The sequence below is a fragment of the Rhinichthys klamathensis genome, unplaced genomic scaffold, assembly GCF_029890125.1.
Source record: "Rhinichthys klamathensis goyatoka isolate OS25496 unplaced genomic scaffold, OSU_Roscu_1.1 h1tg000040l_1, whole genome shotgun sequence".
Classification (NCBI taxonomy): Eukaryota; Metazoa; Chordata; class Actinopteri; order Cypriniformes; family Leuciscidae; genus Rhinichthys; species Rhinichthys klamathensis.
Window position 1 is genome coordinate 4,733,576 of NW_026606587.1, and position 72,089 is coordinate 4,805,664.

The following is a 72,089-nucleotide window of genomic DNA, read 5'->3' on the forward strand; positions in this document are numbered from 1 at the left end:
CCGGAGGCATTCCTGGACCTTTTTGAGAGGTCGGCCGAGGCCCGGGGATGGCCCCGAGCGGACTGGCCCATGCGACTCATCCCACTGCTATCGGGAGAGTCGCAGATAGCCGCCCACCAACTGCCAGTCCAGAATCTCCTGGTCTATGAAGACCTGAGGCGCGCCATTCTTCAGCGGGTCGGCCGGACCCCTGAACAACATCGCCAGCGGTTCAGATCCCTGAGCCTGGAAGAGTCCGGCCGACCCTTCGTCATGGCGCAACAGCTCCGGGACTCCTGCCGCAGATGGCTGATGGCCGACGGAGGCGACGTCGAGGACGTGATCAACAAGGTGGTACTGGAACAATTTATTTCCAAACTGCCCAAGAAGACCGCACAGTGGGTCCAGTGCCACCGCCCCCGACGTCGCTGGACCAGGCCATCCACCTGGCGGAGGATCACATGGTGGCGTGCCCAGGGGTCGGCGAGCCCCTTCCATCTGCCTCTCTCTCCCCCTCTCTCTCTCTCTCGTCTCCTTCTCTCCCCAAACCTGTCCCCCTTCCCAGGTCTCGTGGGGGGCTGATGCCCCGGCCGGCGCCGAGGTGGAGAACGGGGGCTCCGGCGGAGCCTGTCCCCGCATTCAGGGCCCCACCCAGGGGGGCTGCGTCCGGCGACCACTCCGCCCCGATTCCGGCGGCCCTGCGCTCTCCACGCCAATTTCTTGACCCGCTTCCCACCATTGGGGCGGCGGGGAGGCCTGGGCCGGCCTGTTGGCGCTGCGGGGACCCGGGACACTTTATCGACCGGTGTCCGGTGATGGAGGTGGGGACACTGATCCGGGTTCCCGACGCGCCACAGGCTGCCCCCGATCAAGCTGGCCTGTACCAGATACCAGTGAGTATCAAGGGGGGTACTTATCAGGCTTTGGTGGATTCAGGCTGCAACCAAACCTCCATTCATCAAAGCCTGATTCAACCTGGGGCATTGGATGACAGCCGCATGGTTAAGGTGCGGTGTGTGCACGGGGTGGTGGTAAGTTATCCTATAATGCCTGTGGTAATTCAATTTAGGGGACAAAAGCATAGCGTAGAGGTAGCAGTTAACCCGCACCTCCGGCATCCGCTAATTCTGGGAACAAATTGGCCTGCTTTTAGTAAATTATTGGGGTCTTTATGTGCGGATGCCTCTTGGGAAAAGAAAAGCAAGGGAAAGACAGCGGTTGTTCAGGTGGGAGATGCTGAGCCGGGACCTCTGGCGCCTGCTGCAGGGGAACGGAGTACTCTGGAGAGAACTATCCTCACAGAGCGCGATGATTTTCCCCTGGAGCAGTCCCAGGACGAGATGTTGAAACATGCGTTTAATCAGGTCCGTTCTATCGACGGCCAGACACTCCACCCAGACCAACCGCTCTCTTATCCCTATTTTGCTATTTTAAAAGATAAGTTGTATCGGGTGACCCAGGACACCCAGTCAAAGGAGGATACAACGCAGTTGTTAGTTCCTAAAAGCCGCCGGGAAATGCTTTTTCAGGCGGCTCACTGTAATCCAATGGCCGGGCATTTAGGTCAAACGGCAACACTAAACCGTCTCATGGCCCGGTTCTTCTGGCCGGGCATTCACGAGAATGTGCGCAAGTGGTGCGCGTCTTGTCGTGAATGTCAGTTGGTGAATCCACCGGCCAATCCAAAAGCACCATTGTGCCCCCTTCCGCTAATGCAGGTCCCCTTCGAACGAATTGGTATGGACCTCATCGGGCCATTGGAATGGTCAGCACGTGGGCACCGCTTTGCGTTAGTCCTGGTGGATTACGCAACGCGGTATCCTGAAGCAGTCCCGCTCCGTAACATTTCTGCCAAAAGTGTTGCGAGCGCGCTCTTTTCATTAATCTCCCGGGTGGGAATCCCCAAGGAGATTCTCACCGATCAGGGCACGGCGTTTATGTCACGAACTATTCGCGAACTCTATGAATTATTGGGCATTAAATCGATTCGCACTAGCGTCTACCACCCACAGACAGACGGATTAGTGGAACGGTTTAAACGCACTTTAAAGTCCATGATTCGAAAGTTCGTTCACGAAGACGCCAAAAATTGGGATAAGTGGCTAGAACCCCTCTTGTTCGCTGTACGCGAGGTTCCCCAAGCCTCCACGGGGTTTTCCCCCTTCGAGCTTCTCTATGGGCGTCAGCCCCGCGGGGTGTTGGACGTTCTTAGAGAGGTTTGGGAGGACGGACCGTCCGCTAGTAAGAACGAAATTCAGTATGTCTTGGACCTGAGAACAAAACTCCACACTTTGGGGCGGCTATCAATGGAGAATTTGTTACAGGCCCAGGACAGACAGAGTCAGCTGTACAACAGGGGGGCTAGACTTCGTCAATTTGCACCGGGAGATAAAGTGCTTGTATTACTCCCTACTTCTAGCTCTAAATTACTCACAAAGTGGCAAGGACCTTTTGAGGTCACACGGCGGGTTAACGATCTCAACTATGAGGTAGTTCGAACAGATAGGGGCGGGGCACATCAAATTTATCACCTCAACCTCCTCAAAAAGTGGGTTGAGGCAGAGTCAGTGATGCTGGCGACGGTAGTGAGCGGAGAGGAGGATCTCGGGCCAGAAGCGAACACAAAACCACAATCTCTCGCGCTGGCTCTTGGTGGAGATCACCTCTCACCCTCCCAGCTCACTGACATTAAAAATTTACAAGCTGAATTTGCTGATGTGTTCTCTCCCCTGCCTGGTCGAACGGACCTCATTCAGCACCACATTGAGACGGATCCGGGGGTGGTGGTGCCGCCCGTATCGTTTACCTGAACACAAAAAAAAGGTAGTTCAGAACGAATTAGAGGCTATGCTGGATATGGGGGTAATAGAAGAGTCCAGCAGTGACTGGGCGAGCCCGATAGTTTTAGTTCCTAAAACCGACGGCTCGAAGTGGCAAAGAAGAAGTGTGCGATTGGGCGTGTGGAAGTAAGGTATCTGGGCTTCCACTTGGGTCACGGACAGGTGCGTCCCCAAATTGATAAGACGGCAGCGGTTGCGACCTGTCCGAGGCCTAAGACCAAAAAGGAGGTTAGACAGTTCCTGGGGCTAGCGGGATATTAGAGGAGGTTTGTACCTAATTATTCGGACCTCGCTAGCCCGCTGACTGATCTAACTAAAAAGGAAGCACCAGATACGGTCCAGTGGACGGAACAGTGTCAGCAGGCTTTCACCCAGATAAAGGCTGCTCTGTGTGGCGGGCCGCTTTTACATGCTCCTGACTTCTCTCTCCCTTTCATCCTACAGACGGACGCGTCGGACAGGGGGCTGGGCGCGGTCCTGTCCCAGGAGGTGAAGGGTGAAGAACGGCCGGTGCTGTACATCAGTTGGAAGCTCTCTAAGAGAGAGACGATGTACAGCACCATCGAAAAAGAATGTTTAGCCATCAGGTGGGCTGTTCTCACCCTCCGCTACTACCTCCTGGGGCGGGAGTTCACCCTCTGTTCGGACCATGCTCCCCTGCAGTGGCTCCACCGCATGAAGGATACCAACGCGCGGATCACCCGTTGGTATCTAGCTTTACAGCCTTTTAAATTCCAGGTGGTCCACAGGCCGGGTGCACAGATGGCTGTGGCTGACTTCCTCTCCAGGAGGGGGGGGGGGGGGGAGGCTCCAGGCCGGACGGCTCCCCGGCCTGAGTCGGGCGGTGGGGGTATGTGGCGAGGGGGGCGTGGTTTTGCGAAGTCTGTAGCGAGAGACGAGTCAGCGAGCTGTGCGGTGAGTAAGTAGGTCAAGTGCAGATGATGAACACCTGTGTCTGATTGCAGTGATTGGCGTGGAGACCGCATATAAGCTGCCGGGAATGAGAGAGCGAGAGAGAGAGCTGGGACTCGCACGCGACCCGCAGCACACACGGGCGAAACGGACTGAGTGATCGTGGAGAAGTGTTTTTGTATTTTATGCTGTAGTGTTTCACTACGGTGAAAGCGCACGAGCGCACCTTTTGTTTTCTTTTGTTTTCTTTATGAATAAAGTGCGAGTCCCTATTCCCCGCCGACCCTGTCTTCTTTCTCCTACACCCACGCTGAGTTTTACTACAGCTCCCCATTCATGGCAATCGGGATGTCATATATGAGCCACCGTATCCAAGCACTGAGGGCGCGTGTGTCGCGCCCACACCTCCGGTTCAGTTTCTCGAGCTCACGCAGCGTGGCGATCAGAACCCGGAGGCCATTCGGCCCCTAGTTGTACATATATAAAGCATGGGAAGCTATCCCAGGGGTTTCAGAATGGGTGCTAAGCACAATAAGGCAGGGCTATTTGCTACAGTTCGTTCGCTGTCCCCCGCGCTTTCGAGCACGGACCGCGACTACAGTGAATACGGAAGTAGCACATCTACTCCGCGCAGAAATAGCGAAGCTGCTGTGCAAAAGGGCTATAGAACTGGTACCGCCTTCTCTGAGCGAGTCAGGCTTTACAGCCATTATTTTTCTCGTACCCAAGAAGGACGGAGCCCTCAGACCCATCTTAGATCTGAGACATTTGAACAAAGTGCTTATGAAAAGGCTGTTCAAAATGCTTACAACCAGAAAAATCCTCGCGCACATTCGCCCGAGGGACTGGTTTATTTCTCTCAATCTTAAAGATGCCTATTTTCAGATTCAGATAATACCCCGTCACAGGCCATTCTTGAGATTCGCCTCCGACGGTCAGGTATATCAATACACCGTCCTGCCGTTCGGCCTGTCTCTAGCATCCTGTACGTTACAAAGTGCATGGACGCGGCTCTCGCCCCCTTGAGAAATCAGGGCTTGCGAATCACGAACTATCTGGACGACTGGCTGATCTTGGCACAGTCAGAGATATAACTACTATCTCACAGAACTGTGCTCCTCAGTCATCTGGTAAGCTTGGGTCTCAGGTCAACTGGACCAAGAGCTCATTACTGCCCAGTCAGTCAATTTCCTCTCTAGGAATAGAACTGGACTCTGTGGCCATGACGGCTCGTTTTTCGACACAGCGAGCACGCCGTGTTCGACATCTAGCCGCGTCTTTCCAGAAGGGCAGCATCATCCCTTCATAAACATTGTAGAGGATGCTGGGCTGTATGGCCTCAGCTGCAGCAGTGCTTCAGCTGGGCTTAATGCGCATGCGCATGCGCCCACTTCAACGCTGGCTGAACGCTCGAGCGTCTCGCCGAGCTTGGGCCTCTGGCTGCGAATGAATCAGAGTGACTCAGACCTGCATCACAGCTCTGCAGCCCTGGTTAGCGGCCGACTGGTATCAGCGGGGAGTGATGATGGGAGCTGTCTCATATCGAAAGGTCATCTCGACAGATGCGTCCAACTCAGGTTGGGGCGCTCTCTTCGAGGGCAGACCGGCCTTGGGCCTGTGGTCAGACCAGGAGAAGCTCCTTCACATAAACTGTCTGGAAATGATGGCAGTCGAGAACGCGCTGAAGCGCTTCCTCCTGTTCATACAGGACCACCATGTTCTAGTTCGGTCAGCCAAAATGTCAGTGGTGTCCTACGTGAACCGTCAGGGCGGTGTCAGATCCAGGAACCTCTGCGATCTGACAGAGCGCCTCCTCATGTGGTCTCAGCGTCACCTGCGCTCGCTGAGAGCTGCGCATGTGCCTGGCCACCAGAACGACGGCCCAGACAAATTATCCAGGGACAACGTTCCCCCAGGGGAATGGTCCCTGCACCCCCAAACAGTCCAGAAATTATGGCACCTATTCGGCAAAGCGGAAGTCGAAATATTTGTGTCAAAAGACAACGCTCACTGCCCGATGTTTTTTCAAAGAGCGAGGACGCGCTGGCCCAAATCTGACCCAGCCGCCCGCTGTATGCCTTCCCTCCGATCTCTCTGTTACCACAAGTAATCAAGAGGATCAGGGAAATGCGCCACTCGGTGCTCCTTATAGCCCCGCGTTGGGAGAATCAGACTTGGTTCCCGGAGCTGACGCGGCTGTCACACACAGCCCCGTGACCGATCCCGGTGAGAACAGATCTCGTCTCTCAAGCTCGCGGCTCGATCTGGCATCCCCATCCAGAGTGCTTGTCTCTGAACGCATGGTTGATCAACGGGTACCCGTTGCCCTGCCAGAAGGAGTGATGAACACGATCACGCAGTCTAGAGCTCCCTCTACCAGAAAGCTTTACGCGTCTAAATGGTCTGTGTTCTCCAAATGGTGCACCGACAAAAATCTGGACCCACGGACATGTGGGGTCTCGCGGCTGCTCAGTTTCCAACAAGAGCTGTTGGATAAGGGAAAGTCCCCATCCACGCTTAAAGTTTACGTGGCGGCCGTTGCGGCGTTCGCTGAGTCGACGCACGGCCGGTCGCTAGGAAGAAATGAGCTGCTCATCCGCTTCCTTAGAGGAGCCAGAAGGATGAACCCTCCGCGCCTCTCGTCGGTTCCTATGTGGGATCTTTCATTGGTCCTTGAGGCCCTGAAAGCTTTTCCCTTTGAACCACTAGATTCCGTGGAGTTAAGGTACCTGTCACTCAAAACCGTTTTTCTGACTGCCCTTTCATCAGTTAAACGTGTGGGGGACTTACACGCACTGTCCGTCAACGCTGCGTGTCTTGAGTTCGGGCCAAATGACTCGAAAGTCATCCTCAAACCTAGACACGGCTATGTTCCTAAAGTGATTGGCACTCCTCTCAGAGCGCAGGTCATTTCTCTATCGGCTCTACCTTCATCCGATAGCAAGAGCAATGTTAATCTCCTCTGCCCAGTCAGGGCGCTGAGGGTTTACACTGCGCGCTCAGCCCCTTTCAGGCGCTCGGAGCAGCTTTCGTTTCGTTTGGTGGGCGCACCAAGGGTCTCGCCGCCTTGAAACAAAGCCTGTCCAGATGGATTGTGGACGCTATAGCAGCCGCTTACGCGTCAAAAGGTCTGCAATGCCCCCTGGGCATCAGGGCTCATTCCACTAGAGGCATGGCCTCATCGTGGGCATGGTCCAGGGGAATTTCTATTCACGACATATGTGTGGCCGCGGGCTGGGGTCCCCGTCCACCTTTGTCAGGTTTTATAACCTAGAAGTTCCCGCTCTCCAGGCAAAACTTCTGTCTGTATAAGTGAGATGTACGTTCTGTCCTGATATGATCGTGCGCAGGCTACTCTCACGTATCTTAGCTCTTCTGGTTGAGCTGCACTTATGGGTATGTGCTGTATGCTTATACAGACCGGCGGCGCCGCTCTGTATTCCCTATTAGTACTTATGTACAAGTGCTGGCCCGCGTTGCTGGCCGCCTTATTTTCCCACTTATCTGGGTTCCCCGGAAAACCCTGGGACTCATGTGTGGATGCTTGGTGCGCACGGCGTTGACAAAAGGTTCCCGTAGCGTAAGCTAACTTACGCAATACGAGAGAACCTCTCGTAAGAGAACGTATCGGTTACCTAGCGTAACCTCGGTTCTCTCTAGAAGAGGGAACGAGTATTGCATAACCTGCCGTGCTCGCGCCACGAGCGACTTCGCTTCAGTCGATGAAAACCAGAGAATCAGCCTCCGAGCCCTGCTTATATACTCTAAGCCACGCCCATACTGGCGGGCTATGACGCTGTGAAGGCGCGAGCGCCCTTCATTGGACATGATGTCACGTTGGGCTCAGTGGTAGGCTGCTGCAGTTCCCACAGGGCAGCCTATGAGCACGCTAGACAGCCTGCTCTAGGTCTGCTAGCTGCTGCACTGCGTTGACAATGAATACAAAATTAAGGATAATTTTTTGGCTTCAATATCTCGAAAAGATGAATCTTTCCCGTAGCGTAAGCTAACTTATGCAATACTCGTTCCCTCTTCTAGAGAGAACCGAGGTTACATTAGGTAACATACATACGCATACATTTTCTTAAATCAGCCATGAATAAAGAATGGATAAATCATTTATATAAACACTGCAATATTCCCTAAAAATAATGATGAGTATTTTATGGTGTCTTTAAGTTAAATAAAAATTCCAGACCTTTGTTTACCTTTTACATTTTTTTACTTTAGGTATACAAACTTGTCACTTATATTCCCTATGACCTTTGCAGTGTCCTTTAAGCTGAGGCTGCATATAAGTTATTTTTTATGCCCTTCCCTAGGTAATTTCTCTCCGTCTCGTTCACTCGGATATTCATCATTGCTTTTGTTGCACGAGGACCCAATACTGGCGGAACCCTTGCAAAGTGTTTAAATGGAATGCCTTGAGCCTTTGATCACTGGACTCCTCATTTGAGCTGATTTATTATTTACAGTTGTTTCCTTATAAATGTGTTTTACGCACCATTCTATAGGCCTGAATGCATGCTTGGGATTCTGGAGAAAATATTAAAACATACACAAATGAAAATGATAACAATACAATAAACTATAACTGTGTAAAAAACAGTAATCTTAAGGTAGCTAGAAGTTAAGTCAAGGTTAAATGTCAAAATAACCTCAATATCATACACTAGAGTTGCGTGGGGTGGGGGGTAAATTAAGCAGACTCGCTCCCTCTGTCAAGGGGTTGAGGGTCTGTCTAAATAAACTTCCCTCGCCCACTTGACGAAGTTGAATGCAGTTCAAAACAATGGCGAAGTTCACGAGTGTATGTCTACAAGTGGAGTTATGCTCACAGCCCGAGTATAACCACTCCATTAAATTTGAAATCTCATTTAAAACCCAGAGAGAAAAAGTAGAGCGAGAGAGAGAGAGAGAGAGACACAAGTGGGGGGTGCACTTGTGCATTGTAATCAATCAAAATAAGAGAGTGTAAATGAGCTTGTATTGCTTAATCCAATTAAGCCCTTAACAAGTTCAGATGAGCCTCTCGCTAATGAGTCACTCCACTTCCACAGCACATTTATCACCCCTTTTGCTACTGCACTCAGAGACAGCAATTGACACTCACAACCACATACCCGTTGCCACTTAGTGAATATTGTGAGAACAGAGATACATAACGAATTCTACAAACTTTGACTCCGTTTTTTTTCTGCATAATTCTGAAAAAGCAGCTGAAAAGCCATAGAATGACCACGCCAAATACTCAAGTTGGCAGATAAAAATTATTTTGGTGCGTAAACAAAGTTCAAATAGGAGCAGAGCATGCACACATAATAGTAGATGATTTCTTACCAAAAATACTTTATTTAGAGGCCAAAATTGTTGAATTGAGTTGAATTGAATTGAGTTGAATTTTGTGCATAACTCATGTCCAAATGATTTTGAATGCCAAACATTATATCCATTCTAGTCATTTTTACAAGGAGATTTTTGTCAGTGCACATATCACCAAAAAATGCACTGGGGTAAAATCTTTTTTGAGGAAAAGCATGTTAGTGCAATCACTTAATTTCATAATAAACCATAATGCAAAAAAGGTTGTTTCTTTCATTTACTAAAACTAAAATAAATAAATAAAACTAACAACAAAAATACTTTCATTTCTTGAAATAAAATAAACATTAACTGGTATTAAATAAAAGCCAGCTAGTTGACATGGTGATACAGTAGTTGTCATTTTTGTGTCGTTTAAGTTGAAGAACTAAATAATAATAATAAATAAATAAACAAACAAAAAATTAAACGTACACTATGAAACAAAACAGCATGCATTTTGCAGAAGAACATTGTTTTGGTTGTGCTTTGGCTCTGCGTGAGTGTGCAGGTGAATGTTTTTTTTCTTCTCATAACTGAAAAAAGAGAGAGATTATCCTACTGCTCATAAAACATTCCCTATATGCTTAACCCTTTCACGCGTACAATCACACCGGTGTGATCAGTCTTGGCTGGTCCCTGGAGCGTACGATCACACCGGTGTGATTAGAACGGTCAGTGCATCACGTGATCAACTGCTAAATTCAAACGTGCTTTCGCGCATTGGCTGGCGCTGAGCCAGAGACGGACACACTCAGTGCTGTCATATATCACAACTATTGAGTATTTTAAACCACATAATGTTTATTTTAGGTTTCAGACATTTAAATACACATAAGTACTAGCAAAACAATGATTTTGAGTTTGTAATATACACACTGATGTCTATTGAAGCGGCAATAATAATCCTTTCCATTATAATAAGACGAAACATTTTATTCATATCAGATACACATTGTGTAAGTAGCTTTACATTTTACCCTATTCTTCTCCCAGTTCACTGGCCACTTACTTTCATGTATTTCGTGAGAAGCAACAGTTTCGATTCTCTGAACTGTGAAACAAACTAACATGGCGCCGCCCATCGCGCATGCAGCTCAACTAACACGATCGTTATAAAGGTGTTTAAACAACAAAACACATCCACTTGCACATATTTGACAATCGGAATATCAGTGTTTCATGTTATAGCTAATACATTTGTGAATAATTTGAATAGAAAAGGAAAAAAGACATAAAAGCAGATCATCATTCATTCAGCTCTGTGTTGTGATTGTGCTGTGTCACGTGACAAGAAATGACGCGTCACAATGGAAACATTAAAGTGACAGGTTCTAAATAACGGTCGCCTTGAAAAACTCACGCTGGGGGGTCAGTAAGAATATTTTAAACTTACTTGTGAAAGGGTTAAGACATACACTCACCTAAAGGATTATTAGGAACACCATACTAATACTGTGTTTGACCCCCTTTCGCCTTCAGAACTGCCTTAATTCTACTTGGCATTGATTCAACAAGGTGCTGAAAGCATTCTTTAGAAATGTTGGCCCATATTGATAGGATAGCATCTTGCAGTTGATGGAGGTTTGTGGGATGCACATCCAGGGCACAAAGCTCCCGTTCCACCACATCCCAAAGATGCTCTATTGGGTTGAGATCTGGTGACTGTGGGGGCCATTTTAGTACAGTGAACTCATTGTCATGTTCAAGAAACCAATTTGAAATGATTCGAGCTTTGTGACATGGTGCATTATCCTGCTGGAAGTAGCCATCAGAGGATGGGTGCATGGTGGCCATAAAGGGATGGACATGGTCAGAAACAATGCTCAGGTAGGCTGTGGCATTTAAACGATGCCCAATTGGCACTAAGGGCCCTAAAGTGTGCCAAGAAATCATCGCCCACACCATTGCACCACCACCACCAGCCTGCACAGTGGTAACAAGGCATGATGGATCCATGTTCTCATTCTGTTTACGCCAAATTCTGACTTTACCATCTGAATGTCTCAACAGAAATCGAGACTCATCAGACCAGGCAACATTTTTCCAGTCTTCAACTGTCCAATTTTGGTGAGCTCTTGGAAATTGTAGCCTCTTTTTCCTATTTGTAGTGGAGATGAGTGGTACCCGGTGGGGTCTTCTGCTGTTGTAGCCCATCCGCCTCAAGGTTGTGCGTGTTGTGGCTTCACAAATGCTTTGCTGCATACCTCGGTTGCAACGAGTGGTTATTTCAGTCAAAGTTGCTCTTCTATCAGCTTGAATCAGTCGGCCCATTCTCCTCTGACCTCTAGCATCAACAAGGCATTTTCGCCCACAGGACTGCCGCATACTGGATGTTTTTCCCTTTTCACACCATTCTTTGTAAACCCTAGAAATGGTTGTGCGTGAGCATATTGTGAAATACTCAGACCGGCCCGTCTGGCACCAACAACCATGCCACGCTCAAATTTGCTTAAATCACCTTTCTTTTGCATTCTGACATTCAGTTTGGAGTTCAGGAGATTGTCTTGACCAGGACCACACCCCTAAATGCATTGAAGTAACTGCCATGTGATTGGTTGATTAGATAATTGCATTAATGAGAAATTGAACAGGTGTTCCTAATAATCCTTTAGGTGAGTGTATAACCTGTTTAGATGGAAAGGATCTCAAGGTGACTAGTTGAAGACGTTACTGTAGCTATACCCATTAATAGACATGGTACTTCCTTTAAAATAAATTCCAGCACAGCTCTATAACAAGCCGTAATGAAAATACCATTCATAATAAATAATACTTTAAAATGAACCCTTTTAATAAACTACATATGGCAATTTTTGAGTTTAATAAAATGTTGAGTAACAAAAACCCCATCTCTGCGTCTCTTTTACATTTCAAATCTCTCAATTCTCACCCTCTCTGAAAAGCCAAGCTTGTTTTATTATGAGCTCTGTCGCATTCTCTTTTTGCCAGCTAACTCTCCTCTGTTCGCGTTTTTTAAAACGGGAGATTCCCTCAAGAGTTTTAGCTGCTCCATGTCGAACTTTCCACTTCTCACAGTGACAACAATGCCACTCTTACACCATACACGTCAAAGTAGCCGGCGAAACCTTTCTCTTTTTACGTAAATGACGAGACATGCACGGGTGAGTGATGTATGTACACAATTTCCTGTGAAAACCATCCTGCCTGTCTAAATTTTGCTAATTTCGATTAAAAGAACTTACTAAAAGTACCTTCAGTTAAACATTATATAGACATTATAATAATAATAACCATGAAATGACAAAAACACGACAAAATGACTAAAACTTGACTAAAATTAAAATGAAAACAGAAAATATAAAAACATCTCATTCAAAATATATTAAAAAAAAACTATAATAGTATGTCATGGATACTAAAATAACACTGACACAAACAGACAGAATTTATTTAAGAAAAATGTTTAATCTTATGACTGCAGGTCTGAACAATATATCTCTGAGCAATAAGCAAAAAGGCTCCACTAGAAGTCTAAAATAACTATAAAGCGCTAGATCTTTTGAGGATAGCTGAGTGTTTACCTGTTTATATATATATAGCCTCAGCCCAAATTCATTTAGAATGGCATGAAGCTTGTGGCTAAGTGATCATTTTGAAATCTAATAAAGCAATAAAGTCACATCAGGGTTTACAGAAGAATTTCTCTGAAGGTAATGAGCACCGACATACTTTCAGATGCTCAGATGGATATATAATACACTTCAGGTCATCTCAGTTTAGTCTAGTCTAGTGTAGACCTTTAGCTGCATTAGATCACTTTTATATTTTTAAAATTTCTTCATGTCAATAAAAACTCTTACTAAATGTCTTAGATTGTCAATTTTGCCAAGAACTGCATTTCTTAAAGGTCCCAAGAGAACAGCAAAAGCAATAAAGCCTCACTTAACTGAAGAAAGAATAATGCTGCCAACTCTGTGGGGAAGCAGAGGAAATACAGTACAGTTTGTTTTTATCTATATTCATCTATCAAGCACCATGTGACCGGAACAATATCATTAAGTTAAGACAGTCTGAGAGGATATATTCTTGTCCGATGCACACATTTATCTGTTGTGTTCTTAAATATTACATTTAAAGCTAATATTGTTATATGTGTACTAAATTGCAACATCAATTTTAAACAAATACATGACTTGCATTCAGCAGTGCACTTTAACCATAATTCAAAGGCAATAGAAGTAATTATGGAATTACATACAAATATGTACTTGGGTCAATGACAAATAAGATTTTCAAGATGAAAAAAAAAATATTTTAAGCAAAACAGTATTAAAATGCATTTTTATGTCCAAAAAAATGTATGTGTTGATTCATACTGGTTTTAAAGCATTTTAGGCAGCATTAATTCATTATTAAACAAGATTTCTGATTTTACCACCCAGAAAATGTCAGGTGGTGCGACCATATATTAATTTAAAATAATATACATTTAATGTACTTAGCACTACTGGGACTTGTAAATATGAATCGTTGTAGTGTCTAAAATGCATGTCACATGGTAAATTTCCTTTCCATTTCTTTATTTATTGCCCTTTTATTCCAAATCATATAAACGGCTGCTTTTCTGTGTTCAAACACCCATTTTTCCATAAGAAATTTTTATGTTTTGTTTTTAACTGTAACAATTTTTTGTATACATTATATAAAGGTTTAGAGTTATATTGCTTACTTCATTTTGCAATTGCAGTGGGAATTGAAACATTTAAATGTAAATTTGCTGGTTGCACCACCTGACCATGACCGGTCGCACCACCTGACGTTGTGATCAATAATGATTGAAATTCACAAAATAAAAAGAAAGATATGTCAATTAATTTAATTCGGGTTTCAATTGGCTTTTTTATTTTAATCCTCTGACCAATTTATAGTGTATCTCCATCATATAATTAAATTTCATTAACAAGAAAGTGCAAAACAATACAGCATGTTATGAAAACATTTGATCATCTCATCAAGTGAGATATTTCAAGCCTTTATTTGTTATAATTTTGATGATTATGGCTCACAGCTTATGAAAACCCCAACAAAGGCTTGAAATATCTCACTTTGCATGTAATGAGTCTATATTAGTTTCACCTTTTAAGTTGAATTAGTGAAATAAATGAACTTTTGCACGATATATTTTTTTTTTTGAGTTTCACCTGTACTATATCATTTGTAAAATAAATTATTTTAGTTCAAATATTGAATAGAATGGGTAGTGGTTTGTTAATTATGTAATGGTCTCTTCTGTAATTCTGTATGACACTGCTATAAAGTATGTATTATTAACAAGTAATAACTGTAATTACCACACAAAAAATAACAGAACACCATATTAACTTAAGTTGTAATTTATCTAGATATTTTTACAATGTACTCTGCCCTTGCAACTGGATCATTTTTTAAACAAGCTCTGTGTCGTGCTGTTTTATCCTTGCTTGATAATGACATACACAGTATACAAAAACAAATTAAAATAGATTAATTTAAAGATGCAATTGTGTTAGTATCAATGTTGGTTATACAGTCCTATATTCTTGAAGAATAGGACTTTAAGATGGACAATGTGCTCTTTTAATTGTCACCCATACCATAATAAAATAAATATATATATATATATATGCATATGTAGATCACACCTTTAAACAAATTAAAAGCTTTATATATTTATTAAAATGTATTTAATATATTCAAAAACGTGAATTAACATGACTTTTTTAAGTTGGTTTAACTGTAACTCTGGTCGCAACACCTGACATATTGGTCACACCACCTGACATTTCAAACCCAATTCAAATCTAACAGGCATTAACTTGGACACCTATACAAATGTTTGACCATGTGCTCAAGGTTATACATACATTTTCTAAATCCAATACACATTTTTATAATAACAACACATTTTCAAAGTTTTCCAGGGGTCATACCACCTGACATGATCATTTGAATCAGCCTCATCATTACTCCAAAATGTCAAATTATCTAATATTTATGGGAGGGTGATTAACCTTGTTACTGCATCAAAGGGGTCCTTTGGGGTCTTCTGTGTGATGTCATATGCTGTCACATGGTTTTATTAAAGGAACATTGCATAAAATTGCATTTTTATGTCGGTCGCCCTCCCTGACATTGGTAGAAGTAAATTTTTCGGACAAAAGTTGTTTAAGTAATAGAATAGTTTTGAAATAGGACCGATACACTATTTCCCCTCATTTATAAGGAATTTAACATAAAATTATGCCAAACTATTTGATTAAGAATTTTATTGAGAAAATTAACCTTTTTATTGCAGTTTTTTTCTCTGCTTGTACGTTCGGACGGTCGCACCACCTGACATTTTTGGTCTTTCAAACACCAAAACTCAAAAAATCTATTGAATTTCAATAAAATGAAGAGGGTTTCTTATAAAGGAGATATTGTAGATCCATTTGATATATGACATGCATTTATTCAAATTCTTTTTAGGAAAATAATGCATTTGGACACAAAAAATACATGTCATGTCATTGACCCACTTAAGTCCTACTTAAGTGGGTCAAAAAACACACTATGTTCAACTTATTGTAATTTAAACTATAATACATTGTAATTTAATTGCATTTAACATGAAATTAGGTTGAACATTAGATTGAATTTGCACTTATGTTCTTTAAAGTATTTTTTTTTTTAGTTTAAATTTTTTCAAAGTGGTTTGCAACTAAAAAATCACACTTGTGCATTGAGTGGTGCGAATAAAATAAGATAATGTCAGGCAGAAAGAGAGAGAGGAGGAAAGAGACAGAAGAGGGAAGGAAGTACTTGATGACATAGACCTTGGTGAATAGTCTGCCCAGATTCTTGCAGCTGAATGGCACGCCAGGCATTTGTCTTGATTGTTCTTCCTGGTTGCGGCCGGGTTGGCGTGAGTCGCAGGCCAGATAAGCATCTATTATTTTTAGTGCTGAACAACGGCCCCGAGGGAGCTGTTATCCTGTTCATATCGACAAACGCTGCAAAAGAACACAGGAGAATGTGATAATAGAAGATACTCAACAACAGGTTGGATGTCATACCAGTGGGATGACTGAAAACATGAAAGACTTTGCAGCTCATCTGTCAAAATACTGGATTTGTGCTTTTTTTTTTAAATGTAGGTAATTAAAATGAGCTAATGCAACATAATTCATGAACGTATCCCAACTTATTATGGAGAGACAACCCCCCCCCCCCCCCCCCCCAAAAAAGTGATTTATTTAAAATACTTTTTTTAAGTAGATAAGCACTATCATCCATCAGTTTGACTCCAACTAATCGGAGCACAGCATGATTGACAGAGCCTTAGCCTTGTGACAAAATTCTTGACATATGACAACATTTCTGAGTTTCTTTGAACACCAGGACAAGGCAGTAAAGATTGGTATGAACAGATATTGCTCAGTCTGAACAGGCCTGTCTGGTTGCAGTGACATACTGTCAGGGTGAGAAGGTGACCAAGACAAGACAAGACATGACCAAGACATCGCCAACCCTGGAAACAATTTGTCTCTGTAATATAAAGTAATTTTGTATTACTTCAACACCATTATACAAATACATTTTGATAAATGTTATTCTGAATGCTTCTCATTTTTAGTATAATCTTCACTTGGCAACTGTTAATGGGTTAGCCGTATCAAATTAATCAGTTAAAAACAGTTGACAACAGTAAGCATTTATCCTGAATTTTATAAGATTTTTTTTTAAATCCTCTTACTCTTAATTGAATTAAACTAAGTGTTTGCGCTCGCAACATCAGGTTCAATACCCAAGAGAAAACACATACTGATAAAATGTTTACTTTAAACATTGTAAGCCACATTGGATAAAATGATCTGCCATGTGAATAAATTAAATCATAACTTTAATTTAATCTTAATTTAATTAATAATTGTATTAAATAATATCATATTATATAAGGTTACACTTTATTTCAAGGTGATGTAGTTACATTGTACTTACTCAAATAAGTACTGAGTAATATTAATTAGTATTACTATAACTACATTTACTTACTATAGAGTTAAATATGCAATATTTAACATTTTTTAAAAGACTTTCTTTTGGTAGTATCACTGACAGATCTTATAATCTAGCTATAATGTATATCTTGTAATTCTGCTATAATTGTAATGTTGTTACAGTTACAATTTAATGTTAACGTTGTAACAGGTTAACTTTGCATTAAAATGTTATGTGTTTCCTTATTTTTGGACATATTATTGCATGTACATAAACCTGATGTCTATTTCTGATGTGTGACAGACAAGATAAAAAGTGTTTTATGTTTGCCGATTGTGTACTTGTTGGATAGAGTAGTGTGTGTGTGTGTGTGTGTGTGTGTGTGTGTGTGTGTGTGTGTGTGTGCGTGTGTGTGTGTGTGTGTGTGTGTGTGTGTGTTTGTGAATATTGGGAGTGAGGCACTCTTTACAGCTCCACCCCTCTTGGGTGAAATGTGACTGCAACTACAGCATGCTGAACGCTAAAAGGCAGAGAGAGAGAGAGAGAGAGAGAGAGAGAGCATTATCAGAGCGGGAGAGTGCTTTCCCACTGTTGACTGTCGGCAGTGTCACTGCTCCTTTGAGCTTTTGGCAGTAGAAGCACCTCCACTCGCTCGCTCCACACACGCGGCGGTAACACGCTGACTGAACCTCCTCCACTTCAGCTCAAACTCCACTTCAGCGGACTACTTCAACAGGACGGCTGCTTATCTGCCTTTTCTCTGCTGGTTTCAAGAGCTTTTCTAAAAGTTACAATGTTTTTCCCCCATCTCTCTTGGACCAGTTTTAACTCAGAATAAAAGGGACTTTTTGTTTTCTTTCTTCCTACATCTTCAGTTCAGATGTGTGGAACATATGTTTGCTTCAAATGCCACAGGACTGCTGGATATGCACAATTTTTTCAGGATGACTGAAGAATATATCAAAATGAATTGATGCTGTTGCTCAACATTTGGAGATATGGTGGTATACAATGCAAGATTAAATACATCATCGTCATGGTATCTCAATCACTCGTTTGAAGACCGAATAGAAGTTTTGAGCACCTAGCTATGTCTCTTTGCTGCTGCTTGTTTCTGATATACAGTTTGAAAAATCACATACCTTGATCTCTGAATACTGAAACATGGAATCTCTGACAAACAGCCCTCAAGCAACCCCTGTGCCAACAAGTGCACCTCTTCAGGGGTGGACATCATTTGAGCTGTTCATCATGATCATCATCATCACGATTATCGTTGTGGGTAACCTTCTGGTCATCATCGCCATAGCACGCACCTCCCAGCTGCAGACCACGACAAATATCTTCATTACGTCGTTGGCATGTGCTGACCTCATAATGGGGGTGCTGGTGGTGCCACTGGCTGCCATGATTGTTGTAAAAGGGGAATGGACACTTGGTCAGACTTTGTGCAACTTATGGACATCGGTTGATGTTTTATGTGTCACCGCCAGTATAGAGACCCTTTGCATCATCGCAGTGGATCGGTATATTGCGATCATGCGGCCACTGCGGTATAAAGTGCTCCTGAATAAGTGCAGGGCTCGAATTATCGTTTGTGTTGTGTGGCTGGTCTCAGCTCTTATCTCCTTCGTCCCAATTATGAGCAACTGGCATGCTCAGGAAAAGGGAGAAAAAAACAATGACAATGAAAAAGACAGCTGTGCTTTTGATACAAACATGACCTTTGCTATAATTTCATCAGTGGTTTCGTTCTACATCCCACTACTCATCATGATTTTTGTCTATGCACGTGTCTTTCTCATTGCCACAAGACAGGTACAGCTAATTGGCAATAACCGTCTGAGGTTCCAAAACGAGTGCACGGGAAATCAGGTACAGACGGCGATCCAAGGCAACAACAACTTGCCTTCAATGTGCAATAACGTCGGTGGGATGACGGCAAGGCGGAAAAGTTCCCGCAGGCGACCGTCCAGATTAACCGCAGTGAAGGAGCACAAGGCCCTCAAGACGCTGGGCATCATCATGGGCATCTTCACACTGTGCTGGCTGCCTTTCTTCGTGGCGAACATCATCAATGTTTTTAATCGAGAAGTGCTGACCATGTATGTTTTTCGATACTTAAACTGGTTAGGCTACATCAACTCCAGCCTCAATCCCATCATCTACTGCCGAAGCCCAGAGTTCCGTGCGGCCTTCAAGAACCTTCTTGGTTGTCCCTGGATATCCTCGCTGAGAATGAACTTTCTTTACAAGGAGCTGCAGACTCGATGCACTTGCTTCCTGGGTTCTGCAGAGTCAGGAATGCCTGGCTCGTTCGAGAAGCCCCCCACATCCCCAGGGACACTGCCTGGGGAAGGGAGCAGCCAGAGCAGCTACAGGAGCGAGGAGCCGTCGCCGGGACCACCGCACTCCAACGGCAGCACGTTCTTCAGTGATTTCTCCGAACCGGAGACGGAGTTGTGAGTCTCGTTCTCTTCTTACTTCTGTGCTGTCAGGTGTATACGTGAAGACTACCTGTAGATAAAGAGTTTTACACTTTTCTTTATAGTTCACCTTGTTGAGATTTATTTTAGTGTTTACAATGTGTCTGATCAATTTTCCAAGAAGTTCAGAAGAGCAAAACTGTTATTACGTATTCAGTATTAGGTCTGTATTGACGAATGACTGAAATCAATTTCCCTGAATCAATGTCAGTAGGGTCAGATTGCTCAATATCACATGTCCAGTGAATTTTAAACCTGCTGTAATCAGGTGACCTAAACCTGTGAATGTGCTTGTGGTGACTTTTCTCAGGGGGGATACAGCCCTGTGAGAAGTGCGTCAAGGTTGAGCAGGGCAATGTTGAAGTTGTCTTGGGTTACAGAGCGATTGGATGTGTACAACATTTCACGCAAAAATAAATGACTTGTTATGGTACTGCTAATGGTGGAATGTAAAACAGCCAGATGAAGTTTGTGTAGGGGAAAGAAATACCAGGTTTAAGCTAATAATTACTTGTGTTTATAGCTGGAATACACAGAAACGAGGGCCAGTTAAACCTAATGAATATAAAGGTTCCTCTGGGGAGCTACAACACTTAATGTGTATAAGCAAAACGGGCATAAAGGAAGAATTTTTGCTCTGGTTTGAACATTTCGGCATTATCTTTAAAAGAACGCATGTCAGCAGAAAGGTATGAGGAATGGACAGGACACAAGTCAAGCTCTGATATGAAAGAGAAACCATGTGCTCTAAATCTAGCTCTTTCTCTTAAATGCCCAAGAGAACTGACCATCTAAAAAGAGACTTGCCTATTTGTTTATTTTGGTTGGAGTTTAAATTGTTGATAATGATAAGGTAACTTCTTTATATAAAAAAGTCTCTTTACTTGTACAAATATGAAAAACAGAAACTAAAAAATATGATCATGAAATGTACCTGTCTCAAAAATAGTCACGATTTTTGTATCTTTTGAGTGTCACGTTGACAAATAGCAGCAAGAATAAAAGTGTATTCCCTAGAAATCAAAAAAAGAAGCAAGAAAAAAAAGACACCAAGTCAAGTTTATACAAATGTTAATTTAAACCCCATTCCAACACAAAGAGACACACTTTTTAATATCAATCTCTTATTTCATTAGATCTAAATTTCTTCATCCAGATCAAAAAGATAATTATCAGTGTCCACAAGGATATACAAACACATAGTTTTGTTTCATAACGCGTTTGCATTTGGAACATTTTCTAGTCTGTCGGTCGGATTAACAATGTAAATAGTGATCCGATAATTGTAGGGTTTTATCCAGAAAATATGGTAGTTACTTTAATGACTCGCTGGAAGAGGTCAATTTTAAGATGTTTTTGTGGGTTTTCATTTGTACAAACACAGAGCTTCTGCAACACAGGAAATAAATACTTATACTACATTAAATATTTCCTAACAACAAAAACAAAACATTTTAAAAACGTTTTATTTGAAATAAAACAGTGTCAGTGCTCTGATGTTACAGATAATAATATATATATATATATATAGGATTTTTGATTCACTAAAATAGGAATTGGATATCAGAATTGGTTTTGCTTTGTATATAGAGGCTTTTCAGGAAATCCTTTTCCTAGAATGGGGGAGACACACTTGACTATCACAGTACAGGGTTTACAGCAGCTGTTACAGGGGGCTGGGTGGGCAAGCCCTGGAGACATTTCCTAGCCACAATGAAGTGGAAACAATGCACACACACACACATCTCACATTCAAACACAGTTATGTACACCAGACACCACAGGACAGAGAAATCTTAGTTGTTTTGCATTTTGAGTTGAGGAGAGCACAGTGTCATCTTTCTCTCATCAGAAAACTAAATAAATGACCAAAACATTGTTGGTTGGTTCAACACAGTCCCACTGAATAGAAGGCAATTTTGTTACGCATTATTTTTTTTTATAAATCTTTACATATAGTTTCAAATTAGAGGGTGAGAGTCTTAACTGATGAAACTGTATCTATATACGCACATGCATAATTTTACATCACAAATGTACAGATCATTTTTCTCTTGAGGACAAGCAGCTAAAACCACGACAGACTTCATGTGAGTAAAAAGGTTGCAGTGGAGACCAAACGGCACAGGCGGAGAGAAAGGAACTTAAAGTAATTCTGAGCGACTTCAATCTCCGAATGCTTGAAGCTGTGAGTTCACTGGTGTCAGGTAGCCCATTTCAACAAACAAATCACATTATTCAGCGTATAGCTCACCAACTTACGAGTACTTTGAGTAAAATTTGATCAGCCCTGTGATGTCTGAAGCCCTTTCACATAAACTGTGTACTTCATTTTCCGTACACCGTGACCAGGTCTCCAGTGAGTTTTATTTAATACGGGTGCAGCTAGAAAATTATGTCTAGCAAAATGTAATAAGACAAAATGAGCATTTTGAGTATTTTTAGAGCAGTATATTATGAAAGTTGCCTTTGTGGGCATTAGTAATTCAAATAATAACAGATGGAAGATAATGTGTTTTGTGTAACGGGAAGTCAATATTTTGCTGCTCTGTGCTGCTGATGGGTACATTATGTGTTACCGGCAGAAACACAAATGAAGCCACAATGATTGATTTGTGTTTCAGTGAGCGCATTGAGAAAAGGGTATGTAAATTGATTAACCCTCCGTGAGAAAGAACTTTATAAGGACACCGTTTTTTTTGCAAGCAATTGTATATTACTGCTGTACAAGCTAAATATGGATTTATTGTTGTCCATAAATTTGTTACGACCTCCAAATTAACTTGTATGGGTGAGAATGAGGTGGTTTCTGTAGTGTTTTTTTTTTTTTGGCAAGTTTTATGGCCCCACTGTTGCTTGCTTCTCTAACACCCCCAGGAGCTGATAAACTTTATCACTGAAACGCAACACTTCCGCCTTTGAGGAGAAGCTGTTTACGACCTAAACAGAGCGAGCGCAGCCAATGCTCGAAGAGAAGGCAAGATAGTAGGCAAACACTTAACAGAAAACCTCAATTTCTTCATGAAAATGAGGAATACATTTTTTTTAACAACTTTTTTTTCAAGCCAAATGGCTTTTTAGCTAACACATTACATGATTACTTGATTAAGAGGGTTGGTATTATATAATAATATAATTTAAATAATAATAAAAAAATACATAATAATAAAAAAATGTGCAATAATAATATATGTATGCTTTTAAAATACCATTGTTAATTTATCAAAAATGATAAATTGTGAATATGTATTTTGATTTCTCTAAAAAGATTCAGTGAAAATCTTATGACTATAAAGTATCAGACATATCCGAAAAATGACTCGCGTTTCAGTGTTACAGTCCGCTGTGAACGATTAACTGATTACTTATTGAAGGCTGTTTCATAAATTTTGACAGACTTATTAAAAAGTTCCGATTAGTCATCTTCTTGTGCTATGTTTGTCATTCCGTGCAGAAAAGATGATCTTTGATGAAACCTAATACAAATGTGCACAAAGTTTTCCCGACTATCATACTATAGTGTTGACTACATATTCAAATATTATTGCAAATTGTAATTTTTGTCGCATTTGCAACTATTTTAGTTGCTATCTGGAGATTCTGTTTGATTGTGACAGTGTTCAATGTTTTTGCATCATAGTGCTGGTCTGTGCTCTATTTTGGCATATTATCTGCAAGTATCAAAGTTCAGTAAACATAGTCGTGAACGCAGACCTTACTCCTCCAATACATTTGCATACTTAAGTCAAAGAATGTTTTGCGTGGAGCACGCCCAGTTGTTCTCTGCTGATGTTTGGCCAAAAGAAACAAATTGCATCCACCTATCCATGCAAAGTGCAAGTTAGATGGACACATCAAAAGTAAAGTTTTGTTGGTAAAATAATCAACCGAGTTAGAAGACTAGACAGGGCAAAAATGATTTACACTGGAGAGCATTCTCTCTAGGATTACAATGTTCTACTTTAAAAATGACCAGTTGTTTTTTTGAAAATGGAACAGTTTTAAATCAGGATATTCTTTCATTATGAGCAAGCCTGGAAATTTCCCTTCCCCGAATTAAAACATTTTCATCATGCCATATGACATTCTACAAATTAGGATGTCGGTTCCATCTGATCATGACTCCACTGATTGAAAAACCATTTGCGAATCGGGCTGTTACTGTATACGGCTGTCTGACACCTGTGTGCGTATTTTCCTGGAGCCTGACTTTACAAACAGGTGCTTAATCACTGAATAGGTTTATGAGGAAGAACACAATACAGCTGACAAGCCGAGGCTGGTATAATGGCTTATCTGCTCTCATCGCCTTCATTGCTGTAACAGTGGGACACCATGTTTCCACAGATCAGAGGTTTATCGCCACCATCAGCTACTGGTATCGCTCTCTGGCTACTGTTGATCTTTACAAGAAAGGGGAGCTAAGATTGGCTCTTGATTGATAAATAACAGGTTTCGGTTTGAGATCTCAAATCAAAAAGCAGCAGAATAGAGGGAGTTAAACGCCTTTCTTTTTCTCTGTTCCATTTAGGGATGTCCCGATCCGATCACGCGATCGGAAATCGGGCCCGATCACGTGGTTTCAGACTCGATCGGAATCGGACGTTACCTCCCGATCAGGACTCGGATATATTATGTAAATTAGGGGTGTAACGGTACATGTATTCGTAATTATTGAACCGTTTCGGTACGAGGCTTCCGGTTCGGTACGCATATACTGAACGATTCCTAGGACCATTTTTCCTGCAGACAAAATCCGCGCTGGTGCGATCACCACAACGTTGCGCAACATCAAATGGCAAACGTAATGAAAGAGGAACGAAACTGCGCTACTCATTATATTGTGCTCAACGGACCATTTATCAGTTCGGACCAGCAACATCTGTGCAGCGCGAGATCAAGCGACACTGTGCTAAGAGATCCAGTGAAGAAAACATTTGAATTCGCCACTGAAGTAATAACATCGCTGCGAGATCTAGTGAGAAGCATTCAAATTTCTCTGTTATTAACCGTAGATCTCTATTAGATCAAACAGCGCTGACGTGGGAACCAGGAGAAACATTGTGCCGTGAATGAACATGGATTTAATGTTGCACTTCAAAACTCAAATATTATATAAATATATATTTAAATTTTATTTTTAATGTGATTGCCAAAACATTGTTTGTTCATCCTTCAAAGATTACCCCCATTTATAAACCTGAAAGTTTCAAGATGTAGGAAAACTCAAACTTATTTAAAAATAGTTTTTCTTTTAATAAATAGGACATTTCTCTGGCATTTCTTTCTTTTTGCTGTATCGTATCGAACCGAACCGCAAATTTTGTGAACTGTTACAACCCTAATGTATATATATATTCTCATTATTTTTTTATACACTTTTAAAACATTTTACTTTTTGCTTACATGCCTGTCGGGTATTTTAAGTTGAGGTGCTATTTGTTTTTATATTAGACTTTTTCTATATTTACTGTTGCACTAAAGTCCAAAAGTGAAGATTTTATGTTATTTATTACTTGATTGTTCAAGCTACCTCACAGAAGTGCTCTGTTTGTTAACAGAGTTGTTGAATGTTAAAATAAGGTGAATTAAATAAAAAATAAGGAACATCCTGGATCTGTTTTTTCTCTCTTCTTTATTCTTTTTTTATGTATTATATAAGTATCGGATCGGGACTCGCTATCGTTATAATTAAACTTTACCTCATGTAAACGCAATACTTCTATCACATGGATGTGATTAAGCTCATAATCATAGCAATCATAATAAAATATATATATTTAATGTATTTATATTTAATATAATATATATTTTAATAAAATATGTATGTCTATTTAAATTAGTACTGGGCAACAATTAATTGCGATCAATCGCATCCAAAATAAAAGTTTGTGTTTACTTAATATATAATATACTGTTTATAATAATTTGTATATATAAATACACACACATGCAAATGTATATTTATGTTGACAACTCTGTGCGACATGAATATATTGCAGTATAGCTATTGATGGTCGAAAACATAGAAATAAAAACATTTTTTTAAATAAAAACATAAGTAGATTAAAACAATCGCCAGTAACATCTACCATATGAGTTCATAATTTGAGCTGTGCTTTGGGGTATGTGAATAATGACTGCAAAAATAACCACCATTCTTTGTGAATAATCAGAACAATGAAAACTACCTGTAAACTGGAGTGAAGAGGTTTGCCCTTGTCATGAAAACATCTTACTGCGATTAAGTCCTTACTCTGATTATTATTTAAACATGGCCAATGAATGAAGACCAAGCAGGATCCAAAAAACACATTGAATGCATCATAAAAGTAGTTCAAACAACTATATTCAAAGTTTTCTGAAGAAATGTAAAGCCATGAATAATTTGTGAATACAAATCAGACTGCTTTGATTCTCAGGTTCAGCTCATTGTGGCGGAAAATTTTATATATTATACCTTTATGGTGTTTTTGCATCCATAAAACATATTTGAGGGGGCGTAATGAATAATTATATTGAATTATAATTATATGAATTGTATTTTTTTGGATTGAATTATTCCTTTGAAGTGTATGCAATCACATATATAAAAAGTGAAATGATCATTAATATTTGAACAATTGAATATGCACAGATGGCCTTTAGTTTCCGAATAACACCCTCTGTACATATGCATTGAGCCATATGTTGTACATCAGCACAAGCATGACTTCAAATGATTCCTCTGTCATTCTCTAAAAAAAAAAAAAAAAAAAAAAACCTGGAGCAAAAGAAAGAATGGCAGAAAAAAGTGCCGACAGAATAAGCAATGAGGTAATTCTCTGCAACAGGATATGAACTCAATATGGAAAAGAGCTATTTTAGCCACAATATAGAGCAAACCAGCAAGATCAAGCAATCCCTATATCTGCCTGCTATGAGATTTCAGGACGGATCCCTTTCTGAGGACACCTTAATCTAGGCTCATAACTCTTTATCTATGGAGGCTGTGGCATTCAGTTTATATTAGGGGTGTAACGATACCCTCATGTCACGATTCGATAGTAGATATCACGATATTGAACTCACGATACGATATTATTGCCATACTCCAAGACATATGGAAAAAGGTTAACAATATTTTTTACTGTTTTGGGTAAATTATACACAATACATATTGTCACTATCCACGATGCATATTGATTTCTTACTCCATGGATGTATGTGTGGAAATAATAATAGTAAAGTTGAGTTTAACCTTTTTATTGTTGCCTTGAGATTATTTTAATAATAATATAATATAATATAATATAATATAATATAATATAATATAATATAATATAATATAATATAATATAATATAATGCCCGGCCAAAAAAAAAAAAGTCGCTGTTTTGATTGAGTCAATGATTGGTTCACTATTGCAGTTATTATTATGTTTCTAGAATGTTATATGTTTGGCAACAGTTCTTCTAACTCTAATTGATGGTGGGTGGCTTTTCATTTCTTAAATAACCGTGTAGGAAGAAACATCATGACCATACTCCATTATGACAATGTCAAGATTCATCAGGCTCAAACTGTGAAAGAATGGTTGGGAGGGAGCAAGAATAATCAATTTTACCTTAAATTCATTTAAAGTCTTTGGGATATACTGGAGGAGACTTTACAGAATGCTGGACTCTTGCACTGTCAATACAAGATCTTGATCACATTTTTTTAAATTGATTATTTCTATCAAGAGGGTTAGAAGAACTGTTGCCAAACATGTAACACACTAGAAACATAATTACCACTGCAATATTGATCAAATCACTGACTTAAGCATTTGCCTATTTAAATCCAAACAGCGACTTGGTGTAGGACAGTGTATAATACATTAATATAATATATTAAAGTAACACCATGTAACTTTTGCTCTCGGGGTCCCCCTACAGTTGGGAAACAGTATTGTCTTCTACTACTGTCGTAAAATCTGTCATGGTTACACGTCATGGACAAACCATCTGTCATGGTTTGTTTACAAGCCAATACCCCCAAACTCTGCAGAAGGAGTTCTCATATGTCATATGAATATAATTTCATGGGTTGTATTTTTTTCAAACGCCAAACGCGTAGCTCACGTTTACAAGCCAGCGTCATTATAGTAGCCTATTGGCGAATGTTTTACAGAATGGATATGCTAATTCAATTCAATGTTTGTGTGGTAGGTAATAGCCATCTATCGTCAATATTATAATATCAAGCTACCATAGATGAATCTGCAAATTTGAAAAATCGATTTGTATTATAGCCTGAGGCAAGACACTTTCACCAGAAAAATAAATAAACAAACATGACTATCAGCCTGCAGTCATCAGGATAGTTATCCTAAAAGATGATTTTGTCCGTCTAATCATGTATTATACTTGCAAGAATGTAGCCCCTACCAAACTTGTACACGCCGTTTAGACATAGGCTTACTTATGACTTTTTTTTTTGTCCTAAAAAAAGGGGCTTCATCATAAACCCCTCCTCCTTAGCTCACGACAGCGAACGCTGGACCAATATTGATTCTCGTCCGGCCTTTGATTCTATCACTCTCCCTTTTTCTCTTTCTAGTCTCCTCCGACAAAACCTTCGCCTTCTTTGGTTTAGTTGCTGCTTCGGGCATGATGATGATGATGAATCATGACAACAACATCCGGCAAACAAACAATAGTTGGGCTCTCACGTCCGAATTTGAGAAAGTGGGGGGTGTGGTGGGGGAAGTGAGGGATGCCGTAAAGCAGTCGAATTTTGTAGTTCTTTTTGTGCTCGGGTTACTACCCGAACCCCGAAGTTACGTAGTGCCAGTAAAAGCGATACAGACCACGTCAGGCTATGGCAGACGTGTCATTCAACCTATTGTAAGTCGATGTACCATCACAAGGGTTTTGGAAATATATTGTGAAGGCTGAAAAACTACATAGTGTTGCTTTATATAATATAATATAATTACAATTTAGACTTGCACTTTCAGAAATGTGACTGGTATCTTTATAGTAAGATTACTTATGCTTGCACTCTTAAAAATAATGGTTCTTTATTGGCATAAATGGATCCATGAAGAACTTTTTTTTACTGTGGAAAAAGATTGTTCAAATATTCTCCACACTTTCTCTTTTTTAAGAACTTTCCACTGAAAGGTTCATTGGGGAACCCAAGATGGTGGTTCTATGGCATCGGTAAGAAACCCCTCTTTTTGGACCTTTATTTTTTAAGAGTGTGGGGTTACGTTGGCTCCAGTAAAAACACATTTGTAGAAACATATAATAAAACAAATCAATCTAAAGCAATAGTAGGAGTCTCTCAGTGTACACCAAGAGAGATTCATTTTTATATTACAGTTTATCAGTATAGTTATTAAACTATTAAAATGGCCTTGGTGCCTCTCCCCAACAGATCATGGGAGCATTATACTGACAAAGGACTTCAATAATAATAATAATTCCATATTTGCATACCACTTTTCTGGATGCTACCACTCAAATTGGGAGAAATCTCCATAACCATGCCCTACGTTTTACAGTGAAGTCGAGATATAAAATAATAAGCTATGAGTATAATATATATATATATAAATTAATATCAATAAATATAGCAATGTGACTGTACTGATTATGAGATCATCAGGATCTCATCTTAACATCTTATCCATGGTATGTGTCTTTTTACATTAATGCCCCCATTACAATACTGATACATATAATAATCATGTCAAAACATCCCTCTGATAAACTGTAGTATGTGTTTAATAATGCACTGGCTAGTCCATAATATAGATGTCTTGATTTTGGAAAGCAAACATGCACTTTTGATTCGACACTGAACTCAATGAACTCTACTATTAGCAGACGACTGAATTAGAGATCACATTATATCTCCATTAAAGCTTACTATACGCAAAGCATCACAGGAGCTTGTTCCGAAAAGTCATCTTAAACTTTGCGTGCTGCCTATGTGAACAATCATTTGTGAAAATTGGTGGATGAAAATCGTGATATTCGAGCGGAACAGCTAGAGAATATAAAAGAGAGAGATGTCACGGGGTTAAAAGGATAATAAAAAAAAAGGATTTGCTGAGTGTCAGAAAGATGTGGTTTCGCTGTCATGCTGAGATCAGAGTTCTCCTCATGCAGGCATGATGGAGAGGGCTTTCAAACTGCAGGAGAATAATAACTCAGGCAGCTGTGAACGTCACATTATCTTACTGAATCGAATGCAAAAGAGCGTAAATCAGTGTCTGAGAGTGTAGTTAGTCTACCTGGATAGGTTTTTCTTCCCAAAGAAGAGATCTAGGCATGGCCCCATACCCATATAAACACCTTAAGATGCTTTGCAAAGATGTCACGTACACAGCATGCGAGGGGAGTGGGGGCAGTGGAGTTAATATTTCCCATGGTTCAGTTGCAACAAATAGAGTTATTTTTCTAGACTCAAAAAGACTTGACAGCTAAAAGCAAATTCCACCAATTTTTTAAAATGTCCTCAATATGTCGGTGCGCAGATGTAGACAAGGCCACTTTATGTTATTACAGACACCTCACTGACTAATCGTAGGTCATTGAAGAACAGCTTTGGGAAAAAAGTAGTAAAAGAAAAAAAAAATCTCATGCGATGTAAAGGAAGCTGTCTCATTATCTAAACCAGAAAGATATTAATTTTAATGGGTAATTTTTAAAGACTTTATTATTGCACCTAGAAACTTCTGATCAAACAATTAGACACATGTACGTCTGTTGCCAGGGGAGGCGATACTGTGCAGAGGATTATGGGTAATTTATTCTGCTTTACACTTATTACCTTAGTACCTGTTATCTGCCCTCAGTGTAAGGATTTATACGGCAATGCTTTATACATCTCTTAGTCTTGTTCTCTAGAATAAATATCAAAACATAATTTAAACTAATTTATTTACTTGAGAATCAATATAATTTTCAACCCAACTTTTCAGAAGGTTTTCAACACAATACAAAAAATCCCATCATCAGGCAGTATTGTGATAAAAAACATGATTTATTTGTATGACCAATAAATAATACTTTAAATTAAACACTTTGCATAAATATTTTTTTTAGATTTACAGCATCAGTATAAAAGTACAGATGCTTCAAGATTGATCCTCCCATCCCTTAATATATATTCTCTGAAAACAAGATGTTTTACAGTATCTTACATAGTTTTGCTTATGAAGCAAATCTATGTTAAGGAATGTTTAAATATTTTAACTATAAAAAGACAAATGAAGAAGAAATAATATGTATATATTGGTTTGGGTCACATTTTGTGGTGATTCTTGTCAAGAGTCTAAACCAGAGATACCGTGCATGAGAGTGAAACCTAATCTCCTGTGGGACTGCAAATAAACTCACCAAAATTAGTTTAAGCAGTCATTGGCTCTGAGCTTAATTCAATCTTTGGGTGACATGATTTGCATACCCGGTTGCGGGTGATCTTTCTGTTCCTTTCTCAGCTTTGCTCTGCCAAAACAGCTGCGTAATAAAGTCAATATCTCAGCATTTCCACATTTTTCATGAAAGGCAAGAGTAGAGTTTTCACATCAAAAGTAGAGAGGAGCAGCTGCTCCCGTCTTGCTTAGCCACATTTTATTATGGTTATGAGACAGTGTGATTTTTGAGTCAGTGGCCAGCAGCTGTGCGGATTATAGCCCGTTTATGAGGTGATGACATTCACACCGAAGCCTCGTTCACACTGACCTGGATTTTATTGCTGGAGGTTGCCAAATGTCTGTATTACTGGTGGCTAATATGTTCGATGGCTAATATTAGGCATAGCTTTTGAAAATTGAACAATACTACATGTGATTTGCTTAAAAAATCATATTTGAGCCTTATTGATGTGGCAGGAGGCTTCGTAAGACAAAAAAAAGTTGGTAAACACTGCCACAGCGAACATCGAGCATTTGGTCATTCGCCATGCAACACTGATCGCACACTCATCAAATCATTTACCAGAAAGGTTGCTCTTGCAAAGTACACAAAACAACCTTGTTGGTACATGTTTTGATGAGTGTGCGATCTGCGTTGCATGGCGAATGACGTAGTGCTCGATGTTCGCTCTAAAATCGTACCATGGGGTTGAGCCTTACTGATGTGGCCAGAGGGTTCATAAGACAAAAAGTTGGTAAACACTGCCCTGTGGTATGATTTTAGGGCGAACATTGACGACTCATTTGCCATGCAAAGCCAATCACACACTCATCGAAACATGTACCAGCAAGGTTGTTTTTGTGTTTGTACTTTGCAGAGTTGAAAATCAGCGTGTGAGAACCTCGATGTTCTGCTCTGCGAGGCTTGTTTTATAAAGTTTGGCCTGTGATTAATGTCTCAGAGGTATATAGTATATCAAATCAGTTAAGGCTCATTCGGTTCAGAAAAGGAACTTGGGGGAAAATGCAGAATGCCTCTGTAGGATAAGCACTGGATGTCAAAGGGCAGCTCTGTGGTTCTGCTATGCTATGATGCAGTAAAAATGGAGTAATTACCATAGAAACTGGATTGACAGATGGGCCGACTGGAAATATTTTTTCAAACTGTTGTCATTCAGCTACCGATGTTGAAACAGCTTTGTGTCAGCTCTACCAAAATATTAAATAACATTCGACGGGCTTGGACTAGGGTTACCAAGAACTTCTTTTAGAAATATTTGTTCAGAACAAACTTAAAGGGATAGTTCACCCCAAAATGTAAATTCTGTTATCATTTACTTACCCTCGTTCCAAACCTCTATGACCTTCTTTCTTTTGGGGAAATATTTCAGTGGTTTTGGTTCATACAATGGGTCCACATAAACACTAAGCCCCTTTGGCTTTATAAGAGCTTATCTTTCAAAATCTTCTTCCAAAATATCTTCTTTTGGAATCCACTGTACAATGCAATTCATACAGGTCTGGATCGGCATGAAGGCAGTAAATTAAAACTGAGATTTTTAGGTGAACTCTGACAGTCTTGATGATCAAATATGAACAAATATAATTTCTTAAAAATATTTGCTGACTTTCAGTTATCATATGCCTCATAAGAACAAACTATCTAGCATTTGTTCAAGCCATTCTTGTAGAGTCCTGTAATAAATTAAGGGCCAGATTTATTAAAACAGGGCAAATTAGCGTGAGAGCGTAATTCCAAAAAAGCGCAGATGGGAGTGAAAAATTATGCATATATCTACTGACATGCAAATTAGAAAAATCACAGACACAGCCTGATCATTTCCATAATGACCAACGCAATCTACCAAGAGCAGTGGAATTTAGTGTCTAGTTTAAAGGTATAGTTTACCCAAAAATGAAAATTAGCCCATGATATACTCAGCCTCAAGTCATCCTAGGTGTATATGACATTCCAGCCCGTTCTCATCCTTTGGCGTCATACATGTGACGCTTTGGACATTTCATCGAAATCTTACGCACATGGCATCCTTTAGCATCAATATGAGACGCAGAACCCAAGGCGTCATACAGGTGACGCTCGTCTAAATCCAACGCACATGGCATCGTTTAGCGTCAATATGAGACGCAGATCATAACCGTACCCTACCCCAGACCTAAACCTACCCATAACAGTGCGTGTTATATTGACGCTAAAGGATGCCATGTGCGTAAGATTTTGACGAAATGTCATATGGCGTCACCTATATGACGCCAAAGGATGAGAATGCGTTGGACATTCTTATTTCAGACGAATACAATCGGAGTAATTAAAAAATATCCTGGCTCTTCCAAGCTTTACTGTATAATGGCAGTGAATGGATGTATATTTTTTGAAGTCCATCAAAGTGCATTCATCCATGATAAAGTGCTCCACGTGGCTCCGGGGGTTTAATAAAGGCATTCTGAAGTGAAGCGATGCGTTTGTGTAAGAAAAATATATATATTTAAATATTTATAGACTAAAAAATCTAGCTTCCGGCAGACGGCCTACTCAAGTCGACTTACGCCAAAAGAGTAACACTTGACGATGTAGGATGTAGAAGTAGCGTAAGCTTTGACGCCTCTCGCGGTTCAAACAAACAGGGCTGGGCAACAAACTCAAGCTTCTCTGACATTTCTCTTTAAAAATTCTCGTTTTAGACTTCTAATTCGTGACTGGTATTTTGTTTTGCTCTATCCTCTGCGCTTCCGTGTTCGTGATTACATTTTGCATCAAGTTCAAGTGTTACTTTTTCGTCGTAAATCGATGCGTACGGCCGTCTGCCGGAAGCTAGCTATTTTAGTCGATAGTTTTAAATATGGATATTTTTCTTACACAAACCCATTAAAACTCCGATTGTATTCGTCTGAAAGAAGAATGTCATATACACTAGGATGACTTGAGATACTTGAATAAATCATGGACTAATTTTCATTTTTGGGTGAACTATCCCTTTAAGACACCCTTTTTGGGCTGTAAATAATGGTACAGATACCAGTAAATTGACTAGCGCAAACCTTAGTAAATCACCTTGTAGTGCTGGGCGGTATAACCAAAAATCCATATCGCGGTATTTTTCAAAATTATACCGGTTTCACGGTGTGACGTTTTTTTTTTTTTTTTTTTTAAGCATGACTGGGTTAACCACATTTTCTACTGAGTGAGAGAGGAAATACTGCAGTAGATTGACGTAGAATGCCCTATTTTACTGTCATGAGTGAATATTGTAGAAAAAATCAACACTAGTGGTTTTGTGTAAAGTGTAACACACAAACCTTAATACAGGTTTGCAAGGCTGTTTACAAATAGGTGCCAGCAGGAGGCACTTTAGGAGTGGCAGAAATAGCGGGTTTCCCCGGTAACGCCTGTACACAAAGCAGCGCAACGCACATAAACGCTGCTTTATCAGGAAAGATAAAGAAAGATTCAATCGTAATAACAAAGAAACTTTTCTAAAGACCGTTAGTTCACTTCAGATACATTCATATAAAAACACCCGTGCCGCGTTTTGACTTTGAAACGTGCAGTGCTCATGTTTATTCAACGATGTCAATGCCAACCACAAATAGATTTTCCAAAAGACTGTGTTGATATTGTGAACCAATGTATGGGAAACACTGTAATATAATTTGACAGAGTATCAATTATAGTTTAACCTATCCATCTTCACAGTCACGCTAAGTAACACATGCATCACCACAGAGTGCAAGAGTGAAAAGGGACCCTCTCAAACAGTGTCGCGCCGCGTTCCGATTGTTATTAAAGCGTCATACAACGGTATTGCGGTATATTAAAAATTCATATCATAACAAAAATAAACACCGGTATTCGGTATGAACCGGTATACCGCCCAGCACTATCACCTTGCATGCTTTATTTAAATACTCTCCCCCATAAAGTTTGCGTCTGAAAGGGAAACTCCAACAAATGCATATGCAATATGCAAGTCAGCCACAAAAATAACCCTGTTAATGCCTTTTCAGCGCAATCTTTTCATTGCATGTCTTTAGTAAATCCTGACAGTAGTTTTTAATGCCAAAAGAGGGTTTGTGCTGGAGCAAGCTGTTAGTAAATCTGGCCCTAAGTGTAAAAGCAAATAAAACTTGTCGATTATGAGATCAGCTCCTCAACCATGCCAATACTGCGGTTTGACTAAGTGGCTGAAATTATATCTGTGTTCTGAACTCTAACCTCAAGACTTAACAGCTCATTTACAATTAAACTGTGTAAACTAGATGGACAACAGGCATATTATGAAGCTGTTGGACCTACAGGACTTTTTTGGTCATCTAACTGTTTGGTACAGCTGGTATTGGAGCATGAAATCAGCCTTGGAAGAGCTCCATTTTGCTGAATGATGAGACAAAGCTACATGCATGGAAACACATAATCGGAATACGACGTCTTTTTAATCAAGATGACTGCACAAACATTTATGTATACATTTAATGACACCAAATTTCATTGACAAAGGAGATGGATGTGTCTGTGACAAAAAGCAAACAAACGAGAATTGGATTGCCACGAATTGCGAGCTGATGGAAGAGATAATTGGGCTGAACAAGGGCCAACAAGCAGAGATTGGATCAAGTAGGTTTTTTTTATAAAGGCCGTATCTGGATGGAATGCTCAACAAAAGTGTCAACCGGCCCTGTCATGACTTAGTTCCCAGTGTAGCACTCACTTCCTTGATATTTAGAGAAAGCCTTTTCCTCCGATACTGGACAATGTCACTCGTCAATGCTTGTCAGCAAAACATAGGCGTTTTTCTTATGAGAAACCAAAGGGTGAAAGAAATATATAAATTTAGGTTGTTGTTTCTTATACTTATATGTAGCATCTATGAGAAGAATTCCATGTACTGTACATGAAAGGCCTTCTGGACATCCAAAGACAGATTTGATAAATGGGCTAAAGCTAAACAGGATACTGATATTCCACCCTCAGTACAAGCTAAACCTTTCTATTTAGCCTGATATAAATAATGCTTCCCACTCCTGGTCTACATTTTATTACAATGGCAACCTCATTTTCCCTCAGGCACTGTGTGTGACAGACATTGTGCTAAATAAATGACTTTGATTCATCTAAAATGGAAACACTATGCCCAGTGAGTGCAGTAAATCAAGGTGAAACTCAATGGAGAGTAAGATATGAGAGCGCATATTTGCGTTATGCTTTATAAACTCTATTTGGTTTTATAGGTGTGGTCAGAGTGGCTATTTTTAGTATGTTTTCATTTTTAGAATGAATATAACAGCTAGAACATTATGATTTGTATGTTGCATGCTGGAGTTCATATTCAAGCACAAAAAAATACAAAAAGTGCCTGCATATGTGGAAGTACAAGAAGAGTCTTGAGTTGGATAGGGAAAAATTACTTTTTCTAAATTTCAAATTGTGCCATAACATTGTATGCTGAGATGCTGTATGAGTGACAGTGACTTGACAGTACGGTTCAAATAATTGACATTAGTTTATGCATTGAGTACCACGAACTAACAACAACAACAACCCCACAACCTTGCATAGGACATGCGGTTTGGAAAATGCATGAATGAACATAACCACAGTTGATAACACTTTACAATAAGTACAAAACAAAATACTAAATATAATACTAAATATATAATACTAAACAAATGCATAGCTCATTGTTTGTTGTTACCTCATTGTTAACTCAATGCAATAACTATTGGGACCTTAGTGTAAAGTGTTACCCATTTAAAATTACATGTGCTGTAGTATGCTAGTCAGCACACCAAAATAAGTGTACTAAAAACTTTAAAGTTAAACTTTTCATTTGATTTTATTACAAAAGAGCCCTTTTTTAAAGTGTACTTGATTGTTCTAAGAAACATACAAGTTTGCTGTCTTTAAATACACTTAGGTTGCCTTACTTATTATAACATAATAATATTATTATTTTAATTAAAATTAAGATTAAGCACACGTCTGCTTCACAAAGGAAACCTTATTGCAAAGTGGTACCATTTCTGTTTAAAAGGACAGTTTGAAAAGTGGAAAAGTTGATAGCTAAAGAGACTCTAATCGACTCTGCAATGGAAAAAAACTCCCACTAAGACTCTGCGGTCTGCTTTTCATTGTCACATCACATGGATATGGATGACGGCAGACAAACAGATGCTGCACATTCTCTCAGTGCATCAAAAATACCCCTTGGTCCTTTGATTCTTTATGAGGTAATCAGAAATGAATCCATAACAGAGTGAGAGAGATTAATGAGATGAACGATTTGGGTCCCACCATAAAACTATTCCGATAAACAGACAAAGCCAACAGGATATAACAATAGTATGGATAATATGAATATTGAAATGCGCATTCATGTCATGACATGCATTCGATGATTAATTTGAATAATTACACGGGGAATAGTACACCCCCAATTTGAAATTATAACATAACAGACCCCTTTGACCCCTACAGTGTCAGGTAACTCCCAAACCTCTCCGTTTTAATGAATAGCTTTGTGAGAAAAACAGCAGTGGAAGCATGGCAGGAGGGAACGGCTCAAGCTGAGTTAGCGAGATCACAAACGAAGAAATTCAAAACGTGTTCCAGGTGGCCTTTCTGGGCATGGCAGCAAGAAGAGACGTGATTAAAATATTTTCAGGTCATCAATCATTGAAGTTCACCATGTTTTACATCTGACATTTCACTGGACCATTTTCCCAAATAAAGCAGTGTCCAATATAGAGCTAGAAATGGCCAACATAACCATCTAACTTTACTCAGAAAAAGATATTTTAAACTAAATACACAGTTTTCAAGAAGTTGGGAAAATATCCCAGTGTTTCAAACTTAACAGACTTTCGCAGACTAACCTGAAAGCACTGGCCAAACTCGCAACAGAAGCGAGGCTGCATTGTCACTGACCTCAGCAGCTTGGGTGAAGTGGGCTTCCGACTGATGAGGCTAACTGTGGCAAAGGACAAGGCTATGTATTGTTTAATATATTTTCTCAAATGTATGGACAATGCACCATGGAGATTATTCAATTTTGGAGCTCAAAGTGAAACATTAGCCTTGGCTGAGTGTCCATGAAAAGCGTTATGAACACAAACACCAATAGGCTATGTGCACAAGCGTAGTTTCGAACTTCCGCTATTGTCAGAAGTCGGCATGTCAGTTTCCGGTTTACGGCTGTTCATCCGCATCCGCTATAAACGAACAAGATGAGTGCTGCTGTTGTACGAAAAAAAGAGTTGTTAAACACATCTAAGTTTCTAAGAACTAGGTAGATCTATCATCTAACGCCCGTTTCACACATACCCCGTTTGCAGTGCGTGTTGCGGTGCAGGAGCAACGCGCGCTATAGTGCTTTCACATATGATGCGTTTGCAGTGAATAACTGATCCGCGGCTGCAGCCTACCACAAACACATACTTACTTTTTTTTTTTTTTTTGCGCGTCGCCCAAAATGTCTATTTTGTGCAGCCACTGCGCACGAAGGTTGGTGTTTTTCGGGAAGCGGTGGAAGCTCAAATGGCTGTTAGCGACTTGAAGCAGAGCAAAGTGGCACACAGCAGTGCTCCTAACGCACCATGTTAACAGGTTAGGGCTTTCACTTTTCACACCCTTCCAGATGCGGCACGTATAACAGCAGTACAGCGATCGTTACTGCACCGAATCTGCTGTGCTGCATTAAAGTGACACCGCATGTTTCGTGGTCAAAATGCACAAAGATTGACCTGAAAATGTAGTAATTTCACCATAAATGCGTTTCATTAAATAAAATGTAGTAATCTCACCATAAATGCATTTAATATAGCCTACCGGTACTACTATTTTTCACAGTCATCTGAAGACTGTGAAGACCGGGGTAAATCAAGGAAAACTACAATTAAGGCGACATAATGAACAACACTCGTCTCATTCATGGAGGTTGAAAAACAAGTTCTTTGTGACATGCAAGATCTATTGTAGGCTATTACAATTTAAATGCAAAAGAAAAGGCACGTGAGTCGGCTGCTTTTGCCAATTTTAAGTTTTAATTTAAAATATTTGCCATTTTAATATAGTAAATTTGACCACTTGCTTGAGCAACTTAATATAATTAATGCATGGAATAACTTTGTTATAATATTGTTAAATAACTTAGCGTTGTTTAAATTGTGTTTAAACGTGCATACATCCATTAAAGAGTGTGTACAAAGAGAATAGCAATGCTGACAACTTTTTTTGAAAAAGTTGCAGCACAACTGCTGGATTTTAAATAAAAATAGAAAGTATGTGTTTGTGGTACAGCCGCGGATCAGTTATTCACTGCAAACGCATCATATGTGAAAGCACTATAGCGCGCGTTGCTCCTGCACCGCAACACGCACTGCAAACGGGGTATGTGTGAAACGGGCGTTAGATGATAGATCCACCTACAGTTCTTAGAAACTTAGATGTGTTTAACAACTCTTTTTTTCGTACAACAGCAGCACTCATCTTGTTCGTTTATAGTGGATGCGGATGAACAGCCGTAAACCGGAACCTGACATGCCGACTTCTGACAATAGCGGAAGTTCGAAATTACGCTTGTGCACATAGCCTATATCATGGATCATGTTATGATGTCAATCAAAGCGGATGGTGCATGTCGAGGTAACAAAACAATAGTGCAACAGTCAGATGGCCAAAGCTCAATGAAAGTTTGTCCTGGGCCTGGGTGGTGGTTCACTATGGAGAAAATAAATGGGGGGGAAAACTCACTGAAAAAGTGGACAGTCGCTGTTGCAATCTATAATATCTGAAAAACATAACACCTCATGCATACATCTGTTTGTGTGAGAGTAGCAGCAAAGAGATTAGCGTATTTACTCAACTTCACAAAGTAATCGAGACAATAACCAATCAATGAACCCTGGCTTAACTGACTGGAAACCAATGGGAAACCAGTATTCATGACTATACTGTATGCTCTGAAAAATTAGCAGAAACTATAATGCAGCTATACAGCACCTCTTGATTATTAGAGCCAACAGTCATTATTAGAGCCAAGAGTGAACACACCCCTAGTTACTACTATTGACTCACAAGAAACTGATTAACGAATGAGTAAGTAACAGCGCTAAGTTGAATGCGGTAGTTCACTATTAGCTACTAGCTACTATTACCAGTAACTACTATTTTTTTCATACCTCTTGGAACTACTATATGTGGTTCATAATTAATGCGATCAAAGCATAATGTACAATTATTCTAGAGTGCAGATCATGGTAACCCACTAGTAATGATTCGAGTATTACCAAATCCTTCTATTCAGAAGGAATTACAAATTATTTGGAACAGTAAACAGCATGATAACTACCTAATAATGACTGAAGTCATTGTAAGTTTTTGAGTTTTTTTAAGGTAATAGTAATGACTCAAGTGTTACAACATCCATCCCCTTACATCCTTAAAGCATTCAAGCACAAGAAGATGCGAAAGAGAACTCAATTCGGAACACGTACTGTACACTGATTTGATGAAGATGTAAGAAGTTAGACCGGGCAACAGCATACATTTGGTTATCTATTTTAAGGTTGCTCTCAATTAGCATACCCAAGTTTTTTACGCAAAATCTTGTATTTGGTTTAAATTTCTTAAGTGTAGTCTTTAGATTGCTGTACCATACGTGACCCAAATAGAATGATTTCCATCTTGGATTCGTTAAGATGTAGAAAATTGTAAGATTTGTAACGACTTTGTCAAATCTTAATAGCAGGCTATTAAAGTGTCTATGGGTTCATTTAAATGTTATTACATAGTAATATAAAGTGGGACCAAAATGTCTTATTCCATTGTATTTTGACAATTAAACCGAGAACCTTTACCTAGGAAATGTATCTGGTCATCTTATATTCCATCACGCTGCCCCCCCCGAGGATCGAGCGGTGGGCCGGGCACTCTCAGAACATTTCTCATTTTGTTTTTTCCTCTTCCCTCAGATAGCACATAAATGCTTGGTATTGTTTATGTGTTCCTGTGGAGACTTGTACAGTAGCCGAGATAGGATCAGAATCTCAGGCATTTAAAGCGAAAGAAAATAGTGGAGAAGAAGAAGAGGTAGGGCTCACAGCAGTGTGACGAGGTGAAAGGGTGCTATGAGATGAGGGATGCTTAACTGAGAATATCATTGGCAAAAGAATCACTTGGCCAGCCAGTCTTCATTAGAGGAAGGAGAGGAGATTGACAACGGAACGGGATTGAGACATGTCGTAGACTGGTCTAAAACCTGCTTTAGCCATGTAATATGTGCACTATAACTCCTGCGCCCACAGATCCAAATGTCAAGTCAATTCTAATAAACAGAATCTCTACCATCTACTACAGATTAACCACCAAACCGAAGCGTTGATGCACATATTTTTATGACGATGCACCAGTTAGCACTCATAGCTCATTTGCTGCCCCTAGGCAAGATGAGACATGACAAAAAAAAAAAAAAAAACTGAAAGGTGAAACGGGTTCAAATTTCTTACACTAAGATTCAAATGTTTTGGTTGGGTGATATTTGTTTAATGTTTTTGAAAGCAGTCTCTCATGCTCACCAAGGCTGCATTTAGAAGATCAAAACGGACTATTTTCTGTTAATTTAAAGTCTCCCTGAGGTGAAAATCAAGCTTTTAATGTTGTTTATATGTCTATGTTGTGTTTTTAATATGCTTTAAGACAAACCATGTGCAAATTCATGTCAACACCATTGCTGAGTATTTTCTCCTTAAAACTGCAGTGAACCAAAGACAGTCTCAAAAACGCCGTTTAAAATCGCTGGTGTTTCTGACGTCTCAAACTACCTTGTAACCAATCACATCAACTTGTGATCATCAATGAGTGGATCTCTGAGCTGGTGTGAGTGAGTGGAGGCGGGGCTAATTTGCATATTCATAGAACCGCATATACTAAATTAGACAAGGGTGTAGGGGTGTAACAATATAGTGTCAGAAAAAAATCAGGTTTTCAGAGTTTTATTGTCAGTACTACAGTAAACTATATAATGGTGAATATAATGTATAATAATGCAATGGAGGAATATTTGTGGGCCCTGATAATGCCAAATGTCTTATGTTACCAGTAAAAAGTGGCCAACATTATTTTAAATATATCTAGTCAGTGACAGAGTTCAAGTCTATTCATTTACACCCACAATGTAACACCAAATTTAGCATTTTAAATCAACAGTAAATTTTTTGTTAACCTTTTACCATAAGTCTTGGAGGATCGCAATAATATTGTATCGTGAGTTCAATATCGTGATATGTATCGAATCGTGACACGAGGGTATCGTTACACCCCTACAAGGGTAGAGTTACATTCAAGCTATTTTAAGGCATAAAGAAAAAAAACGTTTAAAAATGTAATTTTGGTGATCGAAGATGAGTTTTAAGAGATAAAATTATTGCGGGTTTTATTATGGGGACTTTAAACTGTAATTTTTTCCTGTGAAAGCAAAGCTTAATTGTCAGCATCATCACTCCAGTCTTCAGTGTCACATGATCCTTCATAAATCATATAATATGCTGATTTTCAGTGTAAGAATCAATTATTATTATTGTCAATGTTGAAAACAGTTGTGCTGCTTAATATTTTTATGGAAACCATGATACATTTTTTTCAGGATTATTTTATGAATAGTCACTTTTGAACAATTTAAAGCATTCTTGCTACATAAAAGTATTTTCTTTACAAAAAGTAATAAAATCTTTCTAACCCTAAACATATTAATGGTCGTTTTGGGACTGAATTTTATTATCAGTGACTGACCAGCATGCATTAGGATGCCAACGCAGTTTAGATTTATTATCTGTCCCATCAGTTTGAGTTGAAGGAATCTGCCATATCCAACAGATTTTTAAAGCTAAGAAACCCTGAATTTGGGAACTTGCATGCAACAGGGGAAGGGGGTACTAGTCCATCCAAATAGCATTTGACAAGTTAATGCCTTTTACAAGCCAGTGACTGTCAGAATAAGATTTGCATTTAGACATGCAGCCAGTGTCTTTGCCAATGTTGCCGTTCATACTGACTTTAACAGTGTGGACAGCTTTGACCACTTAAATCAATGTAATATCAGACTGCTTCTTTTGAATTTCCAAACATGTTGTTTTGTACAATTTTTGTAACCCTTAGAGGTGACGTGTGTCATTTCTGTATCACCAAAAAATTACTTTTTCCCCAAACAGAACACTTCCCTGTCAGTGGTCAGAAACAAATTGTACCGCTAACGCCCCAGTCTTGGTTAATCTGATGTTGCTGTATCAGACAATGGGCCCTATCATACACTAGGCGCAATGTGGCGCCAGGCACAAGTGCTTTTAGCTAGCTTCAGCCCGACACAGTTATCTTTTTCATGTCCTGCGCCACATTGTTTAAATAGCAAATGCATTTGTGCACCAATGGGCGTGCTGGTCTGAAAACGAGGTGTGTTCAGGCGCATTGATATTTTGAGGCAACTTAGACTGTGCCATTGACCAACAAAAACCTGGTTTAAAGTCAATGGCGCAGTATTTATTTATTTTTGTTTTTTAAAGGGTGCTTATAGGCGGGCGCGTACACTCTAAAAATAAAAGGATTACAATGTAAATTATTGTGATTATTATTGTGTACATGAAGATATGGTGGAATCCGGCTTGTCCCGTAGATGGTCTGTTTGCGCTTTAACCTCGTGCATGAGCAGATACGTTTTCTCTCTGGAGAGAAAGTTTTTCTCTCAGTTTTTCCGCTTGCAAATTCCGCCATGTAAATAGTGAATCTGCCATGGCGCGAGAGCAACTGGCTTTTAAAGGGAATGGGAAAGGACACTCAGATTGTTTTTTGCACGTTACGCCCAAAACACACCCATTACTCATTAAGAGAATAGGGACAACCCTTTTATGACCATGTGCCGGGCGTGCCGACCATTTTCCCCATCGTTAAACTAGCAAAAGAGGATTCGGACATGCCCTAAGTGCACTTGTGCTGTGCACTTTAAGACCATGCGCTTAGATCATTAAAATAGGACCCAATGTTTGATTATAGCACCTACAAATGGTTCTTATACTTGTTTCTACATATTCAGTTGGAGTAAGAAAAGTATTTAAAAGGTTACAAAATATATTGAAAAAAATTACGTACTTCAGCTTTAACACTTATTATTTATTTCCTCCAGCTGTAACCTATAGGAGCAGGATGGCTGAGAGTCTCTAGCATGGCTGAAATGAAAGAACGCTGAGGAAGAAGAAACAGGGAAAAGGACTGACTTACATCACAGTTGGCGGGACTTCCCCAGCAGAGACCACAAAGGCCCAGCAAAAACATCCATGAAAGCCATCAGGGGAGCCTGCTCCAAAACTGAAAGACAGAAGAGTGCAAAGATATAACCATAGAGAGGCAAGCACTATGGGAACTTTCTCACAAAGAGCCCGTCTATGGAGAGAACGACTGAACTGGTACTGCTCATGAAGGGGTGTAATATGGAGCAATCCGATACCGCTAACGTTCTATTAAGTACTGGAGTACTGGAGCAATCCACTTCAGCCCGGTTTGGTCTAGTTTGTTTGGCAAAAAAATGAATCAGACCAGAAGGTCCTCCAACATGTTTTTTCAGTGCTATGTTCTGAGTATGGACTTCTTCAAATACATGGGACACAAGAACTCTAGACGTTATAGACTTTCCAAGCACAGTGTGTTTTTTAAATATAAAAAGTTTAGATTTTGTACAATATCTATACTAAATTATTATTATTTATTTTAACCCCCACATTTTAGCTGTGAATGTGTAGAATACCTGCCACGTTAATATTTCTGTGTTGTACAGGTTCAGTAGTTCACTGATTTTTCCCAGTCCAGCAACCTCAATATAAGCTACAAGATGTCCCGCTCTAACGTTGCAAGCAAACCTGAACTCTCCCGAGAAAAGAGAGCGTGTAGACGGCTTCACCAATTTGCATGGGATTTTTTTCAAATATGTTTGCTGTTTGTAAAAAATGAGTAGAGAAAGGCCAATTCTTCACTAAGTCAAAATAGAGATGTGCTGATATTAAAATTCTGGTTGATACTGATAAACCAGATAAATAGCCAATGTTAAAATTCTACACTATTTAGTCTAAATAAATAAAAACTAAAATGAATTGTGAATTTGTAATATACAATATGAAAAATCTATATTTTGAGATTCTCTAAAGATTAAATTGTGGTGTTGACAAATTAAAGATTAACTTTAAGTGAGTGTTAGATGACGACAAAGGTAATCAAGTATACATAATTATATCTAATATTTAGGGATACCAATAAATAAATAAATATATACATCCAATATCATCCGATAATCAATATACCATGCATCCCTGTTAAAAAAAAATTTTTGGGACTTTGGCCCTCATCAGATTTATCTGTTTTGCTGGCTAATGTTCAATGCTGCTATTATTATTATTTTATTTTGGTTTATTTTGAAAATTCAGAAAAAAAGATGGAAAAAAGCTTCACACTCCTCCAACCATTACAATATTCTGTTTGTATATATTTTTTTTTCATTTATTTTTTTTAATTATAGGCCTACAACATAAGCAAGCACCTGAACCTCATAGTCTAGAATGTATTATTGACATAGTGTACCGAGAGGGAACACAATCACCTAGTTGTTGTTTAATATCACTTTCTATGCTTAATGTGATACTCGCCAAAAATTTTGTTTTTGAATTTTCCCTGTTTGCACTGATCACAATGCCATCTCATATCAAGTCGATACAGACAACTTCCTCTTTCACTGATTTCCTCAAAAAGCCTTCGTAGCAAGTATTGGACAGTTGTGGCAACTTTAGCACTATAATATCAAAGGATGGAGTTTTGATGTTGTGTTAACAGGACAAATATGAGAACAGGATTTTAGGTACATGTGTTTTTGTTCAGGTTTTTGATCAGGTACAGTGGTAGAGATAGATGTATTATTTAAGTGAGATTACAAAGGGAAACCAGAAATGAAATGTCAGATGAATACTTATTGATATTAAATACATTTTAGGCAAGCACATCAGTCTACTTTTCAAACTCTGTATATAAAATTGTGTGTAATTGTATGTATGTGGAGCAAAAGAATGTTTGAGCTGACATTAATGCTCAAAATTATGAAATTAAAAAAAGTCTACTAAATATAGTATATTTGTTATGTGGTCTCAGAATGAATGTGAGAAATAGGCCTACATTTATGATGGTTTAAGCTTAAATCCATTGCATAAATGACAAGACAACGTGTTCATCACTGATTTAGAATTTAAATGTGTACTTGACCAGCTTTTTCCTTTTTAAAAAGTTTTACTCAAAAAAAAAGAATAAAACACTTTTTAAATCAGTTTAAAGACATGTACAATCACATCATGAAGACTCCAATCATCCGTTGTGAAAAAAGAAGTTCACTTAATTGTATTGAATGCGCAATTGTAGTGTACCTCAAATATTAAACTTACTGTATATGTGGTAACACTTTTTTTTGGATAGTCCATTTTACTAACTTTGCAAATTGTCAACTTATTCTACTATTCCAAACCCTAAAACCTAACAGTATACTAACAGTCTTAGTTGACAAGTTGAAAAGTCACTTAATAGAAAGTCAGTAAAGTGGATAATCAAATTAAGTGTAGCATTATATATTTTTTTAAAACATACTTGCAGACAATATATTAATGAAATAAAAGACAATTTAAGTGTACTTAAAGAGAGTACACTTTCTTGACTGTTTTTTTTTAAGTGCACTATGTAATAATGCCAAATGTTTTACTTTAAAGTGGTGTATTTTTTTTATAATATTATTTTAATAATCTTTTGTCATGCTTTAGAGAATAATTTTAACTGTAGAGTATTATTTGCTATTACATTTAAAGTTATTATACTTTAAATGTACTAAATTGCAGTTTCATCCGTACAAATGTGTAATAACAAATATATTTAAATACATGACATAAGTTTAAGTAGAAATGGCATTAAAGTGTATTTTAGTTTACCATAACCATTTATCAGTACATTCAGCAGTACACTTTCACCCCATTTTGAAGACAATAGAGGTAATTATGGAATTACATACAAAGATGCATTTAAGTACTTAGTTTCCCCCAAAAATGAAAATGATCCCATAATTTACTCACCCTCAAGCCATCCTAGCTGTATATGACTTTCTTCTTTCAGCCAAACACAATCCGAGTTATATTAAAAAAATATCCTGGCTCATCCAAATCTTTATAATGGGAGTTAATAGTAACTGAGATTTTGAAGTTACAAAAAGCACTTCCTTCTATCATTAAAGTAATCCACATGGTTCCAGGGGGTTAATAAAGGCCTTTTCTGAAGCGAAACAATGCATTTTTGTAAGACAAATATCTATATTTATAAGTATAACTTTATAAACTAGAATCACTGACTTCGGTAGGTGAGTTGAGTTCTGGCTGAAGAGTGAACTCGGACCCGACGCATGATGTAGTGACAAACTTGGAAGCAAAGAGGATAGAGCAAAACAAAACACCAGTCACAAATTAGAGGTCTAAAACGAGAATTTTTAAAGAGAAATGTCGGAGGAGCTTGAGTTTGTTGCCCAGCACTATTTGTTTGAACCGCGAGAGGCGTCTACTCTCACCTAAGCTTACACAACTCCTACTTCCTACATCCTATGTCACACGCCGGAACTCGACTCTCTCGTGAACGTGCGGACGGACGTTACCGGAAGCTAGTGATTACAGTTTATAAAGTTTTTTTATAAATATTTTTCTTACAAAAACGCATCACTTCGCTTCAGAAGGCCTTTATTAACCCTCTGGAGCCGTACTTTTATCATGCATGGATGCGCTTTTTTTGGGCTTCAAAATCTCATATTCACTCCCATTATAAAGCTTGGAAGAGCCAGGATATTGTTTTATATAACTCTGATTCTGTTTGGCTGAAAGAAAGAAAAAAATCATTTACACCTAGGATGGCTATATGGCTTTTTTTTTTACAAAGGTATCAGTGGCCTAAAGCCCCGTTCACACCGCCAGCGATTTTGTCGCTACATGTCGCTTGTCTCTGTACTGTGAAGTCGCTTGTGGGCGTTCGTAGTACTGTCGCTCTAATGTTATTGGTAGACTGCATGTCTAGCCATATATCTACACAAAATTCCATCAGAAGTGACATATACAACTATATTATTTAATTTGACTAGGAATTAGGCTCAAAAGAAACAGTATGCTGTTGGGAGAGTGTTTTTATATTACCACCACAGCAGTGTTCAGTGGATTAGATCATTTACTAGATTAACGATCGATCAATCAACAAATTAAACTCACTCATTCTGTCATAAATTACTAAAACTTCATTCGAATTTGACAAAAAATCAATTTTCTTGTCCCTAATAGTCAACATAATGCAGGGAAACTGTAAAATGATCTGCAGCATTGCTAAACTTGCATCATAAAATTACAACACTCGAACTATAAATGTATATGAATTAAACTCACTGAGACTGTCGACAGTTTCTTTTCCATTCGTCATTTTATTATATCCATGTATGTGGTTACAGTCAAATCATATAAAACAGTGAAATCTCCCACAAACTCTTCTGTCTTGCCTGCACTCCACGTGAGCTCCACTGAAAGTCTTCTTTCCTATTGGTTGTCGCTCGCGAAAATCGCTTCTCATTTGCATAAAGTTGAAATTTCTCAACTTTTGTCGCTTGTCTCTTGTCGCTTGACACGCCCACATTCTGTCGCCAACGGTCACTGTCGCTCGTGTCGCCGGATGTCGCCAGCGCTCCATTGAAATGAATGGGATCATGTCGCTTTGTCGCTGCGTGTCGCTGGCGGTGTGAACGGGGCTTAATAGCAAGGTTACGTGACCATCAGAATACTTAATTTTGTTAAATCCCTCTGACTGTAAATAGTGCAGGGTTTTTCCTGCATAGACAATTATGAGGCGGCCGCCTCCGTCAAATTTCGTGCCGCCTCCGCCTCTCGACAAAACTCGGACAGACAGTCACGTGCTCATATACACTTTTTCCACCGTGACAGTTCTGTCGCGATTCCCGCTTGTGTCCATTCTCTAACCGTGTAGTTTGCCGATAGTGCTGCACGGATCATAATCCGCGGGTCGAGCGGGCCGAGAAATGTTTTCCATTCAATCGAGGGTGGATGACAGCTAAATGAGTGTAATAAAGACACGGAACTCCCATCATGGTACCTAATGTACGGACGGTAACAAAGTTGCGCTGTTGAGTCTCGCGCAGTTATTTATAACATTAATTATAGTTAAGAAACAATATATAGGCTACACACGACCAGAGTGCTGTTTTCCTGAATGCCATCACGATTGAAACCGAGATATTAATTTCATAACAGTTCAATAAACAAATAGTTAAAATTAAGTTACTTACATTTTTAAACTGTTTTTGTTCTGTTTTAACAGCGAAAATAGTTCCAAACAACAGAAACATATCGCGTCTCACAGCAACACTCATCCATGATTCATTACTGAATCATTCAGCGTTTTGAACTAATCGCTTGAGTCAAAGATTCAATTGCCCATTATTAAACCGCCTCATTCTGAATCAATCAGCCGTTTGAACGAATCGTTTACATTAATGACTCAATGACTCGCTCATTAAGACGGCCGCCTGCCGCCTCCTACTGGCGGTTTAGTTTCAAAGTATCATTCTTTTCAACATTCCTTGTATATTCAAAAAATATTCAAAATAATCTCATTTAATACAGTTATAATTTTTCAATGTAAATTATTTAATTTGATTGGTAACAGCCTAGTGTCTTATTATTTTAATTGAATGTATTGATACAATGTAAGAATTTTAAATGAAATTTAGAGCATACATTAAATAAAATTAGGGGGAAAATGCCCTTTATAAAGGTACAAAAAATTATTCCGATAAGAGTGTTTTCAAAAATGAAACATTGACAATAAGTTTAAAGGGAGTAAAGCCTCTGTTTAGGCTGTAAAGAAAATGTAATTTTGCCAAAAGAAGAACTTTTAATTTAAATAAATGTTAATTGTGTGATATGTTATCATATTATCATGCTTAATTGAATAATTGTAATGTGATGATCAGATGCAGATATCTAAATCAAAGAATATGGGTGGTTGGCGGGTGGATTATTATTTATTTTTAACAACAGATTCGAGTGACTCAAAGTGCACCAGATTAATGAATTTATCTTTAAAATGTACAAAATTTTCTCCCGGGGGAGCATGCCCCTGGACCACCCTAGTGTTACAATTTTACCACCTCCGCCTCATTTTGAGCCAGGAAAAACCCTGTAGTGCTTTATTAAAATTGCATCAGTAACTTGTTGCACTATTATGCACAATGCATCCACACCACTGGACTGTTGCAATGCTCGCCTGGCTGGATATGCAATCAAACATCTACAAATGGTCCACATTGCAATAACATTACTGGTCTTCAACGAGCCCACGAAAGCACCTGTTTATCTCTCTGCACTGCTTATTGGTTGCAGCTTGCATCAAGTTCAAGATATTGGTGCTTGCCAACAGAACGTCAACTGATCCGGTCCCTCCTACTGTACCTCCACTCTGGTCGGTAAGTGAGCTGCACCTCGTGTTATCATCAAAAAGTGGCTCAAAATCACTTTCCAGAAGGTTTTTGTTCACTGTTGCTTGCTGGTGGAATGATCTTCCCACCCTATCCGAACAGCTGAATCCTTGAAAATATTCAAGAAACAGCTGAAAACTTATCTCATCCATGAGCACTAAACTGCACCCTGCTGGAAAAACAAACAATAATCTTCTTCTATGCTTATCCCTTTATTCCTGTTCTAGCTTGTAATGTTCTGACCGAGGTCTGAAACTTCTCACTTCTCGTGTTTATTGTCTCCTTAAGTTGATTTGCCTGTTTGTATTCCTCATTTGTAAAAGCATCTGCTAAATTAATAAATGTAAATGTAGGTGTTATAAGTCCATATGACTCATTACAAAAAATGAATGAGTTGCACCATATATAAAGTTCTACACAGCTCACCAGACAGATATAGGGTATGCATGCGTGAGTATTTGTGTTGAACAGTTCATATGGTGAATGTGGCATTGGACCAACCCAGGATGTTACAACACCCGTATCACTCCAGCTCAACTGGATGGAAACAATTAAAGGAGAACCTCCAGAACAAGATGAGCTGACAACAGAAACATGTGAATACAGTGCAAGGCAAAACAATATCCTTAGGAAAAACGTCAGAACTGGCATTTAGACTAGCACCGGGTATTTGACGATACTTCACTGTACCTACTCTCGGTCAATGACCTCCACTAAGTACTGAAAAAAAAAAATCATCTTAAGGAGATACTGATCTCCAAACCTCCCATGCAGCTCAAAGCCATAATAAACAGCATCATGTCAGGAGGGAAGATGAATTTTCCTAAAGAGGTATATCAGATCATGCTTGAAGATGGACGGAGCTGCTCAGAATCTCTAAAACAAATAAATGTTGGAATGTAGGGGATTCAAGATTCAATAAGCGAATCAATGGCAACAATCAAACTGTAACAGATGTGCTTTGACTAAATCAGAATAATGAACTGCTAAAAGTAATGACTTTTTTAATGACTATTTTTTTTTTAATTATAAGTCATAAACTACGAGTTTGAGGCAAAAGTCATAGTTAAAAGTGAATATGTTCCCCAAACTAAAGTGTGACCAATTATTTTCTTCAATTAATGATTATTAACGATTAAATATTACATTTTTAGATGGTGAAAGGGAATTACTGTAAATCATTTCTATTCATGTTCTACCACGTTTAAAAAGATCAGAATACTTCACTTCGTTGGCTTAAAATAGTATTAACCCAAACAACTCGCAAAAGTATATCTGTATAACATAATTACTATTTCCTTCATAATTCTAAGTAATACTGTGCTTGTTTATGAGTTTCTGTGTTCCTCAAATAAACTGCAGGTCTGGGCAGGGTGCCGATGCCAAGATAACAGGGACATCAGAGATAACATGGACGAGTGTGTAGTGAGTGGGTACACTATTGAGACTTACTAAAATGAGAATGTGAAGAATTCCTCAGAAAAGACGAGGTAAAAATGTCATAGAGCAGGATAGATTGTTTAGCCATCTGATAAGCAGCACCGCCAACAGTCGGACTCACCCGCAAAAACAACGTGTACAAGAATTTCACCCTGCAACATCATCAGTGAGGCATATCTGAAAAACATAAGACAATAAAAATCCTAAGAGGTTAACTACAGGTCAGAAGTCTTTCTTCTTCTTCAACGATAAACAAGTACTCACACAGATCAGATGAAAAGAAATGTAAAAAACCTGATGAAGAAAGCACTGTCCATCCACACATGTTGAAGAGATACAATACTGCTCAATAGTTTGGGGTAAGATTTTTTTTAAAGAAATTAATAATTTTATTCAGCAAGGATGCACTAAATTGATCAAAAGTCACAGTAAAAAAAAATTTGGTAACACTTTACAATGAGGTTTCATTAGTTAACTAGTTAACATGAATTAAGAATTACCAATACTTCTGCATTTATTAATCTAATGTTAATTTCAACATGTACAAATATATTATTAAAATCAAATGTTGTAATTGTTAACATTAGTTAATGCACTGTGAACTAACATGAGCAAACAATAAATGACCGACTGTATTTTTATTAACTAACATTAACAAAGATTAATAAATACTGTAACAAATATTTTGTTCATTGTTAATTAATACATTAACTAACGTCGTTAACTACTGAAACCTTATTGTAAACTTGTTTAAAAAAAGTAAAAAAAAAAATATATATATATATATATATATATATATATATATATATTCAAATTCAAATAAATGCTGTTCTTTTGAACTTTCTATTTATAAGAGAATCCTGAAAAAAATGGATCACGCGGTTTCCACAATAATTTTAAGCGGCTCAGCTGTTTTCAACATTGATAACAATAATAATAAATGTTTCTTGAGCACAGAATGAGTACATTAGAATGATTTCTGAAGGATCATCTGAAGACTGAGACTGGAGTAATGATGATGAAAAAAATTACACTTTGATAAATTAAATTTTAAAATACATTACAAAAGAAAACAGTTATTTTAAATTGAAATAATATTTCACATTTAAAAATGTCACATTATTATGTTTTTATTTTTTAAATGTGTATGTATGTTTTTTATCAAATAAATGCTGCCTTGGTGAGCAGCATAAGAGACTTCTTTTAAAAAACAAAATCTGATTATGGTTAAACAATGCGCAACAAATTAGATTGGTAAATAAAATCAAGTTCATACACATGGATAAACACATCAAAAACTAATGATTTGCATTCATTTGATAAAAAAATGTAGAAGCAACAAGTAAACAGCGAGCCACAAAAATGTACAATGAAAGAAATGAATCACGATGAGGCAAAGTGAAATTAAAAAAATGTTAACCAGAAAATCATAACAGGCTTAAGATATGAATCACAGGGAACTTGCATGTTCAGGCAAAAGGTAGATACTCAAGAATATGACACGGGATCTTAATGACCCAAATGTGCCATTTCTGGGTACAACAATAAAATATTGAAAAGTTCCTATTTATATTTTACAGAAAGGGGGAAAAAAAGGTAGAAGAAAAAAATGGGGTTACTTCCACATGTAATAAATATCAGCGCTCTTGGAAGGCCTTTAAGCCAATCAAATTCAAGGACCAAATAATATAATATAATTCATATAATATAATATCCAATTATTAATAATAATAATTAATAATTAATTGTATTGAAAATATCATTTGAGTGACATACTTTATCTATTTTATTCAATTAATGAGGATTTTATTTTAATTAAAGAAAAATCCACAGTGAGCCAGTCAAGATCTAGTTAGTGACTGTGGAAAAGCAAGGGGTATTTACCTGCCTTAGACAATAAATAAATAAATAAATACATTTTTAAAAAGTGGAAGAAAAAACTGTTGCTTAGTCAGAGCATAAGATGTTGACATGTGAAACAGAAATGTAGTTATCATCAAACAGAAATGTAGATTATTATCATAGCATGATAATCTCTCTGCTGGAATTACACCCTCTGACCCCTGGACTTAAACATGTTTATAAATTACCAAGTATGGCTGTGATCTGAAATATTTAGATTTTCCCCTGTGGCTAAATGTATAAAGATAGCGAAAACATATATACAGAAAGAAGAGAGAGATATTAATGTGGGTTAAGTAAAAATGTGATAAGCAGTTTATATGGTTTATAAAAAATAAAACATTTTAAACAGCCATTTAGCTTTTTTTGTGTTCATACTTGGTTAAAATTAGTTGACACAGGTTATGACTGCCAGCATGCTTAAGAAGGCAATATATTTTTTTAATAAATTAAGATAATTTTAAAAAAAGTATAAAGGAATAAACTGCAGCTCCATTAATTAATCAATTAATTTCCTTAATTCTAGGACTTCTTAAAAAAATGCGTATCACAAAACAAAACAGTTGTTTCAGCAAACTTTAAATTAATAAAAAGTTGTATTTAAGAAATAACTAATAACTACTGTAGGACAAACTTTCCACAACAACATCCTCAGGCAACACACTTGATGAGAAGGCATCGAGCGCCCTCTGGTGTCTGATGAAGCGCCTCGCACGCTCAGGCAAAAACACCTGAAGTTCATCACTCACAGATCCAATTGATGATCAGTGATCTGCGTGCTGTGTTTCTGTCGATGTGCATAGCACTGTTCATATTAAAACATCATAGTTGTTCAATCATTGTGCCAGATATTACTTGCTATATTGATCTTGATTGTATATTGCTGAATCTTTTCTCATGAAAAGAATCAGGCTACTAAAACGCCTAGTTGTAAACAAACATAAGGGGACGTGCTGAATCGTTTAGGCTACTTTAGGGGAAGAAAGGGTGCAGACAGACTCTCTTCTCACGATATTTCAACTGAACAGCGTTTGTGCTGGCTGAAATGACAAGCTGCTATGTCGAAAATGACTCTGTAACTTCAATCAGTCTGTCTGAATTATCCAGCTCATCGTCTGTGTCTGACAGAGCCTGTGTTCACTGGGGTAAGATCACGTCCCTCCTGTACAAAGAGCCATTTCGATTGCCTACAGTGTTTTGTCCACTTTTACTTGCTGTATTTTTTTTTTTTTTTTTCTGAAAGGTTGTGTACTCAGTGGTTCCGAGACCACAGCTGTCTTTCAAGCAGAAAATGATCTTCTGGAGAATCAGTTCTTCATCAAAACGGTATCAGTTCTTATCACAAACCCAGTTTTGGGCCTCATACTAAACATGAAACCTGTCATCATTTACTCACCCTCATGTCGTTACAAACTCTTATGACTTTCTTTTTCCGTGGCGTATGTTCAGCTTTCCCGGGCCTCAACAAGTGAGCTGTTAATCGTTGTGACTGAATCATTAAGGAAATCCGATTCATTTGAATCATTCTTCAAAGTCAAATCTTTTCAACAATGCTTATGAACACAAACACAAAGGGAGCCGTGTAGTTTGTGTTTTTATGTATGTATGCATGTATTTATTTAAAACAAATAAATTAATAATTATTTGTTTATACATTTTTATTTAATGCGGTGGTGGGCTAAAAGCTTAAAATAATTAGAAGTAGGCTAATAAGAAACTGTAATGTGTCAGGGCAGGGGCATTTATAAAATGTGTTGATGCTTTTGTCGTTTTGTGGTTCGACTGTACCAGTCCATATTCACTTTCATTATAAAAGACTTAAAATGTACCTTTTGTGTTTACGGGTCATTTGCATTGTGTTACATGAGGGCGAGTAAATAATGACTAACATTTTTGGATGAAATATTAAAAAGGCATTGATAAAGTGTATGAATGGGCCTGATAACCTACACAAAGCCACAGGTTTTTTATTCCTCTGAAATGGCCTGATTTCTGTTTTCACAGATATGTCTTAGTGAGGAGGCAGGAGATGAGATGCATATTGTGTCCGTCTGTGACGGTGTCGGAGCTTCCAAACCATTGCCTATTGCCACTCTCCGCCACTGCATGCCAATGGTGAATTTATTATTGTCACTGATTGATTGACAACTTACTTCTAATCATAAACGTACATGAGTGAATTTTTTGTCATTTGTTGCAGATCAGTTTTCCTGGTTTGGAGCTCATCCCACCTGTCACCTTTAAACTGTGCTCTGGTAAAGGACCTGTGTTCATCTCTGCTCAGCATATAACATGTAAGAGTTTGCATTAGAATCAAAATAATGAACTGCAATTCATAGAAATTGATCATGGTTACACAACAGAGGAGTTTCCTTATGCCAACAGAATTTTTGCCATGAATTAAATACAATTTTAATTAAAAATGCTTTGCCTTTTTCTAAAGTGTAAGTTGATTAGCCTTCATAAATTTCCAACTATGAAAATAAATAAAACTAATTTCAATTTAAAACAACACAAATTTTAATTTTGCCTTACAGCACTACAAAATATTTTCGCAATTTATTCAGATAACTGTATAAAAATAAATATTGACCTTAAAATTAGTGGTGAAATGGATGATATTGTAATTTTCCACAATGCTCCACATGTATGAAAATGTTTATTTAAAAAGAAGAAAAATTCTAAATAATAGTAGCCTAATGATAACAATAATTCTTAAATTCAAATTTGAATTACAATTCTGCATGCTCTTTTTATCAATTTAAATTTGCTAAATAATTTATAGGCATTTCCAATAGAGTTTAACATTCGTGTTCCGGAAGTAAAAACTGGAAATTGATTTTGAACGATAACTTATAAACTTAGATATTTTAAAGACAGCCTTACTCTGAGCTACAAGGTTGTTAATCTATGGTATTTGCTTCTGATGAAGGCTTCAGCCCGCATTATTTATTTTATTTTATTTTTTAAATCATGTTTAACAATGGAATTCCTGATGTGAAACTACATTACCCATGATGCTGTACAGAAAAGGAAACCCCAAAAAAGCTCTTTAGCTCCTCCCACTCCCATGAATCACTGCGAAGTAATCGAGTCAATCTCTCTACTTAACTTAAACTTAAAATATATAATTTATACATATAGTCAACATTTGTAAATGAGTAGTTTTATAAATGAATGGGGGAAAAATATTTCTGGAACCAGCACTGTTGCATTCTATTCAATTTTTAATGGTGCTCAGCCATGCTAAATATTAATTTCTACCGTTTTGCAGTGAATCCTATTGAAATGACTGAAGGAGAAGAGGATGAAGATGGTTGAATGCTAGTGATGAGAGCTTATTTTGACAGTTTGAACCATGGATCCTGTGTGGCGACAGTGCACCCTATCAATGTTTGTTTCTAAAGCATGATGCTCAATGTTGAAAAACTGTATTAACCTCAAGTGTTTTAATGCTAATGAAAAACAGTCTTGTAAAATAATAAAATATGAGTGTAAATAATACCACAATTTTATATGATGTTTTTTTCCTCATCTGTAGACTGAGATATGCAAACACATAATGACAAATAAAAAAGACACAACTGACTCAAGAAATAAAGTATATACCGTGCAGTACAGTTTATGTGACCTGATTAATCTGTCCTTTGAAAGAATGTTGTTAATTGTCAAATTAATGTTTTGTTTACTTAGCAGTGACCACAATAGATGAACTAGCTTGGTGGGGGTATGACATCATGACTTATGGCAGAGTTTATAGTGTTAATGAGCCGTTGCTAGGAAACAGTCACACATCTAGCAGCTAAGCAACAGACAGTAAACAAACCGTTGCAGGTTGTCATTGACAGATCTGGAGAATGACTCGTGTTTACAGTGGGAAAACAATGTAATGCACCAGCACGAGATGTCTACTTGTTCTGTGTTTGATGGTGCAGTCTTCATATCATCCGAGATGAAGCTTACAGAGGATTTCAAGCGAGACACGCACCCCGATAAAGTGAATCTAGCTGGGAGGGGTGAGTGATTTTACTAGATCTGCCTCAAACTGGACACGGACTACTACCTATAATGATGATGGTTAAATTAAAGACCCTATAAAATCAAAATTGAATTTTAACTCTCTTGCTCTTAAAGGGATGGTTCACCCAAACATGAAAATTCTGCCATCAATTACTCACCGTCAAATTGTTCTAAACCTGTAGGAATTTCTTCTGTTGAACATAAAAGAAGATATTTTGAGGAATATGAGTAACCAAACAGTTGCTGGTCCCAATTGAATCAAAATCAGAATGAGCTTTATTGCCAAGCTTGTTTACACCACACACAAGGAAGGAATTTGTCTTGGTGATAGGAGCTTCAGAAAGTAACTTAGTTAGAGACATAGTGCAGACATATATAGGAATTACACAGTGGAAATGAAATATAACAATACTATAAGAAACAAAAATGCAAATAGTGCAATATAATACAGAAGTAGAAATATATCGAAAAAATATATATCATTGTTTTAATGAATGTACAGATATGGTGTGTACAAGTGTACTGTTTGTGATATAATTTACTGATACAATTTTAGATGTAAATTTTATGTTTATTTTTATTTTTTTAATGTTACAACCGTTATGGTAGACAATGCTGTTCTGATACTCACTGTTCTGATGCTCTGTGCTCAGTAGCACCAGCCAGCCAGAGGGCGACAGTTCAAAGACAGAGTGGGCTGGGTGTGTGGGATCCAAAGAGATTTTCTTAGCCGTATTCTCACTCTGGAGGTGCAAAGATCTTGGAGCAAGGGGGATCCAATGATCTTCTCAGCCGTCCTTGACTGTCCGTTGTAGTCTCCTGATGTCCGAATTGGTAGCTGAACCAAACCAGACAGTTCTAGATGAACACAGGACAGACTCGATGATGGCCGAGTAGAACTGTTTCAGCAGCTCCTGTGGCAGGTTGAACTTCCTCAGCTGGAGAAGGGAGTAAACGATCCACGATCATCTTAGTTTTGAGTGTGTTCAGCTCCAGGTTGTTGTGACGACACCATTCAGCCGCTAGTCTGCAATGATCCTCTGGGTCAGTTTGGCTGTGAGAAGATCAGGGATGATGGTATTAAAGGCCAAACTGAAGTCCACAAAAAGATCCTTGTGTAAGTCCCAGGTCTATCGAGATGTTGCAGGATATAATGCAGTCCCATGTTGACTGCATCAACCACAGACCTGTTTACTCTGTAGGCAAACTGAAGAGAATCCAGCAAGGGTCATGTGATGTCCTTCAGGTAGGCCAACACCAGTCTTTCAAACGACTTCATGACCTTCAATAGTATAGGAAAAAAATAGTATGGAAGTCAATTGTGACCAGAAACTATGGTTACCCACATTCTTCAAAATATCATCTTCTGTGTTCAACGCAAGGAAGAAATTCACACAGGTTTAGAACAACTTGAGGGTTAGTAAATGATGACAGAATTTTCATTTGTGGGTGAACTGTCCCTTTAAGATCATTGTACACCTGAAATGTCAGATATACAGGAAAATGCACCAAACATATTTATGATACATCTTACATACCATTTACTTTTCATGAGCAATAGCATTTTATTTTATTGTAAAAACCATTCCATTCTCAAATTATTTCATAGGTCATTTAAAAGGAATACCAAAAATGACCACTCTTACATATTTCTTACTTCACAACATGGCCTGTTTATAATCAAATGTACATTTCTCTTAATGACCAGAGTATGTTGGAGAACATGGACACACCGCATGGCTTCCTCTTGTACGAAAAATTAAGCAGCAAATTGCCACTGACCCGACTCTAACCCCAGAGTACCCACCTATCCTTGGGATCCCAGAATTCACCCAGAGAGCAACCGAACTAGCATTGGGCAAAGATTGCCCCGCCATTGTTGAAAGCAGGGTAATGTCCTTTAATTATTTTCAGTAACCGACGTCACACTGTGTAGACCAATGTGATCAACACCGATTCGCAAGCTGAATACACTGATAGCACTGTAGAGGCTTGGTACATATCCAATGTGTAGTTTGTTTGTAGATAGTGTAAAGCCGGTCGTCTTCAACACTATCGTGAAATGTCAGTACAAGCTGTAAACTGCATATAGATTTGTATTATTGAACTACGGAGAAGATGTGACGCAAATGGATTAGTCACCCACGTCAAACATTAGAAATATTGGTGCAGAATAGAAACTAACCTCTACTGATCACTTTACTATTTTTGAACTGATCAACATGATACTTTAGTGTTCATATTCAGGGCTGACAAAAACCCAGTCTTCACATTTCTGTCAACCTTAAGCATTGCAACCAGATGAAACAAGCAAATCCACACAATTTAAAAGAGGAATATAATGTCATGTGCGGGGACTTAAAGTTGTTAAACCTATAAAACAGAGATTGCAACTTTTGGTTTCTTTTATAAATAAATTTGACATTTGGTCATTCTCATAAAAAAAGTTTATCCATGATTGTCCCCCAGAACGGTCAAAACGTGTGACAGACAAACAAGCTCAGGTGTCTTATTATGGTGAGTCTGTTTTTCACACAGTCTTTCACAAAGGAGGCAACATGTGCCCACAAGCCCAGTTGTTTGAGTTGAGTTGATTTTGAAAGCAAAATCATATCTTTGATAATTAAAATGCATGATTATTATGGATGATGAAGCGTTTGTCTAAAATTGACAAAAATCACCATCAAAATGAAAATGGAAAATTCTTTTCCATATGCTGAAAACAAATGTTGATCAGTGACCGCAACTATCAATTGCAATTTCTCTTATTTAATAAAATAATAATAATTGTATGTTCAGTTTTTAATCTTGAACTGACAACTCTGAACTGACAACTCTTGAACTGACAACCCTTGCATGCTTAGTGCTCGAAGTGGTGGGTGAGGTGGTTCAGCAAGTAAAAAACGAGTTTACGCTACAGATTAAAATATAGATGTGCCGGTACCACTGCGTATAGGCCCACTTCAAGCACTGTGCAATGTGCATGGTCTGTTCGTTTAAAAGTCCCATAGCAGATCTCAGCGAATACTTAATCAGACTATTTAAATGTTGAGCAAGCAAGTCAATCAGTGCCATGTAGTAATACAGTCTCTCCCACCCCTGTTCCTACACCAACAGTGCACATTTTGGATGTCTCCCTTTTCTGACCTATCTATTTCTGGTCTAAATCGTCCCTTAGACCCTTCAAATTTTATTATTTGAGGGGACAGCCATTTGTAGTGGTGTCCGAAACCATTGAGGATGTTAACGAGTGCACTTCAATCCCACAATGCACCGCAATAATGAGTTCAAGCTCAATGGCTAGAGTATACCCATTATGCACTTTGTGTCTGAATTCACTCGCTCGTTTTCGTTCACTCCTTCAAGTGGACTATATTAGTGGAGTATATAGGGAATAGTGAATGAGGGTATAGGGGGTGATTTCGAACACAACATTGAAGTCTCAACCAATGAGCTGATGAGTTGAATTAGGTGTGTTTGATTAGGAAGTGTTCGAAACTGTTTAGTGTTGATGTGCCTCCAGGAACAGGGTTGAGAAACACTGTAGTAAATTACGTGATTGATAGCTGATTGCATTTAAATGACCTATCAGCCTGTGCAAACTAGAGTTTATGATTGAACTAGATATTTAAACTTTTAAAATACACTTCTGTAGACCTTGCTTTTTTTCATTCCACTGTCTTGCGTTTTTAAGGCCAATTAACACTGCACTGATAGACCAATGGGGACAATCCCCAGATTATAGAACGTTACTTCTCAGACATTCCACAAAGGTGTCCAATTGGCAAAAACAAACGACGGTTAACACAAAAGTGTCTGTTGCCGTCTTTCGGTGCAGTGCGAATTGACCTTTAAACACAAAAACACGTTCTGTGTGAATGGTTCCTTGAATTATCTTGCACCAAGGGACCCAAGACTTCAACTGGTGCCCCTCCAAAACATTTGTTGCATGACATCCCTGTACCCATTATTAAATGTTTTTGTTGTTGTTTTAAAAGTAAATCAGGATTAATAATGATAATGGCCACTTTCGCCAAATAAATGATAATCTTCACATTCTGGTTTGGCAAAAGGGTATTTGAGCCTCATTGAGGGGGTTGAGGGTACACACTAAGACAAAAAAAAAGAGTTGGGAAATATTTATGTTTTAATTAGATTTAGCCTACTTTCCCAACCACCAACTCAATTTGACATGTGTTTGGAAATGCGGTAGGTGTTTGGCGTCCAAACAGTTGGATGTACCGGAGCAGTGCGCTTGGGCGCTGAGTTACTGAGATCCTGGTACTGCACAAGTTCTTCCTGGAGTGGACCAATCTTGCTCTCCTCTCCCTGTGATGGTGGGTACAAAATGTGCACATGCCATAATGTTTAATTTTTTTCTTGTATCTAGAAATAAATTCTAATGTTCAGTAATTTTGGACCAAAAACTGAAGATGAACCTTACAAGTATCTGAGCTTTGAATATGCCATCGTAGCACAATGTGGTAATCTCTTTGTCGTCTCTTGAAGACTCACTGACAGACACCTTTAAGGCAGCAGGGATTGAGGATGTGCAACATTATCGGTACTGGGATACAGAATCCAATGCTGTGTGTGTGGAAAACATGGTGCATGACTTGGAGAATACTCCGGAACGGTGTGTGGTGGTCCTGTTTGCTTCAGGCCACCATCCCACTGGTGCAGAACTCTCTCAAGAGGACTGGAAACGTGTAGCTGAGGTCATGATGGTATGATCTCAAAATGAAACAAGAAATCGAGCTTAAAAACGGACGTCTTTCTCTTGAACTATTTCGAAAGTTCATGATCATGTGTGTAAGCCCAGTTAGACCCTTAGGGTAAGAACAAATATTCTTCAGCCTCACTGAACCTCTCACCATGAGAATGAGATAATTTTTAAACACTTTCTTTCATGTTTTCTGATCCATAGTTCAAGTTAGTCTCTATGCACTTGTGTTAAAACAAGTAAACAAATATCTGGTTAAAGGCCCCAATATACGTCAAGCGAAATAGAAGAATGAAGTGATGTGGCATCATTTCAAACAAAATCAGTCCAAAACAAAGTTGTTGTTTTTTTAAGTTTAAGCTTGCCAAAGCAAACTTTCTGGAAAAGTTAATTCCCGCTGCTAAACACCTTTTAGGTGATTACGTAAAAGGTAGGTGTGCGCTGAGGCTCCGCCTATTTTCACTTGGAAATCTCCTCTGCTCTGGTTCATTACTTCTGTTTAATCCATTGATATCAGACGTTCGCGAGTAAAAACATGAACATACTGGACAGCTGCTTTATGATAAAAAATGAAGTTGTACTTCTGATGAAATGAGACACTGACACTGTTTTTCATGTTTAATACTGCAACGGTGCTTGATTATAAGCAATCTATTGTATAAAGTTCCATATATAAATAAACGTGATGTGACTTTACTGGAGTGCCGAATTGCAGAGCTCGTGCAAACATCCACGTTGAAATGATCAGTTGTTTTACTTATGCTTTCTTTAAAAAATGCTTGCTATTTTCTCCTTATTGTTGTGTGCTCAAATTGTTATTAAGAGGAAAGCGTGCAACACATATTTGCATATTCATCTAAATATCTCAGCAGTCGTGTGGGCGGCGTTGAGATGTTCGCTAACAGTATATCGCTGCTCAATTTTGAATTTCGTTTTACCCCAAAGCGAAGAACAAAAAAGAACTTCGCCGTGAGTATATCGGGGCCTTAATACATGCTATCAGATGTATACTAGACTGACCATTGATGGATGGAGTATTGCTTTGATCTCATAATGATTAGTGTATATATAGCATAGTTCAAGCTTTTATCACTAATAGCCACAGTGTGGGTCAGTAGCATTTGATATATAAGGATTCCTTGAATGAAATTCCTGTTATCTGGAAGTCTTTCAACCCCATTTTTTCTCTTTCTCTTGATTAGAAGCGGCAGTTGTTTCCCTTCTTCTTGATGTCTGCCCAAGGCTTGTGCAGTGGTTCACTTGAGCAAGACGCCTGGGCTGTTCGTCATTGTGTGTCTTTGGGGCTTGAACTGCTCTGCGCTCAATCTTTTTCTTACAGCTTTGGCCTCTATGGTGAGTTTACTGTTCCATTTGAAATTGTGTATAGTTGAAATGACTAAAAACCATGTCTCAGTGTTGAGCTACTAGACTATTATTTTGGCATCTGACATTGACAGGTGAGAGAGTGGGGCATCTTCTCTGCGTGTTAAAGCAGAACATGCTGGCCGTGCAATCTCAAGCTGAGAAACTCGTTCAGACTCTTTGGTCTTGCCCACCGATGGAAGGGGCCAGGGTGGTTGCCACTATATTAAGTAATCCTGCCCATTTAGTTGAGTGGTAAGATTTATTCCATTCATTAATGCATTTTAACATGATTAAAATGTTTATTTAAAGCGGTCATGACATGGATTTTTATTATCTTAATATGTTACGATGTACATACTATGGTACAATGATGTGTTACTATTCTTTGATGTCTTGCTCTGGGGGAAGTCATATGTAAATGTATTTGCCGATGTGATGTCAAAAATCCCACAATATCAAAATGAGCCATTTTTGAAGCTTAGTAAGTAAATGCTTTGTTTATAATGAGAACGACATTTTAAACTATGAAACTTACAGGATGTTTTTAATGGTACAAAGCCTTCGTATATGTCAAACGATCAAGGCAAATTCGATTGTTCATGTCATGACTTCTTTCAATGTCCGTACATTCTTTGCATTTCAATTCTGCTCTAGCTTGTTTTCTAGTCTTGCTTTCTAATAAACCCGTGGCCGTTTGCATAAACTGCTTAGACTAGTCTCAAAAGTTATTCATCTAATTATTTTTCTTTATGGCTGGTTCTAACTTTTTTAAGATAGTTACATAAAAAGGTAGATCGGTCTAATTTTTGTCTTGCTGCTAGTTGTCTTGCTGCTAGCTCTTAAGACACAGTCTTAACAAGTGGCAAAGTTTATGCAACTGGCCCCTGGCATTTTTGAATGCTATATATTGCTAACTCTGCGATCAATTGCTTATGTTCCTCTTTTAGTTGCTTAGGATAAAAGCATATGCTAAATGCTTGAATGTAAAAAAAAAAAATTTCACAGCATTTTTGTGTTATAATGTCCTCACAAAGTATTTGGATGCTTAAGTCACACTTTAAATGCAGGAATGCCACTGAATTACATTGCATAAACAATGTCAAACCCAAGAGGCATGTGCAAACAAATGCAACAAGATGCTTTTTTCTCAGAAAAAAAAGAAAGATTTATCAAGATGCTTTCAATGTGATTTTTAGTGGATGAATGAAGTCAGTTCTCCTCAATTTCACACAGATATCCAGGTAGTTCATCACATTACATTTATGAACATTATTAATACTTTGTGTTAGTTTTGAACAGTACATCTATTGTTTTATAATTTAATGTATTTTTATTGAATGATTTGCTTAAAAAAACATTTATTATCTCTGCTTAATGCCATTTAGTTTGACATTTTACCATATAATGCAAAGACATTCATACATTTTAAGTGTGGCTTAAGTATCTAAACACGTTTTATGTGTATGTGGTCTTTGGCACTTTTGTATTAGAGCATCTGATTGTCACAGTCTCTTCATAAAATAGCTGCCTGAATAGATTAGTTTGTTATTGACCATAGCCATTTAATTTAAGCTTAATGTTCAAAAGCAATGTGAAATCATTCACTTCTGAAATTGGCATTTATAATTAAGAACATCTCTATCTGAACATTACACTTGTGAACATGCATAAATGCTGTAATGATTTTGATTTTGACCTTGAACAAATGCCCAAGGCTTTCAATTATTTATGCAAACATTCAGCTGAAATTAAAAACGGCCCTTTTTATTATTCAGTAAATGACTGAGTCTGAAGTATTTTCTCAGGAAGGAGGGTGTGAAGGGCATTGCTGAACACTGCATGCTAATCCGAGAACGTCTGCGTGAGAGACTGAGGCTTTTGGGTGGTCCGGGGCGTTGGGATCACATAACAAAACCTGGGGGGCTTTATTGCTGCTTTGGACTGAATGGTGAGTGGTATACATAATACATGCACAGGGTATTTTATTTCCACTTTCTTCATATTTTTGAGCTAGCAGTTCAGTATAACTAATGCTAATATTACACAGGTAGTTCAATACTACAGTATGCATTTAACACTGTAAAACAGTAATGAATTTCATGCTCTCCCTCAGCTCAACAGGTGGAGTTTCTGATTCAAAGGAAACACATCTACTTGTTACCCAACGGGTGTCTAAACGTTAGTGCCATTAACAGCCGTAACCTAGACTATGTTGCCGAATCCATCCATCAAGCCATGCACTCTCAACTCTGATCTCACATCATACTCAAGCTTACTTAAACCCTTCATCTGCGACATGCTTTTCATCAGTGCGAATGTTTGTCTGAATCTTAAGTAGGTATATTTAAAATATATTCATGCAGTGTACTGAGCACAGTAAAACTTTTGAAACTTAGGCTTAACTTTTAATGAAGGCTGTAATGCAGGCAGAGCTGCAATAGATTTTACAGTTTCCCTGTGCTTGAATACTGAAGCCAATATTGCGCGTGTGTGTGTGTGTGTGTGTGTGTGATAGGACATACTGTTTTTTTTAATAGAGCCGAAAGAAGTAAGAAATTAAGAAATAAAAGAACATCTGTATCACCCGCACCCTTGTGTGATGCCACTTATCAAGCAACATTCTCCTTTTTCCCTCCCATACAACACTCAGAAGTGTGTTAATTAGCAAATTCTCACATCAGTATCCTAAACATTTAATGGCATGTCTTACCATTTTTCTCATCTAAAATAAACTGTATTAAGCATATTTTTGCGTTAATTTTTGATTATGCGCACTGGTTTTTGATGGTGAGAGAGCCACAAAAAGCACAGTTTCCACATTTGAAATCTGTAGCATACTTGTGATATGGCATGTTTCATTACATTATAGACATTAGCCTAATGCATTCATGGTGTTGTATTCATGTTAAAGGATGCAGTTCACCCAAAAACGTGGCCTTCGTTTTACATCATTTATCAATTAACTTTTGTCATTCTGTGGAACATAAAAGAAGATGGTTTGAGAAATGTCTCTTTTTTTTTTTTTTTTTTCAGATGTATTGGTTACCAACATTCTTCAAAGCATATTCTTTAGTCACACAGGTTTGGAGTGACATGAGAGTGAATTTTCATTATTGGGTGAACTAACCGTTTAACTGAGCTCATACTGTTCTGATATTAACACCCATAGTTCTTGCTAGACATCATGGCAGGCATCGTATTTGGTTCCTCCTTGTCGGCAGGAATGTAAAGGGTTAACAGACCTTACATTACAATTTAATGAACATTACCACCATTGGCATTTCCTTTTATTATCACTGGGTGATAAAAGTGAGTAGTCCATTTTATACTTTTTCTTTTTATATATAATAAAAAATTCATCCAAGGCAAAAAATGATAAGAATGATCTTGAATGATAATCGTGCACAATGTGCACAGCGTACAAACAACTAGTTACCACATTATTTCTTATTATTGTTCTGGGGGGGGGGGGGGGGGGGGAAACAATTGAAAGAAACATGGCCACAACCCAGCAAAGCTGTTCCAGAAGCTATATCTAGATCATTGTGACAGACCAAGATAATGTGTCCTTCCACATTAAAACCAATAAACAATCTTATTGTGCAAGACAAAACTTCAGTGAAGATAGAATTGATCAAAACAATTCCTACAGGAACAAACACAACTTTACTTACAGTAAGAGGTTTCAAAACATTTAACATTAATCAGAGGGAATTACCTTTGTAATTTGAACTAAATGTTTTTTAAGAAATCAATATGCCTGTTATACCAATTAGTCAGGTCTAACAGTCTACTACCTTTGATAGTCTTGCACGGTCGTGCTCCACTGATAATTTACTGCCTTCTTTGTAGTGACAGCAGGGACAGCAGCATGTCGCCTACACAGTGACAGTTCAATACCGTACAAATACATCTGGTGAAGACAAACAATCACAGCCGTTCTGACAGCTATTTCCTCCACATGAGTTTAACTTCATTGGATGATGACTCACAGCTCCTGGCAAATCTCTTTCTGGTTAACCATGAATTGCACACATAACACAGTGTGAGAATCAGAAATGTTTGGGTTTTCAGGATCAAAAATCTTTTTGCTCCAATATTTTACATTATACTACAGTTTATTCCAATCCAATTGGCTGTGTTCCAAGAGTTTTGATATACAGTCCAGTAACAATGGAACCTTGATTTTGGTATGTGATTATGGTCTATGTTGAGGTAAATCAAGGTCTTAATCAAGGTAGATTTTGAATTTTAGGTTGGTATAAGGAGGCTGATGTCATTTTCACAGCTGTTTTATGGAGGTTTTGTTTATCGAAAGCGTTTTGGAAAGCTGAAAAATTAGCATGTTGTTAAACCACAGTACAAATCCATAGCGGTGTACTCACAGACTCATTTTCATAGCAGTCAAAACACAAACACTTTTATTATAAAATAAAATAAAAAATATAATAGGCTTTATGCAAATAATGAGTTCTTCATTCATTGTCACTGTAATTAACCAAATTGTCACAGTTTAATTGGTGTAACAGTTTCATTGTGTCTTATGTTTATTTCATTCCTGTGTATTTGTTTCATGTGCTTCGGTCTTAATCACCTGCTAGTTAGTCTCCTTGGTTACAGATTACATTCAGCTGTCTGTCGTTAAGTTCGCTGTGTATTTATACCCCGTCTCTTTCAGTTAATTGTCGGTTCTCGTTAACGTTAGCATGTGTGTTTTTTTTTAGATCAGGCTGGATTTACTCCTGGGTTTATTCCCTGTTTCCAGAATATTGTTTTTAAAGTCTGGGCCTATCTCCTAGTATTACTCCTCGTCTTCGTGAGATTCCTACCACGTTCCGTGACAATTAGCTCATGAGTTAGATAATGTTTTTTTAACACCTTATCTGTAAGTAGTTCTCACTTTAGATTAGGTCACATAAAATGTCATTAAGTGCTTTAATACAACGTTTATTAGAGAATAATTACATCTGTATTAACCTTGAATTATATATATACACTATCGTTTAGCGTTAGTGTATGGAGATGGAATCTACAGTTTGTACAGTATAAAAACCATTAAGCCTATAGAGAGGTGCGTGCTTACATGTGTCTGTGCGTGTGTGCGTGCTCTTAAATATATTTGTAAACATTTTCAGGAACACTAACCATCCTTTATTAGACATTTATTGCATTCATATTCAAAGCACTTTTTTAATGACATTTTCCCATTTTCTGTGACCTAATCTAAAATGAGAACTATTTGCTCTTAATAACCAATAAACAAGTCCTTTACTACGAGCTAATTAAACAAGAATAATTGCGTTAATTACAGTGACAATGAATGAAGAACTCACTATTTAATATTCAACAATTATTATTGATCTGACATCATTTTTTGCTGAACTGCTTTACAGATGAAATGAACTAATTTAATAACTGCTGATCTTTACAACGGAACTGAATCAACACTGAACGGACTTCAGCTGAACAACAGACAAAATGCATCATTTTCCTGTTATCACTGCAAAGCCGCTTTGAAACAATCTGTATTGTATAAAGCGCTATATAATAAAAGTAACATGACTTGACTATTTGTATATAGCCTATTTATATATTAACAACATATTAACAAATGTAGCTATGAATAATATGAACTAATAGTTTGTTAATGATTTGGTAAGTACTTTATTACTGTATACTTATTATAAAGTGTTACCACTAAGACATAAAAAAACCACGAATCATTAATAAAAACTAGTTTTAAGAACTAAAACTCCATTATTGTTATGTTGACAAAGGCTGCTATAAAGAAATATAATGAACATGGGCATACTGTGCTCTTCTGCTGACCCTTTATTTCTTGTTTTACCCTCACCTATAATAAGTTTGAAATGATTAAATGAACCATGTCACATGACACAAACTGGATGGATATTAAATCGATAAGATGGTCAACAAAATGAAAGTGATGGGGAAAAACGGTGTAGGGGCACTACTTTGACCTTGAGCAGAAGTACTCAGGCATGACAATCATTTCTCTCCAGGCTGAGATATGAGTTCACAGCGACACTTAGAAGATCACAGAAACACGCCATCATGGAAGAGTGCTCTTTGAAAACCAGGCAACTAGAAATATCGGCACATTTCAACCTTTGTTTCCACGCATCAAGCACAGAGGAAAGCGGAGAGTTAATATATGTGCTCTTGTCACGAGTGGTTTATATATAAAGACACAATGCGTCATTTTCATGTTTCAGGTGAAGCAGGAGCTTTTTTGTAACACTTTGATGGTACAAAAGTCGTTGCTGTTCTGAGCTTTTGTGTTCTCGATGAGTGTTGCTAGCTCAGAATTGGATGCGTTTCATCAATGACATGTCACTGATCTGTCAAGATGTTCCAGGTATTGTAAAGCACATGCTACAATTCTGAAAAAAAAAAAAAACATTGAATTATTCAGTGGAATTGTGAGAGTGGTCTGCAAACATTCACCTCATGAGATGATTCATCAGCCAGAGATTTTAGTGTGAAGAACCTTTCATTGGAATAGCAGTAACAGTTTATCAAAAAGTAAAAAAAAATACTGTCATTATTTGCTCAACCTCATGTTGTTTCAAACCTGTATGACTTTATTTATTGTGTGGAAAACATTGTGTGGAAAACAAAATGAGATATTTTGAAGATTGTGCCAATTGCTTTTTGTTTTTGCCACACAATTATGAAATAGCTTAAAAGCTTGAAAAAGACAAAACAGCACTATAAAAGTATAGATGTAGTCCATATGACTATGTATTATATTCCATGTCTTCTGAACCCATGTGATAGCTTTGTGTGAGAAACAGATTGTACATACATTCCAGTTCACTACAGTTCAAAATTTTGGGGTCGGTAAGATTTTTCAATGTTTTTTAATGAAGTCTCTTATGCTCGCCAATGCTGCATTTATTTGATTGAAAATACAGTAAAAACAGTAATATAGTGAAATATTATTACAATTTAAAATAGCTATTTTCTATTTTAATATATTATATAAAATATATTCCTGTGGTTGCAAAGCTGAATTTTCAGCATCATTACTCCAGTCTTCAGTGTGACATGATCCTTCAGAAATCATATAATATGCTGATTTGTTGCTCAAGCAAGATTTCTTCTTATTATCAATATTAAAAACAGTTGTGTTGATTTATATTTTTGTGGGAACTGTGATATTGTGGGAACTACTTGTGAAAACTGACTGACTGGAACAGGATATTCAAAAATGACATGACAGCTATCTTGCGATTCACAAGCGACTACACTAAAAGTTACAGGACGTTTAGTGGCAAAGAGAGGCTCGCTCATTCTTGAGACTAGACTCTCTGAACAGAGTATCCTGTTTGTGGTCTTAAACACCGCTATTTGACAGTGCAACAAAACACGTTTGGGACTGTGTTTGTGATCCATGTACAGAGAGTTTAATTTTGAAAAGGGACTTCAATAATTTGTCCATGAGAGGGGTCTTTCATAGATTAACATTCCACACAAACAAAAATCCAAAATGCATACTTCAATTTTTTGTTAATGGATGCTTGTAACAAGTCTGTAACAAGGCTGTTTTGAGCCAGTCACCTGAGCCATAAATGTGACTAAATCACTGTGGTGCCGCATGGAAATTACCCATTGTGACTATCCTGAGCTGTGATGTCAAAGACAGCAGACAAAGGAAAATAAGAATCCATTTCATGCTTTAATGCCATCAATTATAACCAAATATAATTTTAAATGTGTACAAATGTATTCCATCAGAATATGCTTTTCATATAGCCGTCAGTGGAAAAGTATGCTTCCATTTTTCAGTGCTTTTCATAAAGGCCACAATGTACACTAAGAACACAATGGTGTGAAGTAATTTCGAACAAAATCAGGCCAGAAAGTAGTTCATTTGTAGTTCGTTTCAGCTTGCTAAAGCAAACTTTATGGAAAAGTTCGCTCTGGCTGGAAACCTACCATTGGTCCATGTAAACATGCCTTATTTGACGTGGCTCATTTCTTCTGTTCAGTTCTTCATGGTCAGATGCAAGTAAAAGCATAAACACACTGGAGAGCTGCTTTACACTAGAAGTTGAAGTTGTAATT

At 38.2% G+C, this 72,089-nt stretch overlaps 3 protein-coding genes across 3 annotated transcripts; all 3 read left to right on the forward strand.

Moving 5' to 3' along the window:
- The first annotated feature begins 17,613 nt into the window (after positions 1 to 17,613).
- Positions 17,614 to 44,977, forward strand: adrb3a (adrenoceptor beta 3a). Its single transcript, XM_056246669.1, has 2 exons — positions 17,614 to 19,537; positions 44,138 to 44,977. The coding sequence occupies exons 1-2, from the start codon at positions 18,240 to 18,242 to the stop codon at positions 44,148 to 44,150; spliced, it is 1,311 nt and encodes a 436-aa protein (XP_056102644.1). The 5' UTR covers positions 17,614 to 18,239; the 3' UTR covers positions 44,151 to 44,977.
- A 9,852-nt stretch (positions 44,978 to 54,829) lies between these two features.
- npm2a (nucleophosmin/nucleoplasmin, 2a) lies at positions 54,830 to 57,410 on the forward strand. Its single transcript, XM_056246512.1, has 5 exons — positions 54,830 to 55,035; positions 55,134 to 55,216; positions 55,895 to 56,005; positions 56,091 to 56,184; positions 57,165 to 57,410. Exons 1-5 carry the CDS (start codon positions 54,936 to 54,938, stop codon positions 57,209 to 57,211), a joined length of 435 nt encoding a protein of 144 aa, XP_056102487.1. The 5' UTR covers positions 54,830 to 54,935; the 3' UTR covers positions 57,212 to 57,410.
- A 285-nt stretch (positions 57,411 to 57,695) lies between these two features.
- Positions 57,696 to 66,750, forward strand: got1l1 (glutamic-oxaloacetic transaminase 1 like 1). The gene is made up of 8 exons (XM_056246671.1): positions 57,696 to 57,906; positions 59,619 to 59,800; positions 62,124 to 62,247; positions 62,420 to 62,637; positions 63,836 to 63,986; positions 64,091 to 64,250; positions 65,804 to 65,946; positions 66,112 to 66,750. Exons 1-8 carry the CDS (start codon positions 57,780 to 57,782, stop codon positions 66,249 to 66,251), a joined length of 1,245 nt encoding a protein of 414 aa, XP_056102646.1. The 5' UTR covers positions 57,696 to 57,779; the 3' UTR covers positions 66,252 to 66,750.
- Positions 66,751 to 72,089: the final 5,339 nt, after the last annotated feature.

What these genes read in the sequence shown, in the direction of transcription:
- adrb3a (XM_056246669.1), top strand. Translation starts at nt 18,240, where the DNA reads ATGGAATCTCTGACAAACAGCCCTCAAGCAACCCCTGTGCCAACAAGT.
- npm2a (XM_056246512.1), top strand. Translation starts at nt 54,936, where the DNA reads ATGACAAGCTGCTATGTCGAAAATGACTCTGTAACTTCAATCAGTCTG. An exon ending in CAGAGCCTGTGTTCACTGGG is followed by an intron (nt 55,036 to 55,133) that starts GTAAGATCACGT and finishes TTTTTCTGAAAG; the next exon opens with GTTGTGTACTCAGTGGTTCC. An exon ending in TCCGCCACTGCATGCCAATG is followed by an intron (nt 56,006 to 56,090) that starts GTGAATTTATTA and finishes CATTTGTTGCAG; the next exon opens with ATCAGTTTTCCTGGTTTGGA.
- got1l1 (XM_056246671.1), top strand. Translation starts at nt 57,780, where the DNA reads ATGCACCAGCACGAGATGTCTACTTGTTCTGTGTTTGATGGTGCAGTC. An exon ending in CCGCCATTGTTGAAAGCAGG is followed by an intron (nt 59,801 to 62,123) that starts GTAATGTCCTTT and finishes GAAATGCGGTAG; the next exon opens with GTGTTTGGCGTCCAAACAGT. An exon ending in CCTGCCCATTTAGTTGAGTG is followed by an intron (nt 64,251 to 65,803) that starts GTAAGATTTATT and finishes GTATTTTCTCAG; the next exon opens with GAAGGAGGGTGTGAAGGGCA.